General features: G+C 39.2%; 2 protein-coding genes across 3 annotated transcripts; one reads left to right on the top strand and one right to left on the bottom strand.

Annotated features, from left to right (window-relative positions):
* Positions 1–30,585: 30,585 nt before the first annotated feature.
* Positions 30,586–44,018, top strand: LOC308079067 (organic cation/carnitine transporter 2-like; the record flags this gene model as incomplete). The annotated part of the gene is made up of 11 exons (XM_080420405.1): positions 30,586–30,792; positions 31,913–32,095; positions 32,247–32,350; positions 33,652–33,806; positions 34,157–34,328; positions 35,069–35,195; positions 36,019–36,125; positions 42,134–42,333; positions 42,606–42,788; positions 43,306–43,441; positions 43,961–44,018. The coding sequence occupies 11 exons, from the start codon at positions 30,586–30,588 to the stop codon at positions 44,016–44,018; spliced, it is 1,632 nt and encodes a 543-aa protein (XP_080276531.1).
* A 2,635-nt stretch (positions 44,019–46,653) lies between these two features.
* Positions 46,654–68,139, bottom strand: oclna (occludin a). Of its 2 annotated transcripts, none has more exons than XM_080418947.1 (10): positions 68,021–68,139; positions 65,035–65,147; positions 63,225–63,574; positions 62,138–62,457; positions 59,413–59,580; positions 56,482–56,612; positions 53,337–53,507; positions 51,981–52,152; positions 47,815–47,856; positions 46,654–47,708 (listed from the first exon to the last, which is right to left on the bottom strand). In XM_080418947.1, the coding sequence occupies exons 2-10, from the start codon at positions 65,094–65,096 to the stop codon at positions 47,610–47,612; spliced, it is 1,515 nt and encodes a 504-aa protein (XP_080275073.1). In that variant the 5' UTR covers positions 65,097–65,147; positions 68,021–68,139; the 3' UTR covers positions 46,654–47,609. The 2 variants fall into 2 exon arrangements, with proteins under 2 accessions (XP_080275073.1, XP_080275074.1); XM_080418948.1 differs by having other exon boundaries at positions 65,035–65,144; positions 68,021–68,133.
* Between the last annotated feature and the right edge of the window lie 2,740 nt (positions 68,140–70,879).

Raw genomic sequence — 70,879 nt, 5'->3', positions numbered from 1 at the left:
TTAGATTCAGTTAGATTCATCAAAAACACCCGTCCTTGGTTCTGGTGACTCACCCCGCCCTCCTAATACGTGAGGGGGTGTGTTTTTTTGATAACTTTTTTCATTTATTTTAAATATTGTTTTTGGTCTTAAAAACACGGCCCCCTCGCGTATTAGTTGGTCAGGATGAGTCACCAGAACCAAGGACGGGTGTTTTTGATGAATCTAAAATGTTAAAAATTAAATGACCAAAAGTTTTTTTGAAAGTGAAATATCCCTTTAAGTTACTTAATTACTTAATTTGAGGAATAGAAATGGCCAATTACACATTGAAGGGCCCACTTTTCCCGGGTGCCCAATCTTCTGGTTACAAAATCGCACATTTGTTTGAGGTAATCGCTATTCGTTTCTATGTTTGAAAAATGTTCATTTATTTTCAAACATGTTCATAAAATGGAGGAAATGGCCGATCTACGCGCCGCGATCGCAGTAAAATCTTCCCTGTTTACGAAGCTTAAAAGCCAGCAATTCTTTTTTATGTTCAATGCCAAACAAACACAATTTAAATCGTTAATCGCAATTATTTGTGACAATTACTCAAGTAAAATGCCATAATGGTGACACAGCCCTGTCAGAGACAAGCTTATGGCTCTACAGACCATCATGGCTTCCAAAATGTCACCCTGTAAGGCCTGCTCAACTCAACGTTTTTGTTTGCTTTTTTGTGTCTTTACAGAACATGAAGATGGTAGGAACACCTTGCTGCTGCTGCTTGCTGTGTGCAGTGAAGATGGCAGGAAGGTAGGAACCTTTTGATTGCAGCTGCTGCTTGTTAAGGGGGCTACATGCTACATGCTACCATGTATTTGGTCATTTGCGTCGTCTATCGTTTCACGTCATTTGTATCGCGTCATTTGTGGGTAAAGCTTCATCACGTCGGTCCACATCACATAGGACCATGTGCCTTTATGTGATGTGGATTTATGTGATTTTATTTATTGTTTCACGTAATTTGCGTCAAAAGCTTTGGTCACATCGGTCCACATCACATACGACCATATGTGGTCGTAACTTCTCCTCTTTTCCTCTATTCTTTGCTTTAATAAAGCAATGACACAATTATTTGTTTTTATTTACTTTTGTGTCTGAGTTATTTGATCGATTTCTTGTCTTAGAAAAACACTTTCTTATTTCGTTCTTCTTGCCTGTCTATTGCACTAGTTCTTCACTAGTGGTTTATGTGTGTACAAATGTATGTGATGTGGAGGTATGTGATTTATGTCTGGTATCATTATGGTAGCATGTAGCCTCATTAACACTGTGTTTACAGCCATCTATGCTGTAGGTCTGTGCAAACTAACAGAGAAAGCAAATGATGTCCTTTGTGTCATTTGCTTCCTTTCTTAGTGTTTTTTTTATTTCATTTGCTGTTTGAGTCGTGGCTGCTGTTGAAGGTAAGTGATAGTAGTGACACGGTCTATCATTGGTTGTCGGGCAGAAACCTTGTATCTCCATATATATATATATATATATATATATATATATATATATATATATATATATATATATATATATATATATATATATATATATATATATATAATTTTTTTTTTTTTTTTTCTTTTTACTTGGTCATACTACAGTGTCACACACTAAAGCAGTACAAATAGCCGATCTACAAGCTCACAACGCAAAGATCATGAAAATTACATTGGATCCATTGGAACACAGGTTCTTTTTTGTGTCCATTTTTAAAAATTAACAGTTTTGGACATACAAGGTTTCTACCTGACCTCCATACTTTAACTTTCCCTCTTTTCTCTATTATTTGCTTTAATAAAGTTATTAGTTTTTGTTTTCGTGTGTGTCTTTGATTACTCAGAATAACAATCTTTATAAAGTCTATTTCATTTCTTTCTTCTTGCCTGTCTATTGCACTAGTTCTCCACTAGTGGTTATTGTGTGTACAAATGGAACCAAATGGACCCGTGTACTGACAGCATACAGTATACGTATACTAGGCTGTTTATGTAGTGACAGGGTACAGTATACGTATGCTAGGTTGTATAATATAGTGACAGGGTACAGTATATGTGGCTCTTGGTCACATAGTTAAACCTATTTGTGCTATTTTTGATAAAGTAAAAAAATATAGCTTTTTTGCCCTGTCATAGTATCAAGTAAACATTTTTTAGTTTTAACCGTAAGTGTCGTTCGCGTTGCGCCGCTTGCGTTGCGTCACTTAACGGGTGGCGGGCCAGCGTTTTGCGTCGTTTGCGTCCAATGCCCGTCATTCGTGAAGAATATTAAGTAAGAAGGGACTGGAGTGTTTTTTTATTATTGGTTGACGGCCAGCATTTATGTGATTTATGTCTCGTATCGCTGCGCGTCATTTGCATCGCTTAATTTGATTTGCGTCGTGTCTCAGGATTTCACGTATGTAATATGCAGGTAAGTCTTCATCACGTCAGCCCACATCACATAAGCCCATGGTGTAGTGTAGTGTAGTATGTGATGTGGATTTATGTGATGTAGCCTATTTGTTGTGTCATTTCACAACATATGCGGGTAACGCTTCATATTTGATTTGTGTCGTGTCTTATCATTTCACGTCACGTCCGTCATGTAAGGTAAGTCTTCATCACGTCAGCCCACATCACATATGACCATACAGGGGCCGTATGTGATGTGGATTGATGTGATGTATGTGTTGTGTTGTGTCATTTCACAACATATGCGGGTAAAACTTCATCACGTTAGTCCACGTCACATATGAACATATGTGGAGGTATGTGATGCATGTCGTCCTTAACGTCGCGTGTCGTTTCACGTCATTTAATTCGCGTTGTATCGTTTCAGGTTATTTGCGTGTAAAGCTTCATCACGTCAGGCCACATCACATTACTGGTCGTATGTGATGTGGACATGTGATTGTGTGATTATTTAACGACATTTGCGGATAGCTCGTCATTCACATCGGTCGGCAATGTTTTCTTTTAGGCGAGGTACGCCGTTGTTTAGGTCAGAACAGGAAGAGCTGTAGGGCAGTGTTTATCAACCCTGGCAAACGTCCCAATTTTGGGCCGGGGCTACTGCTGAGGTGTGCCGCGCCGTTTTTTTTTTTTTTTAAACAATAATAATAATCAGGCTTGCAAACAGCCCTGAGGTGAAAAGGGTGACAACATGCTGGTTTTTTTCGGGTCAGGTGTCACACTATTGCCCTATTTGGATTCAAAACGGCTAGTGGAAGCTGAAAAGCTACAAGTTTGCATGTCTGAATAATGCAAAAACAGAAATATTTGTTTGCATTTGCTTTTTTTCTCCCCCATATATTTTCATGATAAAAAAGTGCGTATCGTATCGAAGGTGTGCCCAGTATCGTTTCGTGAAATTAGTGGCACACCCCTAGTGTGTGTATATAGATATACCGTATATATATAATTATATATATATATATATATATATATATATACCGTATATCTAGGTGTGCCCTGGGATTTTTTGGCTATGCCAGGTGTGCCTTGGCACAAAAAAGGTTGATATACACTGCTATAGGGCCATCAATCATATGCATTTAATCACTTTGGTTATTCCTGTTGCTTGTGTTGTATGTTGTGTACTAATGTCATTCATAGTGTTGTATGTTGTTTACTAATGTCATTCATAGTGTTGTATGTTCTTCATGCTGTTGCTGTATTACTGATATTGGCACAATTGATTTTGCGTTGCGTCATTTGCGGATAAAACTTCCACATCACATATGACCAGTATGTGATGTGAAGGTGTGTGACGGATGTCGGCATGTGCATCACGTATAGTTACTCGTTATTTGTGCCGTCATTTGCGAGTAAAACTTCATCACGTCAATCCACATCACATAATAATAATAATAATAATAATAAATAATATAAACAATACATATGACCAGTATGTGATGTGGACATCGTTTCACGTTATTTGCGGACAATGCTCGTCATTTGGCAGGAGAATAATGAAGTAAATGGACTGACTGATGCAGAGAACGTGAAGCAAAGAATGCTGCTGCCATTGCGTCATATGCGCCTCGTATAATTTATGTCAATCATCCACAAATGACGTAAGTATACGAGTATCTCTCTCTCTATCCCTCTTATATCTCTATCTCTCCCCTTGGTGAGTAGGTTGGTGAATGTAATGCACATTACAAAGTGCTTTGGTTAAAAGCTACTATAGATAAATGCACCATTTAAATTGTAAACTTTGAATTGAACTCATAGGCATCAGCTAGCAGCCACTGTGACACTGTGAGGCACTTCAGTCACTGTAGACTGTATTACTTCTGGAAAATAAAATGAACATTAGTCATAACTGTGTGATTGCATTCTAAACATTACAATCATAACTGATGTCATTCAAAATTTGTAAGCTCTATATTTAACAGCTACCAGGCATTGTGTCACTGCAGAGGTTCCCAAACCTTTTAGCTCAGGACCCAAACTAGTGAAAATACTAGATTTGCAAGCTCACAACAAGCATGTAAATCTATTTTCACAACCTCTTTTTTTTTGTTTCTAATTTATTGCTTAGATTAGTTTTTCACAAAATGGCACATGTTCTATTTTTGCTTGCTTCTTATATGTACTTTTAATTCATTTTAATTTTACTATTTGACCCAGGAAGAACAGTCACTAATGAATCTGGATCTGAAATTAACAATAAACAAACAATGGCAAAAACACACTGGGATGTGAACATTCCAGTGTAAGGATTATCATAACTTTTAGCTCGAGACCCAAAAGACGTGTGATGTCTCCCTGGGACCTATTGAGAATAGCAGATCTACAAGCTTGGCTTGTAGATCTGCTATTTTCACTACTCTTATTTTAATGTTGTAAATGGAATTTCTTTCATTTTCGTTTTTAAATGTATCGGGTTCTTTTGAAACATGAGAACTTTTTACTTCTCTAAATGTTTTATTTTATTCATGTAAAAAAATTGTAGGAAAACTCCTTAGACCGAGACTAAGAAAATATATTTGTATTTTATTTGTTTCATGTTCATAAAGTGCTCACAGTGAAAAGTGCAGCAACACACATTTAGGTCATAGGACCATCGTCAGTGCTATATCATCAGATCTAATTTGCGGTTAAAGCTTCATCACGTCAGTCCACATCAGTCCACATCACATAGTGACCGTAGTGTAGTGTAGTGTAGTATGTGATGTGGATTTGTGTGTTGTCATTTGCTCAAAGCCTCATTATTCACGGCGGTCAGTAGGCGAGGCACGGTCGATGGTCCTTTGACCCAAACGTTTGCTGCTGCACTTTTCACTTTTAGCACTTGGGGCTCTTTATGAGCATGAAAAAATAAAATGCCAATTTATTTTTCTTAGTCTCTGTCTAGGGTGTTTTCCTTAAGGTTTTTGTGGAGTGAGTCTTCTTCTACCGGTTTTCCTTTTGTATAAAGATGTTAACATGGCTTGATGAAATGATAAAATAAAAAAAACTATTGTTGGAAGAGTCAAGATTGTATTTCACACTTGTAAGTTCTGTGGATATATATATATATATATTTTTAATAAAAAATATGATCTATGTATTGTTTACCCGATGATTAAAAGCATTATCAGGTTGTTTGAAAATCCACAGATTTAAAAAGTGTTGAATAAAATAGATTTTTTTACAATCTTAATTGTGAAACTTAATTACATTTTGCTCATGTACAGCGTGTTAATCGGTAGGGTTATGTTTTCATATGCCGTAGTTGTAGATCTTTGAAATGTGTAAATCAGTGCTTCTCAACCTTATTCTGGATCTGACCATTTCACATGGCAGCCGTGTTAAGTGGACAGATGGGTGGGCCTTTTCAGAGCATGCTTTAAAGACCAATCAATCCATTGGAACTAACTTATTTATTTGGTATCACTTTTTTATATTAAATCTTAATGTTTTTGCCAATTACTTGGACGGAGAATCACTGGTTTTAATTTCAACTAAATGTAAGTTGTATGTTAAACAAATGAAGAAAATAAATAAATGTTTGCCAAAATTTTTTTCCCTACTTTATGGAATTGCTTTTTTTTTAAATGTACTTTTATGAAATTTGTTTGCGCTTGTGAGCTTGCAGATCTTCACTCTTGGAGATTTTCACTCTTTCTTTTCTTTATGGAATTTCTTATTTAGCATAGTCTTAAAATACTTTCTTTTGAATGTTTTTGATTATTTTCGTGACATCGATCTTGTAGATCGGCTATTTCCACTTTTCATAATGTTTTTGGGACATCAACAATATTCCAATATGTCATATCTGCTCCGTGCAGAACAAACATATCATTTTAAAATGTATTTAATAAATTACAATGTTCAATGAACTGTAATCCACGGCCAATTACCTGCTGGAAGCTTTGATTGATTGAATACTTTATTAACAGGTTCGGGGGGGGGGAAGCGCAGGGTGTTTATTTACTCATGACCCAAGAAAATGTGTCCACGACCCACAATTGAGTCCCGACCCATAACTTGGGGAAAAGCGGACCAGGGTCCATTTGTTGCCTTAAATGTATGAGGTTCTTTTGAAATATGAGAACTTTTTATTTCTGTAAATTTTTTATTTTAAAATTTGTCGGAAACTAAAAGGAAAGAGGAATATTTTCTGACGGTAGCTGGTCTCAAAAACCAAGGAAAATTGGCAGAAATAAAGACTCGCTCCATAAAAATCTGAAGGAAAACTCCTTAGACGGAGACTAAGAAAATATATTTTTATTTTATTTTTTCCATGTTCATAAAGGGCTCAAAGTGAAAAGTGCAGCAACACACATTTAGGTCATAGGACCATCGTCAGTGCTGTATCATCAGATGCAATCATTTGCGGTTAAAGCTTCATCACGTCAATCCACATCACATAATGACCGTAGTGTAGTGTAGTGTAGTATGTGATGTGGATTTGTGTGTTGTCATTTGCGGGTAAAGCTTCATTATTCACGGCGGTCAGTACGATGGTCCTTTGACCCAAACGTTTGCCGCTGCACTTTTCACTTTTAGCACTTGGGGCTCTTTATGAGCATGAAAAAATAAAACACCAATTTATTTTTCTTAGTCTCTGTCTAGGGTGTTTTCCTTAAGGTTTTTGTGGAGTGAGTCTTTTCTTCTACCGGTTTTCCTTTTGTATAAAGATGTTAACATGGCTTGATGAAATGATAAAATTATTCAATTTTTTTTAAATTTGTTGTTTTGTTGGAAGAGTCAAGATTGTATTTCACACTTGTAAGTTCTGTGGATGTTTTTGTTTTTTTTGTTAAAATATGATGTATTGTTTACCCGATGATTAAATGCATTATCAGGTTGTTTTAAAAAAAAGTGAAAAAAAAATCCACAGAGCTTTAAAAAAGGTTTTGAATAAAATAGTTTTTCCTTTAAAAATGATCTTAATTGTGAAACTTAATTACATGTTGCTCATATACAGAGCGTTAATCGATAGGGTTATGTTTTCATCTGCCGTAGTTGTAGATCTTTGAAATGTGTAAATCAGTGCTTCTCCTTATTCTGGGTCTGACCACTTAAAATGGCAGCCGTGTTAAGTGGACAGATGGGTGGTCCTTTTCAGAGCATGCTTTAATGACCAATCAATCCATTGGAACTACATTTATTTCACTTTTTTATATTAAATCTTAATGTTTTTGCCAATTACTTGGGCGGAGAATCACTGGTTTAAATTTCAACTAAATGTAAGTTGTATGTTAAATAAATGAAGAAAATAAATGTTTGCTAATATTTTTTTCAATTTACTTTATGAAATTTGTTTGCGCTTGTGAGCTTGTAGATCTTCACTCTTGGAGATTTTCACTCTTATTTTCTTTTCTGGAATTTCTTATTTAGCATTTTCTTTAAATACATTATTTTGAATGTTTGATTATTTTCGTGACATTGATCTTGTAGATCGTCTATTTTCACTTTTCATAATGTTTTTGGGACATCAACAATATTCCAATATGTCATATCTGCTCCATGCAGAACAAACGGATATCATTTTCAAATGTATTTAATAAATTACACTGTTCAAGGAAGTGCAATCCACGGCCAATTACCTGCTGGAAGCTTTGATTGGATACTTTATTAACAGGTTCGGGGGGGGGGGGGTTTATTTACTCATGACCCAAGAAAATGTGTCCACGACCCACAATTGAGTCCCGACCCATAACTTGGGAAACAGCGGACCAGGGTCCATTTGTTGCCTTAAATGTATGAGGTTCTTTTGAAATATGAGAACTTTTTATTTAAAAAAATGTTGGAAACTAAAAGGAAAAAGGTGGTCTCAAAAACAAAGGAAAACTGGCAGAAATAAAGACTCACTCCACAAAATCCTTAAGGAAAACTCCTTAGACAGATTTTTATTTTATTTGTCATGTTCATAAAGTTCTCAAAGTGCTCAAAGTGAAATGTGCAGCAACACATTTAGGTCATAGGACCATCGTCAGTGCTGTATCATCAGATCTAATCATTTGCGGTTAAAGCTTCATTACGTCAGTCCACATCACATATGACCATAGTGTGTAGTGTAGTGTAGTATGTGATGTGGATTTACGTCTCGTATCATTTTCGTGTAATTTGATTTGCGTCTCGTCTTATTTCACGTCACTTAAGTCATTTGCAGGTAAGTTTTCATCACGTCAGTCCACATCACATATGACCATAGGCCCTGTATGTGATGTGGATTTATGTGTTGTCATTTGCGGGTAAAGCTTCATTATTCACGCCGGTCAGTAGGCGAGGCACTAACGATGGTCCTTTGACCCAAATGTTTGCTGCTGCACTTTCACTTTTAGCACTTGGAGCACTTTATGAGCATGAAAAAATAAAACGCTTATATATTTGCTTAGTCTCTGTCTAAGGAGTTTTCCTTAAGGTTTTTGGGGAGTGAAAACATGGCTACCTATTTATGGTCTGTTCATGAATTTTCCATGGCCAGTCATTTGGGATCAATATAAGTAGAAAAAAGGCTGTTATTTTAGTCAGGACTTGTCCTTTAACATGGCAGCCGTGTTAAGTGGTTAAACTAAATTGGTAAATGGATGAACTGTGACGGGATAGATGAGGGAGGTCAGCAAGAGCTTTTTTTTTTCAAATATTAATTTGAATATCTGTTAGTTTATTATCTGTATTTTGTTTTAGTTTCTCCTTTTTTATTGTACTGTTAATTATTGACATGTATTTTGTGCTATTGTTTTCCTGTTTTCTTCTTGGTCGTCATGACTTCATAGGCCTGTCAAAATTACATAATAGCATTAGTCTTTTATGGATAATATCATTGGAAATTACGTAATATTTGCACAAAAAATGACTTGTTTCGCTAGCACTTTCAGTTGTAATGTATGTTTTGTTTTAACTTCCATTTACTGTATTATGTATTATATTTTTTAAATAAAAGGCGCTATATCACTAAACATTACCGTATCTAATCTCAATAGGCTCATTATCTGTAACTGTACAGCTGTGCTGCTTCAGTAGTAATTGTAGTGGAGTAAAAGTACAATATTTGCCTCTGAGATGTGGTGGAGTAGAAGTAAAAGTACTGAAAATTGGAAATACTCCAGTAAAGTAAAGGCTGGGTTAATTTGTTTTTTCAGTTGACCTGGCATCCTATAGTTTCTATGTACAGATTATTATTTTTATTATACTGTTTAGACTAATGCTAGGTTCTTGGTTTACCTGTGATCCTAGTTTACTGAGACACTACACTGTCTCTGCATTCTATGTATGTGTTTACCTTGTTTATTGTAAGTCACTCTGGATAAAGAGTATAGATGAATAGCTACATTGTAAATTGTGAAGTGACTTTACTGTTGAAATGTAAATGTGTGAATGGTACCATGTGATTGTAAATGACAACAAAACAAAAACAAGGCTCTGGTGTGGTTCTCCTGGTTTACCGGGATGGGGTTCAATTCCCTGCAGTGCCCTAATCATAGTGTTGTATTTACCCTTTATATGGTTTATGTTTTATTCTTTGTTCATGGTGTTGTATTTACACTTACGTGGTTTGTTTTATTCTTTGTTCATTGTGTTGTATTTACCCTTATGTGGTTTGTTTTATTCTTTATGTTCATAGTGTTATTATACTGTTTAGACTGATGCTAGGTGGTTTACATGGTCTGTTTTATTCTTTATGTTCATAGTGTTGTATTTACCCTTTACATGGTCTGTTTTATTCTTTATGTTCATAGTGTTGTATTTACCCTTTACATGGTCTGTTTTATTTTTTATGTTCATAGTTGTATTTACCCATACATGGTTTATTCTTTATGTTCATTGTGTTGTATTTACCCTTAAGTGTCCTGTTTTATTCTTTATGTTCATAGTAGGCCTCGATTATTCGAATAGTAGACTAATCAGTCGAGGGGTGTCTGAGTCGACTGCCAAGCTTTTAGTCTATGAAGAAAACGTTTTTTTTTTTTTTTTCTGAGAGATTGGCCTAGTTTGTTATATTAATTAACTAATAGTTTGCCAAAAATAGGATATACATCATGATTTATTGGGAGAAACCAAGCAAGTATCAGACACTAAGCACCCCTACAGCCCAAATGGAATGTTCCTCTATTGCATAACATATTTGCATGATTTGACTGAGATTGGCAGTCGTGATTCGACTTTCTTTTCCTTTTTTTTTTGTGCTGCATTAGTCGACTGCCAGTCGACTATTGGCATTTAGTCGCCAATCAGATTCGACTATACAAATCCTTAGTTGGGGACAGGCCTAGTTCATAGTGTTGTATTTACCCTTACATGGTTTATTTTTTATGTTCATTGTGTAGGGTTTGGATCCTTCATTATAATTGTTGATGACCAAATGGACCATTACAGGTCAACTCTTTAGTGTAGAAATGGAACCAAATGTACCCGTTATGGTGGTCGTTGAAATTTAAAGGGCAAGACCACTTTGTTAGAGTTTTGGGTTGTGTATTTACCTTGCCATGATGTAACTCCAAAGGTGGACAAGAAATCAAGAATAATTGCTCCATTGATTAGAAATTGATAATTCTAAATATGCTCCTCATTGACTTACATTGTACGCTGAAACAGCTCTCAAAGTCACTCTTTTAGCACGTAAACGAACACAAACAAAGCTGAGTCAGACAATATAGAACATCACCAAACCCAGTACTGTTTATGTTTTTAATAAAAATGTCAACTTCCTGTTGGAACTGGAACACTGTATAAATGAAGCTGATAAATGGGTACTCTCTCCTGATTGGCTGAGTTTTTGTCGCCTACCTGAACATATATCATATAAAAAATATTGGCGTCAAAATCTGTAACTCATTCAAGCAGCTCCAGTCTGTCCTTAATGAATGTTGAGTGATGTCTGTCTGTCACAAGGACAGAGAGACTAGAGAATAGTCCTCTCCATTATAGGAGAAGTTGAAAATAACTTTATACTTAAGTTTTTAACCACTTGAACCCCTGCATCCCTATTCCGGGGGGAACATTCGTCCAAAATAGCAGCTCTAAAAGGCTCGTAACGTTGTGAGCTTGTGTGGTATGTTAGCCCGTATGGCTTATAGTTATGAACAGTATGCAAGTAAAAACCATATAGAAATTATATTGAAGTTAAAGAAGAAATAGTGTGTTGTGACCCAGCATAGCGCCTGCATAATCAGGTACACTATGTTAATATTGACCAAATGTCTATAGAGCATGTGGCTGGTAGCCTAGAGTGCAGGGGTGTGAATGGCGATTTACATCTCTATTGTTAACCTGAAGACATCATACTGTTGCTAATCAGATAGAGACAATGATCAAAGGACATGAAAGGAGGTGATCTGGTCACCTTTCAGGGTGACCCCCACCCCACCCGCCTGTATTGTAATGTGAACCTAGAGTATAAGAGTGAATGTAAATGACTTGTGAGTGAGTACTGACCACGCCGTGAGGCTGGGGGTGGACAGGGGTTCTGCCCCTGGAAGCTTAATGGACTCTGTGGACTCCGGACGTCTTCTCTTCTTCTCTTCTCTTCTTCTCCTCTACTTTATTACAACCAACCAGCCTGGTAACACGCAGTTTACTGCCTCAAATACACGACACTTGTAGATCTACAACATGTACACACACACACACACACACAACAACATGTGTATCCCTCCATCCTCATTGGCTGTTAAGCCCCCCCAGCCCCTCCCTCGACTTCATTTTAAAAGGAAACATTAAAGACTGAGGGTTTAACCCTAAAAGGACTGTTCATTTTATTTCCCTTATTTTCTCCCACTTGTATATTTAAAATATTTCCAAAACATTCCACATTTGTCACATTTTCTTTAAGGTGTTAAAAACATGTTAAAAGTCTTTAACTTTAACTTGTCACAAATGTGCAGATAGTCTGATTACACTTTATCTTCAACCTGTAAATAAGTGAAGAAGCAAAAGACGCTGGTATGGAACTCCTTATTTACTGGGACGAGGTTCAATTAATTCCCTGCGGTGTCTGCTGATTGCAGGTTAAAAGTGTATTGGGCATGACTAATTCCTGGAACTGAAAAAAAGTTCCAGGAATTAGTCATGCCCAGAGTATGTAATGGTTCTTTAAAAAACCATTACATACTCTGGGCATGACTAATTCCTGGAACTGGAAAAAACCATTACATACTCTGGGCATGACTAATTCCTGGAACTGAAAAAAAGTTCCTGGAACTGAAAAAAAGTTCCAGGAATTAGTCATGCCCAGAGTATGTAATGGTTCTTTAAAAAACCATTACATACTCTGGGCATGACTAATTCCTGGAACTGGAAAAAACCATTACATACTCTGGGCATGACTAATTCCTGGAACTGAAAAAAAGTTCCAGGAATTAGTCATGCCCAGAGTATGTAATGGTTCTTTAAAAAACCATTACATACTCTGGGCATGACTAATTCCTGGAACTGGAAAAAACCATTACATACTCTGGGCATGACTAATTCCTGGAACTGGAAAAAACCATTACATACTCTGGGCATGACTAATTCCTGGAACTGAAAAAAAGTTCCAGGAATTAGTCATGCCCAGAGTATGTAATGGTTCTTTAAAAAACCATTACATACTCTGGGCATGACTAATTCCTGGAACTGGAAAAAACCATTACATACTCTGGGCATGACTAATTCCTGGAACTGGAAAAAAGTTCCAGGAATTAGTCATGCCCAGAGTCTGGGCATGACTAATTCCTGGAACTGGAAAAAAGTTCCAGGAATTAGTCATGCCCAGAGTATGTAATGGTTCTTTAAAGAACCATTACATACTCTGGGCATGACTAATTCCTGGAACTGGAAAAAAGTTCCAGGAATTAGTCATGCCAAGAGTATGTAATGGTTCTTTAAAAAACCATTACATACTCTGGGCATGACTAATTCCTGGAACTGGAAAAAACCATTACATACTCTGGGCATGACTAATTCCTGGAACTGAAAAAAAGTTCCAGGAATTAGTCATGCCCAGAGTATGTAATGGTTCTTTAAAAAACCATTACATACTCTGGGCATGACTAATTCCTGGAACTGGAAAAAACCATTACATACTCTGGGCATGACTAATTCCTGGAACTTTTTTTCAGTTCCAGGAATTAGTCATGCCCAGAGTATGTAATGGTTTTTTAAAGAACCATTACATACTCTGGGCATGACTAATTCCTGGAACTGAAAAAAAGTTCCAGGAATTAGTCATGCCCAGAGTATGTAATGGTTCTTTAAAAAACCATTACATACTCTGGGCATGACTAATTCCTGGAACTGGAAAAAACCATTACATACTCTGGGCATGACTAATTCCTGGAACTTTTTTCCAGTTCCAGGAATTAGTCATGCCCAGAGTATGTAATGATTCTTTAAAAAACCATTACATACTCTGGGCATGACTAATTCCTGGAACTGGAAAAAAGTTCCAGGAATTAGTCATGCCCAGAGTATGTAATGGTTTTTTAAAGAACCATTACATACTCTGGGCATGACTAATTCCTGGAACTGGAAAAAAGTTCCAGGAATTAGTCATGCCCAGAGTATGTAATGGTTCTTTAAAAAACCATTACATACTCTGGGCATGACTAATTCCTGGAACTGGAAAAAACCATTACATACTCTGGGCATGACTAATTCCTGGAACTGGAAAAAAGTTCCAGGAATTAGTCATGCCCAGAGTATGTAATGGTTCTTTAAAAAACCATTACATACTCTGGGCATGACTAATTCCTGGAACTGGAAATCAGTTCCAGGAATTAGTCATGCCCAGAGTATGTAATGGTTTTTTAAAGAACCATTACATACTCTGGGCATGACTAATTCCTGGAACTGAAAAAAAGTTCCAGGAATTAGTCATGCCCAGAGTATGTAATGGTTCTTTAAAAAAACCATTACATACTCTGGGCATGACTAATTCCTGGAACTGGAAAAAACCATTACATACTCTGGGCATGACTAATTCCTCGAACTGGAAAAAAGTTCCAGGAATTAGTCATGCCCAGAGTATGTAATGGTTCTTTAAAAAAACCATTACATACTCTGGGCATGACTAATTCCTGGAACTGGAAAAAACCATTACATACTCTGGGCATGACTAATTCCTCGAACTGGAAAAAAGTTCCAGGAATTAGTCATGCCCAGAGTATGTAATGGTTTTTTAAAGAACCATTACATACTCTGGGCATGACTAATTCCTGGAACTTTTTTCCAGTTCCAGGAATTAGTCATGCCCAGAGTATGTAATGGTTTTTTAAAGAACCATTACATACTCTGGGCATGACTAATTCCTGGAACTGAAAAAAAGTTCCAGGAATTAGTCATGCCCAGAGTATGTAATGGTTCTTTAAAAAACCATTACATACTCTGGGCATGACTAATTCCTGGAACTGGAAAAAACCATTACATACTCTGGGCATGACTAATTCCTGGAACTTTTTTCCAGTTCCAGGAATTAGTCATGCCCAGAGTATGTAATGGTTCTTTAAAAAACCATTACATACTCTGGGCATGACTAATTCCTGGAACTGAAAAAAAAAACATTAATACTATGGGGCATGACTAATTCCTGGAAGTTTTTTCCAGTTCCAGGAATTAGTCATGCCCAGAGTATGTAATGGTTCCTAAAAAAACCATTACATACTCTGGGCATGACTAATTCCTGGAACTGGAAAAAAAATACTCTGGGCATGACTAATTCCTGGAACTTTAACACTCTGGTGCTGACTAAGTAGTGGTTTAGTCAGTACCATAGTATTATACATCGATATAAATACACTTTTAACCTTTAAATTAAACTACACTTACAGTATAAGTACACTTTTAACCTGCAATCAGCAGACACCGCAGGGAATTGAACCCCATCCCAGTAAACCAGGAGTTCCATACCAGCGTCTTTTGCTTCTCGACTTATTTACAGGTTGAAAATAAAGTGTAAAGTCTGTAAACAGACTATCTGCTCATTGTTTAAGTTCTAAAGTGACAAGTTATACCTTTAAAAAATCTGCCATTTTAAAATAAATCTCAAAGGGATATCAAATACTGATATCAGATGGGGGTCCGTGGCCAAATACATATTAATATTAATTTGGGGGTCCTTTGACATGAAAATGTTTGAGAAACACTGGTTTAAACAACATTTAGGAAAGAAGCCCAAATAAGCAACTACACTTTAGAAACAAACCCAGAAAACAGGTAAGCAGAGATGGCAACACTGATCGCAGGTTTTCCATTGTTGCTGTTCTTCAGAATTTACTACAGACTAATACTACAATTACTTCACAATACTATGGTGGTGTCAACAACTATAATAAACCAGAAACAACAAATGAAGTCACTAGTGTGTTTGTCGACATCACTCAACTGCGGTGGAGCCAGCCAGCCAACCAACCAACCAACCAACTCAACCCAACCAGGGAACCAGCCAGCCAACCAACCAACCAACTCAACTCAACTCAACCCAACCCAACCAGGGAACCAGCCTGCCAGCCAACCAACCAACCAACCAACTAGACCCAACCAGGGAACCAGCCAGCCAACCAACCAAAGTAAACTATAGGATCATAGAATACAGAGAAACAGTGTAGTGTCTCAGTAAACTATAGGATCATAGAATACATAAAAACAGTGTAGTGTCTCAGTAAACTATAGGATCATAGAATACAGAGAGACAGTGTAGTGTCTCAGTAAACTATAGGATGATAGAATACAGAGACAGTGTAGTGTCTCAGTAAACTATAGGATCATAGAATACAGAGAGACAGTGTAGTGTCTCAGTAAACTATAGGATCATAGAATACACACACAGTGTAGTGCCTCAGTAAACTATAGGATCATAGAATACATAGAGACAGTGTAGTGTCTCAGTAAACTATAGGATCATAGAATACACAGAGACAGTGTAGTGTCTCAGTAAACTATAGGATCATAGAATACAGAGACAGTGTAGTGTCTCAGTAAACTATAGGATCATAGAATACATAGAGACAGTGTAGTGTCTCAGTAAACTATAGGATCATAGAATACAGAGACAGTGTAGTGTCTCAGTAAACTATAGGATCATAGAATACAGAGACAGTGTAGTGTCTCAGTAAACTATAGGATCATAGAATACACAGAGACAGTGTAGTGTCTCAGTAAACTATAGGATCATAGAATACAGAGACGGTGTAGTGTCTCAGTAAACTATAGGATCATAGAATACAGAGACAGTGTAGTGTCTCAGTAAACTATAGGATCATAGAATACACAGAGACAGTGTAGTGTCTCAGTAAACTATAGGATCATAGAATACACAGAGACAGTGTAGTGTCTCAGTAAACTATAGGATCATAGAATACAGAGAGACAGTGTAGTGTCTCAGTAAACTAGGATCACAGGTTAAACAAGGAACCTAGCATCAGTCTAAACCAGGGGTAGGCAACATAAAGCATGGGTGCCAACATGGGCACAGGGGAAGGTGATCACCCGCACAAGTGTGAGAGAGAGTTGTTTTCTTTTAGAAATTAAATATAAAAAAATAAAAGTAATAAAAGTAATTCATGTGTTTCTTCATCGTGTTTTTTCAATTTTTTTTTCATTTTCCCAATTTAAAAAAATTAATTAATTAAAAAAAGTTATCAAAAAACACGGCCCCCTCGCGTATTAGGAGGGCAGGGTGAGTCACCAGAACCAAGGACGGGTGTTTTTGACAAATCTAACATGTTAAAAATGGAGTATGAAGTTATAATGGGTTTGTATAGGAAGGGGGCGTGTCTGAAAATGAATATCAAATATCTAAATACTGAATCAAGCAACTTAAAAACGGTCTGGGGGGTTCACAAAAGCCTGAGTAGACGATAGAGTGACCAAAACTTTTTTTGAAAGTGAAATATCCCTTTAAAGGGATACTTCACTTTCGGGCCGGGGACACATTTAAAAAATATATTAAAAATAAATGAAAAAAGTTATGGAAAATTCATGGCCCCCTCACGACACGCAGTGTCCTACTAATGTGTGAGGGGGCCATGAATTTTCCATAACTTTTTTCATTTATTTTTAATATTTTTTTTAAATGTGTCCCCGGCCCGAAAGTGAAGTATCCCTTTAAGTCACCGATCATCTCTTCGCCTCTTCCTCAGCTTTTTGGGGGAAGGGCTGTAAAAGTATACATGGTATATTATAATTATAATACACACACATTTTAACCATTTATTTATGTCCACACAAAGGAGAGTATACAAGGACACAAATATTAAAGGTGCAGTAAGATTACATCACACAATCATACAATAAGCATGTCACTCAGTACTCTATGGGTATAAGTAACAGCGTCTCCGCCATATGTGGCGGCTGCCAATTATAGCAGAAATAGAACAATACTTTGCCAGCCTTTTTGCCTCCTTTTTGGGCATCCCAAGTTGTTGGAACCCTCTAACAACCAGTCTGTGGGTATGTCCTAGGCTGCCAAATATAAAAACAAAACAGTCTGCACCTATAGCCCAGCTCTGAGATTGTATGTAGAAGTGGTTGGTATTTAATGACCTTGGTCATAAAGGCTTCCTCTAGGCTAGGGTCAAAGGTGCAGGCTATCTCTAATACAAACACCTCTCTGGACTCTTCATCAACCACAACAACATCTGGTGTATTAGCTGTCAAAGATGTAAATATGTCTGGGTTATCACAGAGATGAAACATGGATGAAATGACACGGGAATTCTCACTGAGGGTGCATGATTTTTTGATATGTCCTTTGCGATGAGTTCCACTATTCTATCATGGCATGCTATGTACATCCCTTTGTATGCATAACAGCCATTCAAGATGTGGCTTTTATAGTGAATGTGATGATGTCCTCATTGAGTGCAGTGTTCTTAAGGAATGAGTGTGAGACAGAGTGATCAGCATAGGGAAGACATGCGAGTTTCCCTTGGAGTTTTAGTCCAGTCCAGTGTTGTTGTTGTTGATGCTGGTGTAGATCCATGAGGACCTCTGAGACCCTCACAGTCTCTGAGTCAGACCGCACCCACTCTAACGACACTCCAGTGCGGACACAGAGGTCGTTCAGGTCTGGTCTATTTTAGTTTCAATTACGTGTACTGCATTTAATTTACATAAATCTCTTGAAAATGACTGATTTTGCCTTGGGTCTGTGACAGGAGGGCGGGGTGGAATGGATACTATAGTTTTTTTTTCTATTTCTAAAAGTACTTAAATGCAGTGGTGTGTTCTAGATTTTTTTGGAGGGTATACTATAACAATTCCCCCCCCAGTTCCTCCCACACGCACAGCACACACGCACGTATAATTAATTAATGTCAAAAAATTGCGAGCGCTACGCGCGCGTTTCTACCCCGCACAAACTCGGCCAGACCCACTCAGGCCCAGTTTCACAGTAACACTGAGTACACTTACAATATGCTTTGTACAATGTCAATACTTTTGTACTTATACTGAAGTAACATTTTTTAAACACAGGCCTTTCACTTGTAACAAAGTATTTTCATATTGTGGTATTGCTACTTTTACTTAAGTAAAACATTTAAGTACTTTTTCCACCACTGCTAACATGTAAATTGTAAATTGCAAAGGAAAGAGAAACAAAACACAAGTTGGCAAATTTTGTCTCCTTTTTCTCTTTTTTCGTTTGGAAGAAAGCCTGTTATGTTTGTAACCATGGGAGTGTTCTCTATCCTCTTCTTCATCGTTGCTTTGGGCCAGAACTCCAACCATATTACTGCTTTTGTCTTAGGTATGTAACAACTACTCACATGTTGAGAATGGATGGGAATGTGCTGAATGTAACATGTAGCCTACAATTTAAGCCTGAATTATACTTTGTTGTGCGACGGAGTCATGGCTGAAAATAACTGATCAACAAGCTCACGACACGGCACAGTAGCTTGTAGATCTGCTATTTTCGGGCTGCGACTCCAGCATTAGGAATGCAATGAAATGATATATTAGACATACTGTGCATATCGATATTATTGCAAAATACAGTGTCTCTAGGTTTATAGAAATCTGTGGAACGGAGGAGCTCTAGCCGATAAACGTGTTTTATTTTGGTGTATTTCTCTCCCTCTGCTTCCCTCCAGGTACTGAGATCTTGACAGGAAACGTACGTGTCCTGTTTTTGTCTCTGGGAATGAATCTGTTCTTTACTTCTGGCTACATGATGCTGCCTCTCTTTGCTTATTTCATAAGGGACTGGAGGTATCTTCTGCTGGCTTTAACTCTGCCTGGCCTGCTCTACACACCCCTCTGGTGGTGAGTTACAGTCATTGTAGAAGAACCATCACTACTGAGCCAGTCTTTTTTACTCATAGTATTGGAGACTTAATATTATTTATCACTATTACCTGTGACAGCTCACTGTAGTATAGATGCTAATAGTTTCTTTCATTCTTTTATGAATTCAAATTCTAAAGGGTTTTTCTTTTATTTAATTACTTTTTATACTACTTTTTATTTCATTTTACAGGAGAAAAAGAACAGGTACTATCCTTAAAGGGATATTTCACTTTCAAACATGTTTGGGGGTAATTTTTAAGTCTACTCAGGCTTTTGTGAGCACCTCAGAAGTTGCTTGATTCAGTATTTAGATATTGGATATTCATTTTATCTGACACGCCCCCTTCCTATACAAACCCATTGTAACTCCATTTTAACCATGATGGATTCATTGGTTCTGGTGACTGATTGTCCTTCTAATGTGTGAGGGGCCGTGTTTTTTTAATTACTTACTTTTCATTTATTTTATTTTATTTATTTGTTCATTTTCCAAAATAATTATTACAAAAAAAACACGGCCCCCTCACGCGTTAGAAGTACAATATCAGTCACGTTTAAGTGGTATCCTTCTTTGAAGCACTACATTGAAAATGCATACACACTTGTGCACTTCCTCTGGATGAGAGCATCTGCTTAATGACTAAATTATAACGTAACATTTTCAGTATAGATTTGAAGGTTATTTTAGTTTTTTTGGAGACGTCTTTGTCTCTTAAAGTTATTACATTTTAAAAGGATGGTATTTTCTGTTCGCTGTAATCACCTGTATGGGAGGGACCATGAATTGCTTTTGAGGTGAAGCCCTTCTGACTGTTTGAGCGTGAGCCAGCTGACCAGTGTGTGGACTTTATACTAAATGTATTACTGTTGATCGTTACTGTTGACCCGCTGGCGTAGCGGTCCAGGCACCTATAGGCTCAGCGTAGCCTGACGGCGTGTCGCAGGTTCGAGTCCCGACAGCCTTTGCTGCGTGTCGACTCCCCATCTCTCTCCCCATTTACTGTCAGCCTGAGCCTACTGTCCTATCAATAAAAGCCCCCAAAAATATCTTAGAAAAATCATTTTCATGTCCAGGACCATCTCAAAATATTTGGTTCCAGGGACCCTCCCCATAAGCAAAGATTTGAGTTAAAAGTGTATATATATATATATATATATATATATATATATATATATATATATATATATATATATATATATATATATATATATATATATATATATATATATTCAAAGATTTGAGTTAAAAGTGTATATATATATATATATATTCAAAGATTTGAGTTAAAAGTGTATATATATATATATATATATATATATATATATATATATATATATATATATATATATTCAAAGATTTGAGTTAAAATTGTATATATATATTCAAAGATTTGAGTTAAAAGTGTATATATATATATATATATATATATATATTCAAAGATTTGAGTTAAAAGTGTATATATATATATATATATATATATATATATATATATATATATATATATATATATATATATATATATATATATATATATATTCAAAGATTTGAGTTAAAAGTGTATATATATATATATATATATATATATATATATATATATATATATATATATATATATATATATATATATATATATATATATATTCAAAGATTTGAGTTAAAATTGTATATATATATTCAAAGATTTGAGTTAAAAGTGTATATATATATATATATTCAAAGATTTGAGTTAAAAGTGTATATATATATATATATATATATATATATATATATATATATATATATATATATATATATATATATTCAAAGATTTGAGTTAAAAGTGTATATATATATTCAAAGATTTGAGTTAAAAGTGTGTATATATATATATATATATATATATATATATATATATATATATATATATATATATATATATTCAAAGATTTGAGTTAAAAGTGTATATATATATTCAAAGATTTGAGTTAAAAGTGTATATATATATATATATATATATATATATTCAAAGTTTTGAGTTAAAAGTGTATATATATATATATATATATTCAAAGATTTGAGTTAAAAGTGTATATATATATATATATATATTCAAAGATTTGAGTTAAAAGTGTATATATATATATTCAAAGATTTGAGTTAAAAGTGTATATATATATATATATTCAAAGATTTGAGTTAAAAGTGTATATATATATATATATTCAAAGATTTGACTTAAAAGTGTATATATATATTCAAAGATTTGACTTAAAAGTGTATATATATATATATATATATATTTGCACATATTTTCACGATTTCTTTTTCAAAAACAGCTTTTTTTTTAATAGCCAAAGAAATGACACAGATTCTTTCCAGGTCTAAATGGATTAACAGCTATGGGTGCGTATAAATTTGCACGTGCATGAATGGGCGTGTGCAGCGAACGTGCGCATTGATTTAAGGGTCCTGGTTTGAGGGACCCTACCCTACCCTTACAGGTCTGTAACTCTGACAGTGCACAAAGGGAACCAAATGGACCCTTACATTGTGAGCTTGTATAAAACAAAAGATGTTTTATACATTTTGAACTTGTGAAATGGGACATTCTGCACAATGAGCACTTTCTACATTTGGTACTTTAAGTATATTTTGATACTAATACTTTTGTACTTTTACTACAGTATTTCTACATTGCTGTATTGATACTTTTACTTGAGTAAAACATATACTATGGATACGAGTACTTTTTCCCACCACTGATCATGTGACATGCCATGAGAGCGTGATGAATCGAGTTGAAATGAATTTGTCTTCAGGGTAAATGTCTTCTTTTCTCTCGCCAGATGAGCCCCCTGCTCACAACACTACACAACTACACACAACACTACACAACACTACACAACTCACCGCTCTGAATATAAACTAGCGTGACAAAAACCTGTTTGAAAAGAGAGGAGAGGAGCGCACAAAGTGCTAAATCTCACACAAAGTTCACGATGGTCCACTTTGTGAAGCAGGTTCTTTCAGAACCCCCCAGTGAGGGGGTTCCAGGGGGAAAAGGCATCGTTTGGAAATGCATTTAAAGTGCATTTTCTTTATTAATATCAGTGCATTGCTGTATTGTTTTAACAATGCATTCACAGAACCTCATAGCTTTGTGAAACCCCCTAATAATGAATGCACTGACCGCGGACCCCCATCTGAAAATGTTCTGTGCCAGGGACCCCCAGACAAGAAGCTTTGTGGTAAAAACATAAAAATAAATCAAAAGTATTCACGATGTTATATTCATAAACATTTTAGATATTTTTTCAAATGTTTTCCAAAATAGCAGATCTACAAGCTCGCAGTGCTAAGTGACGCGCTGTGAGCTTGTACATCTGCTATTTTTGAATAGCCGACGTATAAATGGATAAAGTGGTTAAAGATGATTGTGATGCTGTGTTAACTATGCTTAAAAGTAACAAGTAAGGACAACAGTCAAAGACATTTAGTGTATAATATTTGTTTTTGAAATGTTGTGGAGTGAAAAGCCTTGATGAATTGAATACATACTGTAGGAACACAATGGAAACAAGCCCTCAGGGCTTTTTGTGTTATCCTTTTAGCATTATTGTATAACTGTACCCATGGTTCAGTGTCTCGCTCAAGGACACTTCCGACACTAGCCCCCCCCAAGGGGAGCTGCCTGCATCGGGATCGAACCCAGGAACTTTGAGTAGCAGTCTTTCACGTTTTCTAGGTGTTAATTAAAACGTTAGAACATGGAGTTTGTGCCCGACTAACCTCGCGTCACCAGTCTATCCACCTTCGGAGGAAAGCCTGGTATTCGTTATTAATGGCCCGTGTGATCCGGTCTAGGTCACGCCTACTTAAAAAATAAAAAAGAAGCAATTCCTCTTTCCGGAATTTGCCGTTCCGGTTTGGCGGAGCCGCTTTGTTTTAGTTCCCCCTGTTTGTTTCCCCAATCCCTATTTAAATGGAATAGAATTTCCCCGTGGGATAATAAAGGTAGACAGACGCTAAATAGTCTCCGGAATGTACACTCACATTTATATTTAAAAAATAAGCTAAACTACGCCGCATCAAGGATTTTATTAGGTAGGCCCGCGGACCTATTTTGGGGTGATGTCTTTCCGGATTTGCTGTTTACGGCCGCCTGATGACACGGATGACGAGCCTGGTGACGTAGGGTTACTTCCGCTCCCGACCGGATCATAGACCCGAAAAGGTATGCTTCCCAGGCTAGTGCCCGACAGCAATACCCTCTCTCTCTCTCTTCTTTTCCCCCGACACGGTCGAGGCAGAAGGCCCCCACCCTAGAGCCTAGGGTCTGCCTGACGTTTCTTCCAGTTAAGGGGGAGTTTTTCGTTGCCACTGTCGCAAAATTGCTTGCTCAGGGTGGGATCTGTGGGGTCTCTTCTCTACATGTAAAGTGTCTTGAGACAACTTGTTGTGATTTGACACTTTAATAAAATTGAATTTAATTGAAATACTGTACCGAAAAAGGTGACAATTCAGCAGTTTGTCCTGGGTGGGAGGAGTCATAAACAATCTGAGTGGGAGGAGTCAGAGTCAGACACACCCCTTACATAACCACTGCAGGAGTATAAATGGAGGCTGAGCTGCTGTTCAGACTTCACCTGCCTGACTAACTCACAGGTCTTCTGGTGACAGGCATCCATCTGTCAGGTAACAACATCTAAAACTACTGTATCTTCTAGGCAGTGGTGGTAAAAGTACTAACATTCTTAAGTAAAAGTATCAATACTGCATTGTAGAAATACTTTGTTACAAGTAAAAGTCCGGAATTCGACATGCACTTGAGTAAAAGTACAAAATTATGAAAATGTACTTAAAGTACCAAAAGTAAAAGTACTCCTTGTGCATAATGTCCCATTTCACGAGTTCAAAATGTATAACAAAATCTTTTGAAAATAGCAGATCTACAAGCTCACAATGCGTCGCATCGCGACGCATTGTGAGCTTGTAGATCTGCTATTTTGCAATTGGCCGAATTGTATGTAGGGCTGAAGTGGTCAATGTATGTTTTGTAATAATAATCTAAAATCTACAAAGTAACTTGAGTTGTCAAATAATTGTAGAGGAGTCAAAAGTAGCCGTATTTGCCTATGAAATAAAGTATTATTGTATTGACAAATGGCAGTGCCTCAAAATGTTACTCGAGTGCGAGTAAAGTATCTTTAGCTCAGAACACAAAGATGCTTCTAGGGGCGTGGCCAAATGGTGTTGGAGTCACGTGTGGCTGTGCAGTCATGCGCGTACAGGGAGTAGAGGAGAGGGCCCAGCAAGCATCCCTGGGGTGCTCCAGCGTAGAGGGTCAGGGGGTCAGATGTGATGCTGCCCATTCTAGCCACTTGATGTCGAATCCAGTCGCACATGCTTGGGTGTAGCCCTATTAAGCGTGCCAACGTGTCGTCACCAGCAGAAGGGGCAAATCAGCCTGCGGGGGCGAGGCATTGGGCGTGGCATTGGGCAATGTTAAGTCAACCTGGTTTTTACCCCTCAAAGATGTCCGCAGCTACCAAAAGACACTTGTTGACGCCCCCTTCAGGATTTTTGGCACGCTCTATAGGTCTCGGAGCTTTGTGTGAAGCTTTGCTGGTTTAATGCTGAGCTGTAGTAGTCCACAAACAGCATACGCGTATATTTGTCCCTCAACCGCATGTTATCCATGTGCGAGAGGACATGGTGGTCCCACAGGTGATCCCACAGGTCCCTTCACAATCAAAGTAGTGGGTGATGATGTTATCACAAGAAAAGAGGAAATAACATACCTGGGATTTCCTCTCTAGTCAGTAAGAATACCTTGAGGATTCTTACAGGGGCCCACATCCAAGGTCATTTCAACTATGCATGCTCCTCGTTGTACCACAACACCACTTCAAGGCCTTAAAAATAAAGCTCCAGACATCCCAAAACAAACTAGTAAGGCTACTTCTTGGCCTCCAACATACAACCCATCTAACCGCTGCTCCTTTTGCTAGGGTCGGATGGCTCAGGGTTGAGGACAGAGTACGGCAACTTGCAATGGGCCTGGTCTACAAGATACACCACAACATTAAGATACCCATGTACCTGTCAAAGTATTTCAAAAACGTAAATTAAGTCCACAATCACAACACCAGAGGCAGCTCCACTGATCATTTTCCAACCCAGATTTGGCACAAACAAGGGGTTGAACTCGTTCTCCTGCTATGCAACAAAAATGTGGAATGCCCTACCAGTAAGGAGTAAAGGAGTGCAAAACCCTACTTACTTTCAAAACTGCCCTAAAGAAATACAATATGTGATTTTTTTTCCCTTACCTTTAAAATGTTCATATGATGTTCTGCATAGTAGTGTATATCTGTCTGTATTTTAAAGGTTCTATGACATTCATTTTACCTTTTTTTATTTTGTATGTTTTTTTGGGGGTTTTATGACCTCAATTACACCCCAAAAATCTGAACTTTGAACATTCAGTGGATTTTCTGTGGTCTGGGGTTTTCTGAAAAATTAGGCTGAAAAGTGATCTGAGCTTGGCCCTTCGGCAGTGAGGTCACAGTCGATTAATCCCGCCCACTCTCCTCCTCGCCCCTCCCCCCCCCCTATCCTTTCCTTTGGGGGGGGCGGAGCAGAGGCGATGATTGACAGGCAAAATCCCTCACCAGCGACACCCGCAGGCAAAGATTTCTTTTTTCATTGCAGTTGAAAAGGCTTTAGAAATGTGAGAGAAAAACACCTGCCATGGATCAATGGAGTGGATTTTTTTGTTAAAACTTTCTATACACGTTTGAAGGACCATGACAAAGTCTTTTAATGTGTGGTAAAACTGAACGTCATGAAACCTTTAATGTCTCCATGAATTGAGTACGTGAGGATCCCATTTGAAACAAGCCATTGCGGCTTTCATGGGCGATCCATTTTAGTCGACCCTGTATTGTAAACTGTACTTCCATGTGCTTTTTCTCTGCAAACTTCTAAATAAAGTATTCAATCAATCAATGTTTGACAGCACTATCATCAGTGTTGTGTAAATTACATGTATTTTTGTTTGTTAGTTTACATATTATCTATGCTAATATGTTGGATTCATACATTATGAATCCCCCCGTAGTAATTCTGAGGATCCCCTAGGAGTCCTGGACCCCCTGTTGAAGACCCATGGTCTACAGTGATTTTACCTCCTCACTAACCTCGCATCACCAGACTTTCCACCACGGAGGAAAGCCTGGTATTCGTTATTAAATGGCCTGTGTGATCCGGTCTATGCCACGTCTACTGGGGGGGAGGGTGAAAAAAACTGGTTCCGGGTGCGGTGGTGATGGTTATTTTCTTATCACCCATATAGTACAGATAACTTTCAGAAAGGCAACAACAAAATTCACACAGGCAGCCATTGGGTATGTTGATCGAATTGTATTCTATTCAGAGAGAGAGAGATGAAGGTTACAGAATCACAAGTGGCCGGGCTAAGCGCCCCTCTCGCCAGATCAACAAGCTCACAAATTGCGACGCATTGTGAGCTTGTAGATCTGCTGTTTTCAAAAGATTGTTTTATACATTTTGAACTTGTGAAATGGGACATTCTGCACAATGAGCACTTTCTACTTAACTTTCTACTTCTTGAATTCCGGAATTTTACTTGTAACAGAGTATTTCTACATTGCCGTATTGATACTTTTACTTGAGTAAAACAAATACTATGGATACGAGTACTGTTTCCCACCACTGATTATGTGACATGCCATGAGAGCGTGATGAATCGAGTTGAAATTAATTTGTCTTCAGGGTAAAATGTCTTCTTTTCTCTCGCCAGATGAGCCCCCTGCTCACAACACTACACAACTACACACAACACTACACACAACACTACACAAATCACCGCTCTGAATATAAACTAGCGTGACAAAACCTGTTTGAAAAGAGGAGAGGAGCGCACAAAATGCTAAATCTCACACAAAGTAGACCCTCAAGGGGAGCTGTGCCTGCATGGGGATCGAACCCGTGAACTTTGAGTAGCAGTCTTTCACGTTTTCAATGGTGTTAATTAAAATGTTAGAACATGGAGTTTGTGCCCGACAGCAACGATAATGTACTGTAACGAAAAAGGTGACAATTCAGGAGGAGTCAGAGTCAGACACGCCCCTTACATAACCACTGCAGGAGCATAAATGGAGGCTGAGCTGCGGTTCAGACTTCACCTGCCTGACTAACTCACAGGTCGTCTGGTGACAAGCATCCATCTGACAGGTAAAAACATCTAAAACTACTGTATCTTCTAGGCAGTGGTGGTAAAAGTACTAACATTCTTTACTTGTAATATGTTGGATTCATACATTTTATTATTTTTTTTTTTGGGGGGGGGGGGACAACCCTCCTGTCCCCCCCCCCGTAGTTATTCTGAGGATCCCCTAGGGGTCCTGGACCCCCTGTTGAAGTCTACAGTGATTTTACCTCCTCACTAACCTCGCATCACCAGACTTTCCACCACGGAGGAAAGCCTGGTATTCGTTATTAAATGGCCCGTGTGATCCGGTTTATGCCACGTCTACTGGGGAAAAAAAGAGGGGGGGGGGGGGGGGGACTGGTTCCGGGTGTGGTGGTGATGGTTATTTTCTTATCACCCATATAAAGTACAGATTACTTTCAGAAAGGCAACAAGAAAATTCACACAGGCAGCCATTGGGTATGTTGATCAAATTGTATTCTATTCAGAGAGAGAGAGATGAAGGTTACAGAATCACAAGTGGCCAGGCTAAGCGCCCAGCAGCGGGTTCCCTCTCTAACGAGAGACAGCATGAACTTCGGTTTGGTAACATAAACATATGACATAATGGATGTGACAGTGGTGAGCTTCCGGGCGGAGGTGGAATCCTTTCAATGGAAGAGAGACATCATACGTCGTAGTCAGTGGCGGCCATCTTGGTTTGTTTCCGTGGCAACCAATTTCCTCCAAGCTTAATCAACTCAAGTTCATGTTGTGCGTGACTTATATGTTCTGATAAGTTCTTAAAACAATCCGATATTAACCTACTATTGTTAAAGGACGACTTCACCCATTTTCATCTTCATTTAATGTCCTCACTAATACTCATGATAAAATGGTAAAACATTTTTCTACTCTGTCTGCGTCTCATAGGAGGACTGTGGACAGTCCAGAAACCCGTCTACCAGTGACATCATCGTTAGGCAGGATTTTTCTTTCCAACAAGATTTCAATTTTTTTATTTAGTTACATTTTATTTTATTTTAATAACATTTTGTTATTTTCCCCATACGTACATGACAGGTGAAAAAGATGACAAAATTAAAAAATAGTTATCATAATGAAACTTCCCCAGTTGATTACTTACATGAAGACAATGATTTATCGTATTAAAGTTTTCTGAAATTGTATATTTAAATATGCAAATTAGGCATTTAGTCCATGAGCCAGAGCCCCAAAATTGAGCCAGATATTGAATATTCTCTCGTTAAAAACCTTTGACTCCAACATCTTAACAAAATAAAATAATAATGTTGACTCTGGCTTTGTCCAATGTTCCAATGTTGATTCTAGAAAGTTATGCAAATTCGGGCATATTTTCCTAATGCCTAATTTGCATATTTAAATATACAATTTCAGAAAACCTGTAATACGATAAATCATTGTCTTCATGTAGTAATCAACTGGGGAAGTTTCATTATGATAACTATTTTTTAAATGTTGTTATTTTTTCACCTGTCATGTATGTATGGGGAAAATAACAAAATGTGTGATAAATATGAAAAAGCTGCTCCTGTGGAAAGGTTATCATATATTTATTTACTTATATTGACCCTATAAACAATTTAATATAGGTATGGTTTTGCCCACTCTTTCGATAATGAAATCTTGTCTGGCTCATGGACTATTAGTTGTACAAACGATTAATGAAAACAGCAGCTCTACAAGCTCAGATCTACTATTGTCCCTATTTTTGAAAGCTTACTAAATAAATAAATACAAGTTTGAGCAATTCAGAAAAACGTCCAGCTATAATGACATGTTAAAAATAGGGATATCAGGTTGAAAGTAGTTAACCCACTAATGCTTGCTGGTCTTGATGGGGCCTGGTGTAATGTGTGTAGCCTATAGCTGTGGTTTCCAAACCTTGGGTTGTGACCCATAAGTGGGTCTCACTCTGTTTTTTTTTTTGCACAGAGAAGAAAAATAAATGCATTGTATACTTTGCTTGACACAATTTTAAGGAAAGCTGTTTAATGCATTTTAAATAAAATTCCATGCAATATTTGTGACTATACTGTATATTCATAACACTTGCATGTAGGGTTTTTCTGAAATTGAAGCTACTAGACCGGTGCCCGTTGTGCTGGCCTACACGGGAACGATGCAAACAATAATACAAGTTGGGAATACATGCCCTACTTATTTTACTGCACACATTTTTGCGTGGGCCCTGGGCCACGAATACATTCACAGGCAGTACAGGCACTATTGGTAAATGTCAGCGTTACAACTGGATTTTCAGCAGGTATAGCTGTCTTTATCTCTGCCACTAGTAATAGACAGCAGGTCATGGATCAAAGTCTATCTACAGAAGTACTGTAGATAGAGGAGTAATACATTAAACCAGGAAGGCGTTACGTATTGTTGTCGGCTGCAGAAAAAAATAGGAGATTCCTGGGCCTGGGACTATGAGGGGTTATGAGGAGGTCTTAGATAGTGGGGGGGGGGCAGTGTGGGGGCTTGTATTTCGTGTGACCATTGTTCCCGGACACATCACCTGACTTGATGAGGTATTTTGTGTCAGCAAGAAGAGGAGATTCTTGAATCTTGATTCTCTTGATTTTTAGACTCCTGGGTCTTTGGCCATGAAGGACTACGAGGAGACCAATGCGTCTTTGGCCATGAAGGACTACGAGGAGACCACAGCCTTCCTTGGACAGTGGGGACGCTTCCAGCAGATCGTGTTCTTCCTGCTCTGTCTCAGCACCCTTCCAAATGGCTTGAGTGCGTTCTCTGTCATCTTCCTGGCTGACACCCCCCGCCACCACTGCCTGGTTCCAGATGTCAACCTAACTGCAGAGTGGCGCAAGGCCATCATCCCAGTAGAGGTGAGCACCTGACGCCAGTGTATTGTTCTTTACATTACATTACATTACATTACATTACAGTCATTTAGCAGACGCTTTTATCCAAAGCGACTTACAATAAGTGTATTCAACATAGGTAGGGAACGAAAACTACTAATCATCAGAAGTCTTTAGCGCATTTTCTGCAAAAACAAGCAACCAAGAGTATACCTAGCGCTAAGGTAAAAGTGCAATATATCAGCTACCTATTTCCTTAAACAGATGAGACAAAATAGCTAAATCAAATGAGCATGAGCTAAAAAAAATAAGTGTATCGACTAAACAAGATCCAATAAACAATACAACAATAGAAAACAAGCGTTCGTACAACTAGTTAACAACAAGTAGGTCAGGCAGAGAGGAAGGGTAGTGTTTCCTGAAGAGGTGGGTTTTCAGCCTGCGGCGAAATATGGGCAGTGACTCTGCTGTCCTGACATCAGTGGGAAGTTCATTCCACCACTGTGGGGCCAGAACAGAAAAGAGTCGTGACCGTGTGGATCGGCCAGAAGGACCCTTGAGTGACGAGGCAATCAGTCGCCCGAGGTGGCAGACCGAAGTGGTCGGGCAGGGGTGTAAGCATCGACCATAGCCCGGAGGTAAGAAGGAGCTGTTCCTTTCACTGCCCTATAGGCTAGCACCAGGGTTTTGAACTGGATGCGAGCCGCTACGGGGAGCCAGTGTAGAGAACGGAGAAGGATGGTTGTGTGGGAGAACTTGGGGCGGTTGAACACCAGACGAGCCGCAGCTTTCTGAACAAGCTCCAGAGGTCTGGAGATATGTTTCCATATGTTAATATACAGTATGGTTTAATGCATTGGTTCTCAGAAATCCAGGGGTCCTTGAGGGGGTTCCGGGGGTCCCTAGCTACCCCGGAAGCTGGAATTTGTTTTGTTTTTTCATCATGAAGAGGTATTTGCTTTTTTTTATATGTGAATTAATAACAACCAAAACTAAATCGGTATCGGCTATCTGTTATCGATCAAATTGTTATTTATAAACATCGGTAGAGGTCCAGGATTTCCATATCGGTGCATCCTTAGTCGCCATACGTACCAAACATACGGCTTATTGCACTGTAATAGAGGTTATTATAATTGACAAGGTGGTGAACGGACAGGAGGAGCAGAGCCGATGCCACCGGTACAGACTGGACGAGGTCAGGAACCTGTCTGCTCTGGGCTACATCCCCGGTCGGGACGTGAACCTCACTGAACTGAGACAGGAGAGCTGTGTGGACGGATGGAGCTACAGCAAAGACATCTACCAGTCCAACATCATCACAGAGGTCAGTGTGTGCGTGCGACCGTAAGTGCATGCGTTTACACTTTCAAGTTAATGCTACACAATCCATAACTTTAGTGAATATAATTTTATTTTAACCAAAAGGTGCACCCGGAAGTGTCAATCTTTCTTCACTGTAAATTCTCAACCTGCAGTTTGACCTGGTATGCAGCAACCAGTGGAAACAACCGTTCACCTCCTCAGTGTACTATCTGGGAGTTCTGTGTGGATCCTTCTTCTCTGGACAGATCTCAGACAGGTATTTGAAACCCATGACATGATTATTTAGTAATGACCCATGACGCTCCGTCTCTTCAGGCTTGTGGGGAAATGGCCTGATGAGTACTTCACAGCCTTCCTAGAGTTGCAGTGGAGTCACAAGTAAAATATTTGTCTTTGAAATGTAGTGGAGTGAAAGCAATCGAAAAGTATACAAAGAAATACTAATAGATACAGATACTCATAAAATGTACTTAAGGGCAGTAAACTCAAGTAAATGTACACAGTTACTGTGCTCCACTGCCCATGTGTGACATAAGGATTCATGCCATCCCATGACTTTCTCCTTATGTCATACATGACGTATGACATAAGGAGAAAGTCATGGGATTGTGACTGCACCCTTTGACCTTCAGGATAGTCAGTTATCCTGTGTTATCGTTGGTCTATCTGGTTTACAATCCACCAATAATAACTAACAGTTTGACCCTATGTCCAGATGTGTATGGCTGACCTATTAAAAAGAAGAGAACTTATTTTATCTGTGAACGTGTATGTTGGGTGAAAGTACCACTTCTAGATAATGTTTTAGTAGAATGACAACTTTTTTTTATTGCTATAACTGCTCAAAGGCCTCTTTTGATTAAATGATCCAGATGTATGTTGGTCGTTGTCAGTGGTGGAAAAAGTATTCAAATGTTTTACTTAAGTAAAAGTATCTGAAAATATCTCTGAAAATAGCAGATCTAAAAGTTCTACAAGCAGATCTACAAGCTGACAACGCGTCGCGCTGCGACGCGTTGTCAGCTTGTAGATCGGCTATTTTCAGCATGCAACCAAGTGTAAAATCAGCCATTACGACGCCATCAAGACACCGCCTAAATACATTTTAGTCGACTAAATCAACTGTAGATTTAGTCGACTATAATCTTTGATATTTAGTCGACTGAAAGTAGACTAACAGTAAAACATTTTAGATGACTAAAATATGACTAAAACTAAAGGGAATTTGATTCAAAAGACTATGAATAAAACTAAACCAAAATTGGCTGTCAAAATCAACACTGGTCCACAGATTCTAATGTTTACCTCACCTGCCTTCTTACTATGTAGCACTTCATTGTTTTTCTTTGTACTCTATTTACTTTGTACTTTTACTCGAGTTACATTTTTAACACAGGCCTTTTACTTGTAATAGTATTTTTATTTTGTGGCATTGCTACTTGTACTTAAGTAAAACATTTGAGTACTTTTTCCTCCACTGCTAACATGTAAATTGTAAATTGTAAAGGGAAGAGGAACAAAACACATGTTAGCTAATTGTGTCTCCTTTTTTTTAAGGTTTGGAAGAAAGCCCGTTATGTTTGCAACCACGGCAGTCCAGGCACTTTTTACAGTTGTCCAAATCTTCTCTCCCTCGTGGACGGTGTTCTCTATCCTCTTCTTCATCGTTGCTTTGGGACAGAACTCCAACCATATTACTGCTTTTGTCTTAGGTATGTAACAACTACTCACATATTGAGAATGGATGGGAATGTGCTGAATGTATCATGTAGCCTACTATTTAAGCCTGATTTATACTTTCTTTGTGCGACGGAGTCTCGGCTGAAAATAACTGATCAAAACAAGCTCACAACGCGGCACGGTAGCTTGTAGATCTGCTATTTTCGGCCTGCGACTCCAGCATTATGAATGCAATGAAATGATACATTAGACATACTGTGCATATCGATATTATTGCAAAATACAGTGTCTAGGACGTTTATGGAAATCTGTGGAACGGAGGAGCTCTAGCAGATAAACGTGTTTTATTTTGGTGTATTTCTCTCCCTCTGTTTCCCTCCAGGTACTGAGATCTTGACAGGAAACGTGCGTGTCCTGTTTTTGTCTCTGGGAATGAATCTGTCCTTTGCTGTTGGTTACATGTTGCTGCCTCTCTTTGCTTATTTCATAAGGGACTGGAAGTATCTTCTGCTGGCTTTAGCTCTGCCTGGCCTGCTCTACATGCCCCTCTGGTGGTGAGTTTTAGTCATTGTAGAAGAACCATCACTACTTTTTTACTCATAATATTGGGGACTTAATGTTATCACTATTACCTGTGACAGCTCACTGTAGTATAGATGCTAATAGGATCTTTTATTTTTTTATGAATTCAAATTCTGAAGGGTTTTTATTTTATTTATTTATTTATTTTATAGCTTTTTATTTCATTTTACAGGAGAAAAAGAACAGGTACTGAATCCTTAAAGGGATTCACTTTCAAACATGGTTGGGGTCATTTTTACGTCTACTCAGGCTTTTGTGAGCACCCCAGAAGTTGCTTGATTCAGTATTTAGATATTTGATATTCATTTTTTATTTATTTTTTTGAAAAAAAGAAAAAACATAATTTAAAAAAAGACATGGCCCCCTTGCGCGTTAGAAGTACAATATCAATCAGTCACGTTTAACTGGTATCCTTCTTTGAAGCACTACATTGAAACTGAATACACACGTGTGCACTTCCTCAGGATAAGAGCATCTGCTTAATGACTACATTTTAACGTAACATTTTCAGTATATATTTGAAGGTTATTTTAGTTTTTGGGGTAAAATTATTACATTTTAAAAGGATTATATTTTCTGTTCGCTGTAATCACCTGTATTGGACCATGAATTGCTTTTGAGGTAAAGCCCTTCCGACTGTTTGAGCGTGAACCTCTCTCTACTGTGTTGCATAACCAAAGCGTGGACCTTCTCTCTCCTACCTGTGAGGCAGGTTCATCCCAGAGTCTCCTCGATGGCTGATCTCCCAGGGAAGAATAGAGGAGGCTGAGGCCATACTGAGAGAAGCTGCTAAGAAGAACAACGTAGAGGCTCCGCAGGTCATCCTTGAAGATTATGATGTAAGTTGACTTTAAGTCATACTGTTTAACCTTTTAAATTACATTTATTTCTAATATATATAATTCTTGCATATAAATACTTGCATATTTTTTCACAGTAACCATTCCACATACATGTGTTGTGTGAACACTTCCCTAAACACTATAAAATACTATTTGTAATCCCAATGTTCTAGCTCCAACACTGGGAATCACATTTCTAACAGAGGTGTCACTAAAAACCCTTCAAAAAGCATTGTGCACAGACGTTTTGGAGTGCAAGGCATGAAGCCTAATAGACGCAGTATAAAGCATAGACATTTAAAGGTAGACGCCTCCTCTGGCTCTGTCTTTGATGACAGCGTAGACACATAACATTTTGGCATGGAGGGAGAATACACAATGAACTGAGAGGGAGACTGATGCTTTGTGTCCTGCAGAGCAGTGCCCTAAAGTAACTAAGTACATTCACTTAAAAGTATGATTTTGAGGTATTTTTTACTTCAGTGGAGTATTTCCAATGTTCGATACTTTTACTTCTACTCCACTACATCTCAGAGGAACATATTTTACTTTTACTCCACTACAATCATTTGAAAACCTTAGTTACTAATTGGCTATTTGAAAATAGCAGATCTATCTGCTATTTTCAAAATATTTTGAAAAATTGAAATGGGACATTCTGCATAATGAGTATTTTTTTTATTGATACCAATACTTTTGTACTTTACTCAAGTAAATGTTGAATTCCGGACTTTTACTTGTAACAGAGTATTTCTACATTGCAGTATTGATACTTTTACTTAAGTGAAACATTTGAGTACTTTTTCCACCACTGCTGCAGAGTGACATGGCAAAGGACAGATGTGACCCAGAGGAGCGTCACAGCGTTCTAGACCTGCTAAGGTTCACCCAAACCAGAAAACCAACACTCATACTCTTCCTAGTGTGGTGAGTATCCACAGGTTGTGGATGTATCACTAATTGTACTTTTATTTTTTCAAGTTAAAAGACATTCACAGAATAGCACATTAAAAATAAAAGCTGAAGGGGTTGGCAAAGAGTCTCATTATTGGGAATCAGTGGACATTCAGTAATAACAGTCAGTGTGTGTGCTTCAGAACAGTGTACCGTTTTGGTCTGTATTCTAGTGAATGTTCTACAGCAGGGATGATGCAACCTTGATGATGGAGAGAGACACTATATTTCCACACTTACTCCAGAGGCTCACATTGCATATACTGTCTCTCCGTATTTTAACTTTTTTCGCCATTCTATGTCACGCAAAAGTAGCAAAAATAGCCGACCTACAAGCTCAAAACGCGCCGTAGTGCGACGCGTTTTGAGTTTGTGGTTCTGCTATTTTAGCATTTTTTTAATTGGAATCCAGAATTTTTGTTTGCTACTTTTTTATTGGAATCCTGAAAAGTATCATTTTTATTTAATTTCAAATACATTTAGTTATACTCATGTTAACTTAAACTTAGATACAAATACATTGGACACAAAAAAGACAATAGAATGTTAATACTAGCCATTAAGCTACTAATATAGACTGAAGTAATTAAAGTGGGTCATGTTTGCAATTGTAACAGCTGAAATCAATAATATATCAGTAATCCGATATCAACCTGCGGGCTGCATTAAGTGAAGGTGGGGGCCGTGTGTGTGTGTGTGTGTGTGTGTGTGCGCGTGTGTGTGTGAGTGTGAGTGTGAGTGTGTATGTGTGTATATATATATATAATATATATATATAATATATATATATATATATATATATATATATATATATATATATATATAGCCCATCGGATCCCCATGAAATATAGAGAAGGGTTCCAAGTTATTCTAATTCTATTAGTTTGAGTTTTTAAACAATTAATCCCCAATTAGCACTTTATATGAAAACCTTAATTACACCTCTTAAAGTGAAAAACTTAGTTATAACTTTTTAAGTAACTTAGACAAACACCTGGACATGAATTGTAATGGTTTTTAGGAATGAAATGTAGTTTTAGGGAAAAGGATAAAGTTAAATGACAAATTGGCTTTCATCAAAAAGGACAATAAAGTGCAAGAACAAAATACAGTTGTCTATTTAGTGTAAATAGAATAACCCGACACTCAGTTACTCTTCAAATAGAAATTTAGAATCACATTCAATGTTTCACCAAATACCTCAGTGCACTGTAGCCCTAGAATGTCTGTGATCTTACATACATTATTCCAAGTATTCCAAATACACAGTCATAGATCTCTCTCGGTCCCCCACTGTGTAGTGCCCATCTGCGCGGCCATAAAAGTGCTCTAAACTCCGTCTGTACTCACCCAATAATTAATTCCTAAGACGTGTAGTCATATTTTGTCCTCTAGTTTCATATCCATGTGAAAGTTCTGCCAGAAAACGTGTGTTTAGTCAAATATCTCCACTTTTTCACGAGCTGCACACGGACGTATTTCTGTACGACGCGAGGGGCCAGGAATGATTGCAGCACTGAATATACGTAACTTCCTTTAGGACGCACAAATGTTTGGGACACACAATTGGCAGGTGATGATTCATTACCCCGCAGCAATCACAAGCACCTGTCAATTGTGTGTCCCAAACATTTGTGCGTCCTAAAGTTACGTATATTCAGTGCTGCAATCATTCCTGGCCCCTCGCGTCGTACAGAAATACGTCCGTGTGCAGCTCGTGAAAAAGTGGAGATATTTGACTAAACACACGTTTTCTGGCAGAACTTTCACATGGATATGAAACTAGAGGACAAAATATGACTACACGTCTTAGGAATTAATTATTGGGTGAGTACAGACGGAGTTTAGAGCACTTTTATGGCCGCGCAGATGGGCACTACACAGTGGGGGACCGAGAGAGATCTATGACTGTGTATTTGGAATACTTGAAATGTATGTAAGATCACAGACATTCTAGGGCTAAGTGCACTGTAGTTACTTAATAACCTAAGCCGGCATCTAAAACAAAAACAAAACCAACTGAATGCCAAGGACCTCAACGGAAACAAGACCGCAAGGACTTTTTTTGGACGGACCTTTTAGACAAAGTATTATAAATGTAATTGTTACGTGTTTTTTTTTTTTGATAATAAAATATTCAATAAATAAAATAAAAAATAAAAACCAACGTTGCAGGCCTGTTCACTGTCGTGTCCAGAAGAGGGCGTCCTCGCTTAAGGAACGGCTAAAATACTTACAGTTCAGACTTCAGACGTTCATTTGTTTACAGTTTCAAACAAACACGTTCCAAACAGACAGCTCCGTCGTCGAGTCCAAAGTTTCCAAACTTATAGCCCCACAGTCTTTTAGTAGGACTGAATAAGTCCTTGCACTCCTTCTTTTGGATGTACAGGGTCCTCGCTCTCTCTCTGTCTCTCTCCTCTGAAAACAGCTGCTTGCTCGTTTAGCAACGCTCCTAGCCCGGCTAGCTGTGGCTAACCAGCCGGCTATGCTAACACAGTGTGGGCCTAGCCATGGTTCACATGACGCTTGTATACAAGCGTCATGGTGCCGAGTCCCCCTGGTCTAAAGTTGTGTTCGATTTTTTCACATTGCCATCTCTCACATAAACATAAACGTTCAGATTTCAAATATAAAGTGCTTACCACCGAGCCACGGATGTTACAAGGCGATGCGGACCGCGATGAGTACCCGTATCTCCCGTATTGTTCAATAAAAAGCATTTTAATCCCATCGCCGGCCATTTTCTCCAAATTGTCTCCGATACTTTCAACCATGCGACACTAATGGTTGGGAGGTGTATTGCACTCTGATACATTACAAAAAAAAAAAATGGCCGGCGATGGGATTAAAATGCTTTTTATTGAACAATACGGGAGATACGGGTACTCATCGCGGTCCGCATCGCCTTGTAACATCCGTGGCTCAATGGTAAGCACTTTATATTTGAAATCTGAACGTTTATGTTTATGTGAGAGATGGCAATGTGAAAAAATTGAACACAACTTTAGACCAGGGGGACTCGGCACCATGACTGTCATGGTATGACAGTCATGTTTCAGGGCTAAGTGTGGGCCTAATCGCATCACCAGTCTTTCCACCTCGGAGGAAAGTGTGGGCCTAGCTGTAGAATACAACTCTCGTAGACGTATTTATGATTCTGACGTTTTCAATCTAAGAGAGACAGGGACTTTCAGCACTATACCCCGTAGACACTCCAAACATGTACAAATTGAAGAATAAAGGTGTTTACCCCCAAGCCCCAAATGTCAACTGTCTCTACGCGGTAATAGTTTAATGTAATAATCCATACCTTTCACTTAAGAAGTGTTTTAATGCCGTCTGTGGCCGATTCTGTCGGAAGTTCCTGGGCGGTAGTGACGGGGCGCATCCGGTGAAACCCGGAATTACACTAAATGTAAACAGGAAGTAAACGAGGGTGAAAAAATGGCGTTCGGCCACAGACGGCATTAAAACACTTCTTTATTGAAAGATATGGATTATTACATTAAATTACTTCCACGTAGAGACAGTTAACATTTGGGGCGTGGGGGTAAGCACCTTTATTTTCAATTTGTACATGTTTGGAGTGTCTACGGGGTATAGTGCTGAAAGTCCGTGTGTCCATGGGGGGGGGGACCCTACAACTCTCTTAGATTGAAAACGTCAGAATCCTAAATACGTCTACGAGAGTTGTATTCTACAGCTAAGTCTTCCCAGTGATATGTCATCACACTCGTGACTATAAGAATGTCCAGCACAAAACCGTTTGTCACGTTGCTACATGTATTTATGTTTCATTCATTCACTTAACTTCTTATCACGGGCATCTCTCGCCCATAGAGGTATAATATAACTAGAGGGCGGATTGCCCCGCCCCCAGCTATCATTTCAATGAATGTGCTCAGTGCAAGCCCCCAGAGTTGCTGAGAAACATTGAAGCTGCCACCCCAGTGGCCAAAGCTGGAACTGCAGGTGGGGAGAAATACATGCACGCGCAAAACATACTGAGAGATATTTATATTTATACATATAAATATGTAAACATATTATACATACATACATATGCATTTACATATAAATATGCATCTCGAGTGTATTTAATAAATATCTCGCGTTCAATCCTTGACACACAGGCTGCCGTAGAACGCAAAAAGGACGCATGCTCATAACTCTATGGGGGGTCAAAAACGAACCAATAATTCTACTTCCGGCAGGTTTCCGGGTGCTTCAAAACGCCAGTGAGCCATAGAGTTAAAAATAATAGAGAGGGCACCGGATATCGCCTCCCATCCACTTGCATTGAGTTGCTCACCCAGCGCATGGGCTCAATTGAACCCGGGTTGGAAATTTGGTGGGCGCGGCCTATTTGGGGCTCCAAACGCGTCACTTCTGTGACGCGTTTTGCGTCACAGTGACGCCCTCTAGTTACAATCTAGTTACAATCCGCCCTCTAGTTATATTATACCTCTATGGCTCAGTGGCGTTTTGAAGCACCCGGAAACCTGCCGGAAGTAGAATTATTGGTTCGATTTTGACCCCCCATAGAGTTATGAGCATGCGCACTAGTGTCCTTTTTGCGTTCTACGGCAGCCTGTGTGTCAAGGATTGAACGCGAGATATTTATTAAATACACTCGAGATGCATATGTATATGTAAATGCATATGTATGTATGTATAATATGTTTACATATTTATATGTATAAATATAAATATCTCTCAGTATGTTTTGCGCGTGCATGTATTTCTCCCCGCCTGCAGTTCCAGCTTTGGCCACTGGGGTGGCAGCTTCAATGTTTCTCAGCAACTCTGGGGGCTTGCTCTCGCCTCTCTGATCTTTACGCTCTATGGTGTTTCCTGTCTCTCACTTCCCATCAGCTGACTACTCTTTCACTCCTGATTGGCTCTGCTTCTTCTTCTACGACAAGTAAAACCGTTGAGTACCAAAAACATCACAGTTGAGCGTCAAAATAAAATACAACCCAGTAAGTATAACATAGACCCACAGCTAAATACAATACTAAAGGTAAATATAACACTTTCTTAGGTAGATTCAAGGTAAGTAATATAAGTAAGTATACCCATTTATTTTAACAATAAACCTGAATGTCACAATATAGAAAAATCACATGAAACAATAACTCTTTCACAGTATTTAAATGTAACAGAACCATTTCAAATAACAAGTCTTTTTATTAACCCAAAATAATAACAGGGTTACACCTATATATATATATATATATATATATATATATATATATATATATATATATATGTGGAGGAGGAGGAGGAGGAGGCGCGAAGCGGGGCTTTGATACGAGGCGGCACGAGGAGGAGGAGGAGGCGCGAGGCGGGGCTTTGATGCGAAGCCGACCTGGCTTTTGTTGTTCCCCCCCACATAGCAACCAGGAAGCTACGCTAGGGGAACGCTGAACACGCGTTCACACGCACACGTGATAACAGTTACGGTGCGTTTTAACAGCGGGCGATCAGCGGGCGATCAGGATAGTATTTTCCGGAAGTGCATTATATGTCTATGAGAGCCGGCGACTACTGGCGATAGGGCGAAGTGGGCGGGGGGGGCGATGAAAGATGGATTTTCTTTATCTTTTGGACGATGTCGCCGGGGATCGCCCGAGAGTCGCCCGCTGTTAAAACGTACTGTTATTGTCCATGACGGAGGCGCGCCGACTCAGCAGAGCTTGAGGCCGAGGAGGCCTCGACCGGCCGAAGGTCTGCTAGTCGAATCAGTGCCGTCCGAGTTGTGAACCGATAGGGACAGAATAGATCTTTTCATGGGTTACAGTCTATGGTTACTATCCAGTGTCCACGACGACACACATGTGTGCGTGTGCATGTGCGTGTGCATATATATATATATATATATATATATATATATATATATATATATATATATATATATATATATATATATATATATATATATATATATATATCCCTCCCAGGTTCTCTATAAACAGTGGTTTCTTTGGCCTGTCCCTGAACACATCGAGTCTGCACGGCGACCGCTTTCTCAACTGTTTCATCTCGGCAACCGTGGAGTTGCCGGCGTCCGTCTCCAGCTGGCTGGCGCTGCAGTATCTTCCCAGGCAGCTGTCTGTGGCACTCTGTCTGGTTCTCGGAGGAGGAATGCTGTACAGCATTCAGCTGGTGCCACAAGGTGACTGTAGGGACTTTATCATAGGAAACTAATGAATGTTAGAAGTTACAAGACTACTCCTTCTCAGTCTAAAGATAAAACTAAATGTGTGTGTGTACATATTCTGCTGCAAATTTTGGATATACTGTACATTCATTAATGTGAAGCACTTGCATGCACATATGTACACAAATACATACATGCATAAATATATACACACATACAACATATCTAAATAGATAGATACATGCATCTATTCTACTTTATTCTCGTCTATTCTTCTGTTTGCTTAGGTCTACCTGACCTGTCCATAGCACTGGAGATGCTGGGTAAATTGGGCATTTCCACCAGTTTCCAACTGATTTTTGCCTACACCGGAGAGCTGTACCCAACAGTTATCAGAAACACAGCTGTTGGCACCTGTGCCACGGTTGCCAAAGTGGGCGGTATCCTTGCTCCTTATCTCATGCAACTGAGTACGTTTCTGTCCATATAGATCTTGTCAACTTCTACTCTGTCAAAGAGTAATAACTATTACTATTAGTTTTAATAACTACTATTGCATCTGAACAGATACTTCCGAAGTGAGTTACTGGCACAGAAAAGTGTAACAATTTGACACAGTACTTGGCAAATGGTCTCGCATTTCTATAGCCTTTATCCAAATGGCTTTACAAAGTGCGTTACATTCAGCTGTGTAGATTCTGTTCTATCTCGTCGGGGGTTCTGCTCTATCTCGGTGGAGGGGGGTGGTTCGAAAATGTATTGATATAAATGTGTGGGAACCCTGTGTAGTGTTGCTGCAGGGAGCATCCCCAAGAGTAGAAGCGTACCACCAAGTCAAACTATAATTGCTATCTCCTTATGCAATAATGAGTTAATCAATTAGGCGTTTCCTGACAGAAGTATGGTACTTCAACACTTGTGAACTCCCATGCACATGCTGCATTCTAAAATATTAAGTCATTAAAATGTGCTCTTCTCCATATGCAGGTATATACTACAAGTATCTACCATATCTATTGCTGGGTTCTCTGGCTCTTCTGTCTGCCCTGGCCACTCTCTTCCTTCCAGAGACCTTTGGTCGACCTTTGCCTGAAACTATCCAGCAGATGGCTGTGAGAGAAAGGTATGCTCCTGGGAGAATTACCAGTCGTGATCTTGGAGATAAAGATTTCTTTCCTAAATGTTAAAAAAATAGCAAGATTAGCCAATCTACAAGCTTGTACATCTGCAAGTTATGCAATTTTTTCCTACGACGAAGTATATAGGGCTTTAGTGGTTATCTGCATTTATACACAACACTAATCCTATGCCTTTTCTTTGCCAGGATAAAGTGTGCATGTTTCGTCAATACAGAAGACAAGACCCCATCGGTGCCCCATCTACAACAAAAGTCTACAAAATGTTAATGTTTGTACATTTCTGTATATTTTCATATAACATACATTTATTTTACTAGTATTGGTTGAAATGTGTCAATTAATTACTTTAAAATAAACCACTAAAAAAGTATTTTCCAAAAAACATACAGTAATATTATGAATCTGAGTCTAATATGAGCATCAGCTCCTAACTGAATGCACTGTATCGCAGAAGAAGTCTTGCTTTCACAATGTCTCGTTGATGCTTTCTTCTTCTCCTGTAGTCTGAGGGAGTTTGTAACGTTTCCTTTTACAACACCTGAGGGAAACAAAAGACAGTGAGCCGCCATGTCTGGGTCAAATGTTTATACATCATTCTTCAGCATGATCTTACTCCCTGAACCACATGAACCCTAGATTCCCTATTCTGGGGGGGCGAACATTCGGTGAAAGCAGATCTACAAGTTCACAACGCATTGTGTAGCGTAGTGTTGTGAGCTTGTAGAACGGTTATTTTAGGTAAAGAGACCTGGTGTAGAGGGAAAAAAGAAGGGGGCCTGGTATAGACCCTGGGGGACCTCGGGTCAATGAAGTACATCAGGCTTAAAGGAGCTACACCGTGAATTTAAAAAATATATTTGATATTTAATATCATATGGCGTATGTCCCTCAAACCTTTTTCAAAAGGTTTGAGCCTAAATCATCACTCAGATATACTCATCCCAAGTCAATTGTCTCTGGCTTATACAGCACTTTCAGCTGCAATACCAAAACGTCCTCTTGGGCAGGGGGGGGCTACTGAGCAATTCTGTTAATACAAAATTCTGTTAATAAAAAAATATATAAAAAAAAAAAAAAAGAAATGGAAATATTCTGCATAAAAAGAAGCATCTAAGAAAAATACAAAATCGAAAAAAAAACACTTTGAACATTTTTGAACAATTCCACCAAGTGTTTGAGGTGCCTGTTTCACCCACTTCCGGGGGGCGGAGCCAAAATCCGAGCCCGAAGTATTTGTTCGTAGACCCCCACTTAGGGGGGGTAGAAAAAGTTTCGGAGCGATTCGGGCACTTTTCATTTAACATTGGGTTTGCCATCAAAAATGTTTATGACCTCATAAACATTGCCATTCTGAGATCGCCTGTTCAGACACGCCCATTCTGGAAATCCATGAAATGAGAAGGAATGACTGAATTTTAAAAAAAAACATTTTTTGGGGTACAAGAGACACTGGGGACCCCAAAAAATACAAAAAACCAAGAAAAAAGTGATTTTCATGGTGTAGACCCTTTAAGTGGTTAATGGAAATCGGCCCGGTTGCAATAGAGTTGAAAGGAAATCATGGAGAATGATCAGATTAGCGGTAATTGTCAGATTAAGATAACCTTTACGAGTAGTTACAGAGGCTATATGCATCACTATAAATACCAAGCAACGATTATAGCCTCTTATTATTAAATAGAAACATGTTCACAGTTTTTGTCTGAATTACACTTTTGTACAGAAGGTGAAGAGTGCATTCTCCGTACTCTGGGTACAGAGTAAAACTGATGCTGCTGAGTAAGAGCAGAGTGCAGGATTTGTGTTCATGCTTGCTTCATTTGTCACTGTCCAACCCACATGTATCTGAACAAAGTGGATGTGCGAATATGTTTTATATTCCATTATTTTACTTGTGTCACATGTATTTGAAACAATAACCTGGGTGAAGACCACCTGAAAATAAAAATATAATTATAATTTAAACTGAACACTTAGTAAAAGAGGAGATTGTCATTCAGATCAAATTAAACTGTGGGGGAAGTCAAGCTCTTCTTTTTACCCCATTTCCACAAAAGATACTGTATCTTTCAGTCATTACCAGTACTATTTTACCCCGTTCTGTGGTGTGGTAGACCAAGGTTGAGTATTTTTTCCAATGTTGTACCCGGCTGTAATCTTTCACTGAACAGTAGATTACATTCTGTATTGAATATATTCCATGTCTGTGTGGCTCAAGAGATAAAGCAGGGTCTTAAAAACCAAAGGCTTAGGGTTGAAACCATACAGAACATTTTTCACTTTCCATCTAAATTCTGAAAGGTGGGTTAAGTATTATGTCCTCAGTAGAATCTGGTATACCAGTGTGGCTCAAGAGGTAAAACAGAGGTTTATGAAACCAAAGATCGAAGGAACAAATCTCTTTGGACTGTTACATGAAACAATTATGGCTACAACGTTTTCAACTAGTTTCTCAAACAGTGCTCTATTATGATCACAGATCCTCTTTGATTAGTTGAATTAAGTTTGAGAAAATACTATATATTTTTTATGGAATTTCTTTGAAATGTTAATTATAAAATTCTATTTCAGATTATTATTTTTCAATAATATTGAAAAAAACATTAGGAAACTAAAAGGGATGTTTACTCGTCACCCAAAGAAATTTGCCCACAACCCAAAAATGGGTCCCGACCCACTGTTTGGAAAACAGTTTTTCACCGGATCAGTACAGAGCAACACTAAAACACAATACAATGGTATGTTCACCTCTTTGTTCAACTGCAGTATGTGAATAAACAACAAACTGGAAATAACCACCTGAAACTGTTGTACTGAGTCTATGTGAGAGCCCCCTAGTGGTGTATTAATGGTACTGCGTAAGAGCACCCTACTGCTGTATTAAATGGCAACGGGGAAAGGACTTTGGAAAAAGTTGAAGAATCACCATTACACAAATGAGTCACTAAATGAAGGTTGTCAATGTCTTAGAGTAACACTACTTAATGCATCTTTAGAACCCTAGAAAAGAAATGGACTTGAACATCATAAATAAATAAGTGAGGTTTTGTTAAATTCCATTTGAACAAGCACACACCAAATATTCCTTGTCAAAGGGACGACTAATAAATTATGTCCTAGTAGGATACTTCACTGTAGGTTGAGTAATTACATGTGTAATCACAGGTGTATACATTGCAGAAATAGAAAGAGGTGATCAATTTAAGTAATCAATTTATTACAATGAAGGTTTCACAAACAATAATAGTACATTCCATCAGTTAAAAAACATTGACAATCCATAAGAAGTAACTGCGCTTGTTCTGTGATAAAAGAATTCTTTAAGAAAAATACAATAAAATTCCGACTTCATCACAAATGCTCATGTACATTAAAAACATAATTCTGTGATCATCATGCAATGTCATATTTATAGGAAGACATGTACAACCTGAGTATCAACTAATGGTGAACAATTAAAACAAAAGTTAGTATTAAAAGACTAAAACTAAAGATTACTTTGAAATAATCTATAATTAGTGGGCAACAAAAACCGTTTATATATTCATTTGTATTCACTCCAGTAGAAATCATATACTGTACCATTATACACTGGCCAAATAAATACAGTACAAACCAACAATATCCATGACCACTGACATTCAAAATACAAATATTGTCATAATATCAAACAGACGTTTAATTTCAAGGCACCAATCTCAGATAATCCCACACCACATTTTAGCTATCATCCGCAAACTCCAAACACATGACAGCGTTTTCTGTGAAATTGTAGATCTCCACGTCATCTACCCTGCACTCAATAGTCCTTAAGCCTTTATTTATACTCTGCTGTACGACAGTCGCATGCCGAAAATAGAGCTCACAGTGCATCACATTTGTGACGCGTTGTGAGCTTGTAAATCTGCCATTTCATGCACGTGACTCCATCGTACGACAGACTGTAATTGATGCAATAGGCTCTGTAGCTCACAGTAAAGCAGAATAACATTTGACCATGTCGCTCACCCAAAGTAACCGGTGACTGAAACAGCGATATTTTCGGTCGCATGTCAAAGTATTATATTATCCATAAAACCTCCAGAATGCTGGGAACACTGCCAGAGCTGACGTAACCCTCACCCTGGCTGTGGAATCTCACAAAAGGCCCGTTCAGGCCCGGCGGTCAACCTCGCTGACCTTTTTCTTGATGTGGGACAGCTTGGACTTCAGATATTTACACCTGCGTTTCTTCATCTGATAATCTGCAGACTGTGGGAATAATGGAAAATATATATAGAACCATTATAAATACAGATTTATTATTAATATTATTAGTAGTAGTTGTAGAAGGAGTAGCAGTATGTGGCCTACATACCCTTTTCATGTCCTTTAGCCTGTTGTACTCGTCCAAGGCATCCTGTTAAGAGAGAATAGTTTATTTAAAACAGGTTGGTGACATGCAGGATCCTTACACACACACACACACACACACACACACACACACACACACACACACACACACACACACACACACACACACACACACACACACACACACACACACACACACACACACACACACACACACACACACACACACACACACACACACACACACACACACACACACACACACACACACACACACACACACACACACACACACACACCGCTATGAGCTTGTAGATCTGCTATTTTTGAAAAATCTTTGCTTCCGGGGGTCAATGGAACATATATTTTTAGATGGGGGTCCGCGGCCAAACACATGTCATTTTGGGGGTCCTTGACATGGAAAAAAGAACCACTGATATTATGGCGACATAAGTTTTCTCAAAAAACTGTTGAATCCCCCAGAAGCAAAGATTTGAGTTACAAATGTTCGCTTTTGTAACTCAAATCTCAAGATTAGCAAAAAAAAAATCGATTTGCCAAAAAAAATGCAGATCTACAAGCTCATAGCGCGGCACTCGGTGCCACGCTATGAGCTTGTATATCTGCTATTTTTGAATAGCCAAAGTGTAAAATAATGCTTTTTTAGCTCAAATGAAAAAGTGACACAGATGCTTTCCAGGTCTTAATTGGTTAACATGGCAGATACTACATTATACTCAACAGACTGAGGGATTGCCTCAGCACTACTAAAGGCCTATTTTCTAGGCCAAACATAATCTATCTACAGATTCAAGCTCACAGATCCAAAATGTTTTTGGCCACGTTCTGTGACACACACACACACACACACGTGTCACTAAGTATAAACTGAGCAAAACTGGGAGGCCTTTGGATGCGTTGTGAATAGTTTGGATAGCTATGAATGACATACGGTAGTCTGTCCTCCTGCCTAACAAAGATAACCATCATGAGTAGGCCTGTCACAATTATTACATAAGTGTCTAATCGCAATTATTTGAGATAATCGCAATTATTTTTGCATAATCGTTTCCATGTTAAAAAATGTTCACACATTTTCAAATATATAAAAAAAAGCAGAAATAGCTGATGTACAAGCTTACAACGCGTCTTAGCTTGTAGATCAGCTATTTCTGCTATGTAATTTATTTGTATATCTAAGTTATTTGTCATATTTGAAGCCTTAAAAGGCAAACAGAAATAAAATAATTATTCACACGTTCCAATGTTCAATGCAGCCAAACACACATTTAAAATCGTTGATCGCAATTATTTGAGTGACAATTAATTGTCAACTTAAATGTGTAATTGTGAATCATGAGGTGCAAAGAATGCTAGTCCATGGTTTACCATGGAGCTCAGGGACCTGTCCTGAGCAATATCTAAATAACAGCTTCACAGAAGTGGAGATAACGGAAATATAGGCAGTGGTGGAAAGTAACTTAGTACATTTACTTAAGTACTGTACAATTTTGAGGTATTTGTACCGGTACTTCACTTGAGTATTTCCAATTTCCAATACTTTTACCTCTTCTACTCCACTACATTTCGGATCCAAATATTGTACTTTTACTCCACTACATTTATTTGAAAACTTCAGTTACTAGTTACTTTTCAGATATAACTTATAACATTATTAACCACTTTGGCCCTATTGTATACCTTACCTAGGCTATTTGAAAATAGCCGATCTACAAGCTCACAACGCGATGCGACGCGTTGTGAGCTTGTAGATCGGCTATTTTCAAACATTTTAGTACTTTTACTTTTGTTACTTTATACATTTTGATACCAATACTTTTGTACTTTTACTCAAGTAAATTTTGAATTCTGGACTTTTACTTGTAGTATTTCTACATTGCAGTATTGATACTTTTACTTAAGTAGAAAATTTGAGTACTTTTTCCACCACTGAATATAGGCAGGTAGCCTAAGTCAAGGAAATCGTTATTTTTTTTCTTAATGGGTTTTCCATGTTTCTTTCTTTTTTATATGACACAAGTTTAAATGTTGAAGGATCCGCTCAATGAAACAAAAAGCGGTTTCTATGAGAGGCGTGAGATCACAGACCCGTGTGCAATGCAAACACTGACCACTAAGTGGAGCTGCTAACCAGTGTGTGGACTTTGTTTAATTTTCACTGCTGATCGTTTAAAGTGTGCCTTTTCACTGCAAACTAAATGGAGGATTTGCTCAACCACGAGATAAAGTAATAGCTTCTATATGAGATGCAATAGCCACACCCAGTCAATAGCATATTTGAATCAAATGCGCTCTCAGGGGTCAGAATGGGACTCTACAATTTACTGGTAATTGAAAGATTCTGTTTTATAGAATATTCTATTATTCTATATCTACAGCTCACACACCGACAGTTGTGAGCTTGAGTGGTTAAGACCAGGACAATGAAAGTGCTGGGCAGTGTCACCTGCCTATAGGTTCTCTAGATCCCATACCTGGGCTGATACAGATACCGATGTCTGAAATTGACCTTCTCTTCACCGAACATAGCTGATCTATACAAGCTCACCACGTGTCGTGTGGCGACACGTGGTGAGCTTGTAGATTGGCTATATTGGCCAAATGTTTGCCCCCAGAATAGGGATGCCAGGGTTCATGTGGTTAAACATATTAAAGCCCTTCACAGTTCACACTAGCTTTTAATGAGCGCGAATTCAATCATACAGATTTATGGAACAACAGATGAACAGTGGCAGAGTATCGGCCGATTGCATCATACATGCACCACTGTCACCGTGTGTCACCGTTTGTCACCGTGTGTCACCGTGTGTCACCGCGTCACATTCCTGTGTGGTTCTTGTGTGTTTTTCTAAGTCATGGCGTGAGTCACAACCTAAACCTGACAGTTACTGACAGAGATTTCCCCTCGAGGAACCAGGAAACGGTTCCTATTGGTACTGTAGTGCAGTGGTTCTCAAACGTTTTCATGTCAAGGACCCCCAAACTTATATGCATTTGGTCACGGACCCCCATCTCAAAACATTTTGTTCCAGGGACCCCCAGAAGCAAAGATTTGAGTTAAAAATGTTCGCTAAAAATATATATAAAAAGATTTTCAAGATTTAAAAAAAAAATAGCAGATATACAAGCTCATAGCAGAGCTTGTATATCTGCTATTTTTGAATTGCCAAAGTATAAAAAGGTTAAAATTATTGTGACGCTATATTAACACATTTTGCTGGGGACCCCCTGGAACCCCCCCAAGGACCCCTGGGGGTCCCCGGACCCCCACTTTGAGAACCAATGCTCTAGTTAACGGTAACAACAGGCGTTGCTCTGAAGTAGCTCCAAGGCTTGATAGAAACTTTCTTAAAGGGATAGTTCACCCAAAATAAATATTTTTTTCCTATCGATTAGTCAACCCATGGAGACTTGAATTCATGGATATTTTTTATTATAGTTTTTGTCTCATCCTTAACACATTGAATGCCAATCGCGTAGATCTACGCGAACCTATTTAAAGCCGCAGCGTGCCAGTCGCGTAGATCTACGCGAACCGCCGATTCGCGGTGAAAATTTTCCAGGTGCACTTTCGATTTTTTTTTATCCATTTCCGGTTCCGGTTTGATGACCGGAAACATAATTATTTGGGATCCGGTTTTGACGATCACGTCCGCTCCCATTCTAAAGCGCACACTGAAACTCAATTCTCTTCCTGTAGTTTTTTCTCCTCGCATATCACTGTTTAACGTAATCCGCTCTAACTACAATCATGGAGATCCGTTTGACATGCGGTTTTCACTGGGAGATACAGTGAGATCTCGCGGATGTAAACAGACCGTGTACGGCTCAATCTTAAGGATTTTAACAAGATCTATGGCGACATGAAAAAAACAAAAAAACAACAATAACACGTTGGCACTGGTGAGTACATTATGAGATTAACCTCTGGCGGTCAATGTGTTAAGCCAATAATTTGATGACCAGCGGAGCGGTAGGCAGCGGTTCCGGTAGGAGACACAAAGGAGACTCTTTGTGTCTCCTACCGGAACCGCTGCCGGTCATCAAATTATTGTCTTAGGAATGAGACAAAAAATATCATTTTGGGGGTGAACTACCCCTTTAACAGTGAGGTTCATAAACAGAGCTTTTAAACATCCTTCGTCTCACCAGGTACTGCGGGCTCCCGTTCTGGAGGTCGTCCAGCTCCCTGTCCACGTCAGACAGCTGTTTGTTGACGGCGTCCAGCTCCGCCTGCAGGTCCTTGTACTCGTGGTGGTCGCGGTCAAACTCACGCTTGTAGTCGCTGCGCTGCTGCTCGCCAGAGATGGGAGGAAACTCACTGCGGAGAGAGAGAGAGAGGGAGGTAGAGAGACAACGGTTATATGGAGAGACAGGGAGGAAGAGAGCGAACAGGGGGGACAGGAAGGAAGAGAGAGAACAGGGGGGACAGGGAGGAAGAGAGAGAACAGGGGGGACAGGGAGGAAGAGAGAGAACGGCAGCACATCCCTGCCCTTCCGATGTCAACAGCCGGGGTGTAATAAAACAATATGTTAAGTCAGGGGTCTTCAACGTTTTCAGCCCAAGGACCCCCTAGCTGAGAGAGAGAGATGAAGCAGGGACCCCCTCTATATTATATAAAATTGTGTTTCAGATGAGACTTTTTTTTGTTTACTTGGTCTGCTCTTTTTCCCCTCTACACCTATACCTCAAATATTTTTTGGCTTGGGTTCTCCTCAGAATAGGGATAATAGGGTTCAAGTGGTTAATGTAAAAAAAAATATCCAAATCCAATCACACAAAGATTTTGCGCCCCCCCCCCTGTAGTAACCCTGAGGACCCCCTAGGGGTCCCGGACCCTGGGTTGAAGACCCCTGGTTTATGAGATAGCCAAATTATAACAAAGGTGCTGTTTTTCACAATTTATGGCGTTAAAAATGATCTGTTGCCCTGTCTTTGAGCCCGATTGATACTTGGCCGTATGACGGCCGGTGACACTTGCTGAAAAGAGCCAATCTACAAGCTCACAACGTTGTGAGCTTGTAGATCGGCTAGTTCCGCTGCATGACAGCGGTGCAGCTAAAGCATTAACACATTGACTGCCATAGACGCAGATCTGCGTTCTATTGAATTAATCCGTGGGCTGCCAGAACTGCGTTCTGAGTTCTATTGTTTAATTGTGGTTTAATAGACGATCGAGCAGTTTTCTGTACATTCCGAGATCAGGTTCCCTTTTCCACTTACTGCCGACTCACCCGGATGCAAAACCAGTGGGTTCTGTTTCCGGTTTTAGCTTGAAAAATGAGATTTTTAGGCAAAACACGTTTTTTTTCACACGGTATAAAAAACGAACGGAGAGCTCCGTCTTTGTGTGTGTTTATAAACACAGCCAGACAAACGATTTTAAATGGATATAACAATTCTGTGACCGGTTGAAAAGGGTTATAAAACACAAAATCGCTGGCACTGGGGTGAGTACATTATGAATAAACTCTGGCAGTTAAAGCATTAAGAAGAGTGCCCACCTGTCAAAGTCATCGTCGTCCAGCTCGTCTCCCGAGGAGCCGTTGTCGGTCTCGTAGCCCTGTCCGTCGGCCCGTCGGGCACGCCTCTTCTTGGGTCTTCCGGCGGAGCTGGGGATGTCGGAGTTAATGATGCTGGCCGGGACGCTGCTCCGCAGGTAGTCCTCTGGTGGCCTGGGGGGACGGAGGAGGAACAAAGGAGTTTAGAAGCGAAAGGCTAAAAAGGCTCCATTCACATTAAATCTCACACACACACACACACACACACACACACACACACACACACACACACACACACACACACACACACACACACACACACACACACACACACACACACACACACACACACACACACACACACACACACACACACACACACACACACACACACACACACACACACACACACACACACACACACACACACACACACACCTGTTGTGTAATGTGCTTTTCTTGCAGTGGTGGGAAAAGTACTCAAATGTTTTACTTAAGTAAAAGCAGCAATACTGCAATGTAGAAATACTCGGTTACAAGTAAAAGGCCTGTGTTCAAAATGTTACTTGACTAAAAGTACAAAAGTATTGGCATCAAAATATACTTAAAGTACCAAAAGTAAAAGTACTAAAATGTTTGAAAATAGCAGATCTACAAGCTCTCAAAGCGTCGCGATTGAGAGCTTGTAGATCGGCTATTGCGTTGAGAGCTTGTAGATCGGCTATTTTCTCAATCTGTACGTATGCTGTCTAAATATTTGATTTACAGTTTGAACTGATCAGATGTAACTATTAACTAACTACTGTATCTAACAAGACCACTTTGCACACAGAAGAAAACACTACACACACACACACACACACACACACACACACACACACACACCCACACCACACCACATCACACACACCCCCCCACACACACCCCCACCCACACACCCCCACCCACCCACACCACACCCCCACCCACACACACACACAGTTCCTTTGCAGAAGAACAAGTTCCAGCGAGTTCTAAATGTAGCAGATGTCTGGTGACCGTCTAGAATCCTCCACTAGCCCAAGGGTTCCCAAACCTTTCAGGGCGGGACCCCCAAAAATAATCATATTTGAACTGGGGACCCCCCCAAAATAATCATATTTGAACTGGGGACCCCCCACCCTGACAAGCACTTGGAATTGTAGGCATTACATTTAGTTTGACTCGGTTCCACAGATTAAATATTGTGAAAATAAACAAACTACAAGCTCACACAGCGAGGCGTTGTGAGCTTGTAGATCGGCTATTTTCACAATGTTTGCCTCTTTCTTGGGTAATATTTGTCAATTTTGCCTATTTGGTATTAAAAATGTCTTAAAAGTCATTAAATTGTCTCTTCATTAAATGTAAAGATACCCTGTATACACTTATACTGTATGTTGGTTTGTTTACTGTTGAGTGAGAAAACAATGTTGCACATTAAGATAATCACCTGGGGACCCCCCCTTGGGGCCCTGACCCCCAGTTTGGGAACCACCAGCAACAAGGACCTCAGTTAGAGGTGTAACACCAGCCCTCACACACACACACAGAGGCCTGCTGTCATACCATACCATGATAATTAACCACTTATTTAGCTGACCGGAGGCCCCCAGGGCTCTGTACTAGGTCCACTCCTTCCCCCCCCCCCCCCCCTCAGCACCAAATCTCTTTGGGGGGAAAAAATGCTGAATGTTCAACACAGAATATAGACGGACGGACGCCAGGGTTCAAGTGGTTAAATGTAGGTTTCCATTGCATGTTGCATACCTGTGTAATTGTTTGAGCCAAGTGGTTCTCAAAGTGAGGTCCAGGGACCCTCAAGGGGGCTCCCTGAGTAAGGGTCCAAATGGACCCTTACTTACATTACTAGGGTGACCAGACGTCCCAGTTTGGCCAGGATTATCCCCGATTTCAAACGGCGTGTCCCGACAAATATCTCTACAACAAATAGCTTTCATCATTCACTACAAAATTGTCCCAGAATTTAAATAATAATAACAGTTGTTTTCAGTGGTTGCATCATGTTCTGTTCATGTAAACATGCTCAGCTAACCGATCAGAAAACATGAACAAGATGCATTGAGTGTCTGAATTCAACTCTGAGGCTGATGTTAATCATTATCGTACTGCGTATACAACCACTTTAACCATTATTTTATACTTTGGCTATTCAAAAAGTAGCAGATTTTTGATTTTTCAAAAATCACAGATGTATGTATGTATACACACACACACACACACACACACACACACACACACACACACACACACACACGCACATATATGTTTTAAAGCGAACATTTTTTACTCCGATCTGTGCTTCTGGGGGTCCCTGGAACAACATATTTTGAGATGCACAAATACATATCATTTTGGGGGAAGCTGGAGCACCACTGGCAACATAGGCCTACTGTTAGGAATTACAAAACATTTTTAGATATGTAATTGGCCGCGGACCCCTATCTCAAAATGTTTATTCCAGGAACCCCCCCCCCCCCCCCCCATTTTTCAAAAATAGCAGATCTACAAGCTCGTATATCTGCTATTTTTTAATAGCCAAAGAAATAGAAACAGATGCGTTCCCGGATTGAATGGGTTAAAGGTCTTGGTTTGAGGGACCCTAACCCTAACTCTGAGAGTGTACACATGGAACCAAATGGACCCTTACATTTGGTTCCATTTGTGCACTCTCAGAGTTATGGGGGTCCTTGAAATTAAAAAAGTTTGAGAACACACTTTGACACCAAGCTGTGTCCATAATAATGTACTGTAATACTCACACAGGAGTGTTGTTATAAGAGGGTTTGTTGTAGCTGGTGTAATGTACTGTATTACTCACACAGGAGTGTTGTTATAAGAGGGTTTGTTGTAGCTGTACTGTATTACTCTACTCACACAGGAGTGTTGTTATAAGAGGGTTTGTTGTAGCTGTACTGTATTACTCTACTCACACAGGAGTGTTGTTATAAGAGGGTTTGTTGTAGCTGTACTGTATTACTCTACTCACACAGGAGTGTTGTTATAAGAGGGTTTGTTGTAGCTGTACTGTATTACTCTACTCACACAGGAGTGTTGTTATAAGAGGGTTTGTTGTAGCTGGTGTAATGTACTGTATTACTCTACTCACACAGGAGTGTTGTTATAAGAGGGTTTGTTGTAGCTGGTGCTGTTGTCGTCCAGGTGACTCCTGGAGCCGCTCAGCTTCTCAGGATACTCTGACAGGGGAACCTCTTCAGGGACGGCCGACACGTTGTTCACCTTAAAGACGGAAAGAAGACACCGACAGAAACGTTCAAATGTCCATCTATCTACCAGTGTCTTTGTCATGTGAAATCAGTGACGTCCCCAGGATTTACATTTATGGCAGGCGAGATTTTTCGACCCCCCCCCCCCCCCCCTCTGTTACCCCCAATTTCAACTAAATCGGCGACCGAAAGTTTTCAAGATGTTTTGGCCATTATCTCTGGAACAGAAGGTCCAATCTGCTCAGTTCAAAGCTTGTTGGATGCGTGACTTAGAGGACATTAAGCACGCAATGACACCTTTTCGGGTTATTTGTTTTTTTTTAGGGGAGGCTAGATCTTAGTTGGGCAGGCGACCGCCTGCCCTGCCTCCACAGTGGGCACGCCACTCTGTGAAATGTTACAGAAGTGCAATCACTGCACCTGCAGTTGTGATATAAATACATGTAAAGGAAGTATTCGCACATCCACTTCATTGGGATGCAGGTGCGTTGTTGGACAGTGAAACATGAAGCAAACATGAAAAAAGTATTTTCGTGAACAAAACAATCCCACACACCCATGCTCTCGCTCAGCAGCCTCTGCTTTCATTCAAAACGACAGACGTTTCGTTTTGTTTACTGTAGATATTTTTCTTTTTGATAACTACTCGTTTATATGAAGTTTTTTTTGCAGAATATATTTGTCTGTCATTAAGTGTTTCGAAGAATTGAATACACATGGACCCCAATGAAAACAAGCCATAGGCTTTCTTGGGTTTAATCCTTTTAGCATTGGGTTTGTATCAAACTGTACTTTCTGTGTTTTTTTTTGCAAACTGTTAATAAAGTATTAAATCAATAAAGTACATAAATCAGAGAAGTGCTTCCACCACTGTGTGGATTCGGAAGGGACACTGTCCTGTCCCAGCACGTTTTACTGTCACATTGCTGTCCTGTGCTGCTATGTGCCTGCTGGCTATTTGAGCAACAGTCAGACCTGTTCTTCCACTTTTGTTGTTGAGTAGTAAACACTAGAACCACTAGTAGAATTAGGTTACACTGAAGCCCAGCAATAATAATCATAATAACATGTCTCATGTACTGTATGTGCACAATTCCATTCTGGTTATGTATGAGACAAATATGTGTGAGTAATTATATAACATTCCACAAAAATTGTGTCAGACGACCAAAGGCAATTCCAAACGTATCTCTATACCGCCGGCCCCACGCTCTGACCACTCTGGTGCGTTGTCCCAATAAACTGGCCAATAAATCTAAATCAAGGAGGGTCGCACTCAGAAGTACAAGTCCATTTTTTTGTTTCGTTTTTTTCATTAAGGTGACAGGCGTTTCAGCCATCCAATCTTCATCAGTACACTGATGAAGATTGGATGCGATGCGACCCTTCCTTGTTTTTGATTTACAGACCAAAGGCAATTACAATGTGGGGTGGGGGGGGCTTTGGTTTAATGGTTGACTGCTGCAATTCTTGCTGCTAAGTTCCAGACAGTTAACACCACACCACACCCAGAAACTAGAGCAAGAGGAAAACACATCCACACTCCCCTCCCCCTCCATACTATACTAGTGCACTGGGAAGTGAGGCCAAAACAGGTTCTACCACTGTAGAACACACACACACACACACACACACACACACACACACACACACACACACACACACACACACACACACTTATGTCAGCTCTCCAGAGCTGGCATAAGCTAGAAGTAGAAGCAGTGAATATGTAGGACGTTCATTTGACATCATGACCTCTAGCTGAGGACTGACTCTGATGAAACTACAGTACAACATTATTAAAAACTTTGTTTTACTGTATATTTAAGGACTGAAAAAAAGATTTCCTCCCAAATCGATTAATAAAAAACTAAAATGCTTATTTAGTTTTTTTGTATAGAAATTGATACTTTTTTTGTAATTGATTTAATTATTAGTTTGCTTAAAGGAGCACTTCACCCATTTTAAACCTTATCGTCAAATCATTGGTCCTAAGTAATGCTCATTATAAGATGGCACAATTTCCGTCTACTCGCTCTGCGTCTCAGAGGTGGGCTGTTGACAGTTCAGAAACATGCCTACCAATGACATCATGGATGGGGATTCCAAGCTAATAGAAACTGCAGGCTTTCCCTACTGAAATAGAAGCCATTGTTTTTGCATTCATAAAAAAAATTCTGTTTGAAATGTTTGAAACCTGCGTACTGATGATGTCACTAGTAGGCAGGTTTCTGAACGGTCCACAGCCCTCTTCTGTGACACAGAGTGAGTAGACATAAACGGTGCCATTTTATAATGAGCATTAGAAAGGAACAATTATGTGAAGAAAATGGATGAAAAGGTCCTTTAACTGTTGCACTGTTGCAATAGAACTATAGTACACTGTGAAAACCACAGTGTTCTCTTTCTCTTCCTTTACACTCTGAGAGTGTAAAGGAACTTACGCACGGGTCGTTATTTCCATGCGATTAATTTGCTTAGTCATGAGAACATTCACACTTACAAAAATATTTAGAACAAGGCTGATCTTTCTGAGCTAGTACCGCACCGCAAATAAAAGCCATCAACCTGTATGAATGAGGCATCAACTATATTTTGTTTTGATTTGAAGAGTAAGCAAAAAACCTTAAGACTCCCAAAGATAAATGAATACTGTTGGTTGGTGCCTGTGTGTATGTGTATGTGTATGTGTATGTGTATGTGTATGTGTATGTGTGTGTGTGTATGTGTGTGTGAAAATGGGTGAATGCACGCTGTAAAGCACCATGGAGAAAGACACTATGTAAACGCTCCAGCATATTGAGGTTTCTCACCCAATCCTCCACGTCTTGAGGTGGCGCCAGATCATCAATGACCTTCACTTTCCTCCACAGGATGTTGCTCTTGCCAAAGTTCCTGATCTTCTGGCGCGTCTTCAGAGCGAACACCAGCATGACGATGAGCGCCACCATGACCAGGAAGCCACACACCACCGCTATGGCCTAGTGGAGAAGAAGAAGAGACGGACCACAACAAAGATATTCAATTATTCAGACAGTTACACCATCCCAATTTGAGCCGCTAGAGGCGAAATGGTACACAAATTGCATATAAATGGTTTCCTACAGATCTTGCAGACGTGCATTGGTCTTGGGACGCGGTAACACGCCGTGCAACCCCTTTTTTGAGCAGGAGCACGCGCACGCATCGATTTAAAACAACCCTTAAATCACACCTCAACAAAGTTTACAAAAGGCTCCCGACTGCCGGGTGTCACACCAGCATGAATTCACATAGGAATGAGCCTAGATGCACATCAATTGTCCATTGTGTGACCTGTAGTGTAGGTGTTAAGCGACGTATACATACATACATACGACACCGATCCCGTGAGAGCGTGTTGTTGCTGGGACAGAGAAAGGTTGATAATAAAAGTAGATTTTCTCCTGATTTGTCTCTCTGAATTTTGTTTTTTTGTGCCAAAATGTTGGTAAGATTGTGTGGCTTGTGGCGATCGGGTCCAATATTGAGTTACCATGGAGCTAAAGAACGGTTCAGAAGCCGTGCTCACAGCTCCCACCTGGCTGCCATTACGCCAAAACCTGGCCACAGCAGGACGTCTGGGTCAATGCATTTCAATGAGAATGTGAGCCGCGGACAAACTTATTTTCCAGCCAGAGCAGGAAAAAAAAATCTTCACGTGCGCGAGTGGAGCGTCCGTCCGTCCGCGGCCAGTGAGAACGTCTGCATGCATTCAGTACAGCGGGAAGTAGGGGTGCTGGGGGGTGCGGCCGCCCCCCCTCCCCCCAGGTACCGCACCCCCTACCGCCCCCCCCATAAATAATATCGGTAAAATCAGGCAAAAATAAGAATTAAATAACATAACTCTAACCCTAATCCTAACCCTAAAACCGAAATAAAGAAACCAAAAACTGGGAAAAAAAACTAACCGAATCCGCCCAGAACCTGGGCGGATTCATGCACGATGCGCATACCGCACCCCTAACCTAAAAGGTCTTCCCGCGGCTATGCATTCATTAACACGCGGAGCGGAAGAAAAGTGCGCTTATGCTCAGCGCGCGCCTGGTTGGGTTTCAACAAGCCTGAAACGCTGTCGAACAGGAAGTGAACACCGCCTGTCGCCAGGCTGTCCCGACACACAGGAGCACTTCCTTTTCTGATGTCTCACCTGGCTGCATGTGTAATGCCGTGTTCTGTTCACACAGGCAGACACATAAGATACAAAGCTACACAGCATAATGTGGTAGCTTTGTAGCTGAAGCTGAAACCAGCACTACACTTTTTTTGTAGCTTTTTGTAGCGGCTACAAACGTCGCCTGTATCTTTGCATCTTCATGTCGCTGCTGGCTTACATTGAGAATGAATGGTCGCCCGTGTCTTTGTCGCTGCCAGCGTGAACGCAGCGTGAGACTTTGCACAAAGGCCCGATATTTATTACTGTTCTATTGCTGCATCTTGTGTACACATCTACTGCTATTTTTAACCTCATATACCTGTTACTATGTGCTGCTTCTTTATTATAACTGCCTCATACCATTGTCAATCTCATCCATATCTGACCTGCTTGTACACGTACGTATATTATATATCCTTCTCTCTACTCATTAATGATTGAATATCTGGCCTGTTTTTTTATCCTTGTTTACCTTGTTTGTTCTTTCTTTCTCATTATTTTCCGGAAAACTATAAATGAAGGAGCTTGAACGAAAACTAATTTCACCCACTTGTGTTCACCTGTAAACCAGTGATGTGACAATAAAGTTGAGAAATAGAGTTTGGCATTAGAAATATTACATATACAGTCAAATGAAATACAGTCTGTTCTTAAAAGTTGGGCAACAGAACAGATAATTAAGGGACAACTTAACTTATTAATCTGAATGCCGGTGTCACTCACCGCTAACGGCAGATCTACCAGCTCACAACGCGTCCCTTCGCGGCACATTGTGGAGCTTGTAGATCTTCTATTTTAGGCAGTCGTGTAAAGTAACTAAGTACATTTACTTAAGTACTGTACTTAAGTACACTTTTGAGGTATTTGTACTTTACTTGAGTATTTCCAATTTTCAGTACTTTTACTTCTACTCCACTACATCTCAGAGGCAAATATTGTACTTTTACTCCACTACAATTATTTGAAAACTTGAGTTACTAGTTACTTTTCAGATATAAATTATGATATTATGAAACATACATTAACCGCATTAGCCCTGTTTTATACCTAGGCTATTTGAAAATAGCAGATCTACAAGCTCACAACGCATCGCATCGCGACACGTTGTGAGCTTGTAGATCTGCTATTTTCAAACATTTAGTACTTTTACTTTTGGTACTTTAAGTACATTTTGATGCCAATACTTTTGTACTTTTACTCAAGTAATTTTTGAATTCTGGGCTTTTACTTGTAACAGAGTATTTTTATATTGCAGTATTGGTACTTTTACTTAAGTAAAGAATTTGAGTACTTTTCCCACCACTGATTTTAGGCGCTCAACCCCCCTGTCGTACAACACGGTCTGGACGAAGCGCCCCACTCACCTCCTGTGGCTCCACCACGCAGTAGTGGTAGAGGTACTGGTTGACGAACACCCCGGACATCTGAGGCTGCTGGTACTGGGCGCACAGGCCGGCGATCTGGCTGCCGTACGCCGAGCCGGAGGACTGCGCCGTGGGGTTGACCGCCATGAGGTACACGATGCTGGCGATGAACATCAGCAGCGCCAGGACGGCGCAGACGATCACCACGGCCAGGTAGAACCTCCGGGACTCCGACAGGCCGTTCTTGGACACGATGATGATGAAGAAGGCCAGCGCGGCGATGAAGGTCATGGCCGCCATGGCGATGATGAAGCCCTTGCCTTGTTCAAACAAAATAACGCAAGAACAAATAACAAAAACAGCTGTGTATCGGTAATAGGGGTAAAGTTATGGAATAGTTTAGATGACGATTTAAAAAACTGTAGCTCTATATATAAATTTAAAAAGATGTACAAATCAAAAGTAATAAATAAATATAGAACCTTAGAGTGAAGTATATTCTAATTTGTATATACAAAATGAGGATCTAGGTGTAGTATAATCGTAATATGTAAATATATATATGTGAATGTGTATATATATGTGTATGTGTATGTATGTATATATATATATATATATATATACATATACGTGTCCTATAAAAAAAAAAAGACATCGGGTGACACAAAAAAAAAAAGAAGAAAAAAAAAGAAAACTTCTTGCACCTTTCATTGCTTTCTTCTCTTTCTTATTGTTTGCAAATTCAAGCGATTGTACTTTGATTATTAATTTTTTTGTACTCGTTTCTGTCAAAACATCTTGTATGTTTTGATCTTTGTTTTGTTTTGGTTGTTTTGTGTTTGTATTACTCCAGTATGCTAGTATCTCCTTTAAGCATGATGTTTATTAACATGTGCAAAGGGTAGGCATAATAAGCTTAGGCTTCAGCCTACACCTTTTGGTCTGTGTATTACCATCATTATTATTTATTATTACGATTATTGTAATTATTATTGATGGGAAAAAAAAAAAAAAGAGTGAAAAGAAAAGTGTATGTATATAACTGCCTTACAGACCAAATAAAATCTACTACTACTACTACTACTACCTTTGCGCGGGTCGTTGTAGTTCCCGCCGATGCCGCCGTAGCCGTACTGGTTCCCGGCTCCGTAGCCGCCGCCGCCGAACGAGGAGCCGCCGCCGCCGCCGTACCCTCCGCCCCCTCCGTAGCCGCCGCCCCCTCCCATGCCGTAGCCCCCGCCCATGCCCCCGAACCCGGACAGGCCCCCCTGGGTGTCCCAGGCCAGGGTGGAGGCCACGCAGGCGAAGATGGCCACGGAGAGCACGATGACGATCACCGCCATGATCTTGATGACGCCCGGAGGGGAGGTCCAGCGGTAGAAGTGCTGGAACTCGTCGTCGGGGTAATAGGAGTAGGCGGGCTGCGGGGGCACGTTACTGGGATGAAGAGAGAGGGAGGGAGGGAACAATCAGTGGTGGAAAGTAACTAAGTACATTTACTTAAGTACTGTACTTAAGTACAATTTTGAGGTATTTGTACTTTACTTGAGTATTTCCAATCTCCAATACTTTTACTTCTACTCCACTACATCTCAGAGGCAAATATTGTACTTTTACTCCACTACAATTATTTGAAAACTTTAGTTACTAGTTACTTTTCAGATGTAAATTATGATATAATGAAACACACATTAACCACTTTAGCCCTATTTTAAACCTAGGCTATTTGAAAATAGCAGATCTACAAGCTCACAACGCGTCGCAGCGCGACGCGTTGTGAGCTTGTAGATCGGCTATTTTCAAATATTTAGTACTTTTTGATGCCAATACTTTTGTACTTTTACTCAAGTACATTTTTTATTCTGGACTTTTACTTGTAACAGAGTATTTTTATATTGCAGTATTGGTACTTTTACTTAAGTAAAGAATTTGAGTACTTTTTCCACCACTGCCAGTGACAGACAAAGTACAGTCACATTTATAAAAAATGTCTTCAATAAGATGTTTAAAGAATAAAATGGGAAGTCACTTATCTTATCATGTTTCCTAGTGCACTGGTTCTCAAACATTTTCATGTCAAGGACCCCCCATCTCAAAATATTTTGTTCAAGGGACCCCCCCAGAAGCAAAGATTTGAGTTACAAATGTTTGCTTTAAAATATATATATATGTTCAAAGTTTTCACAATTTTTCAAAAATAGCAGATCTACAAGCTCATAGCTCGGCACTTGGTGCCGTGCTATGAGCTTGTAGATCTGCTATTTTTGAATAGCCAAACTATAAAATATGGTTAAAATGATTGTGACACTATTAACTCATTTTACCTGGGGACCCCCTGGTAACCCTCCAAGGACCCCTGGGGGTCCCCGGAACCAACTTTGAGAACCGATGTCCTAGTGCACCGGTTCTTAACGTGAGGCTCTGGGACCCCCAGAGGTCCTTGAGGGGGTTCCAGGGGGTCCCCAGCAATAGTTACGAATATGAACCATCAAATGACCATTACGGGGCCTGTAACTCGGAGAGTGTACGACTGGAACCAAATGGTCCCTTTGTTACGGCCTACGGGTCCATTTGGTCCCATTTGTAACACTCTCAGGAGTTCAATTAACACCGAGGATTTTATAGTGTAGACATTTTTAAAGGTTGAGAAAGAATGCCTGTTCTAAGTGAATGGCTACCCCTCCCCCAAAGCAAGGCACTGAACCCCTGACCGCTGCTCAGTGGCCAACAGTTTTCCCCAGGTTTTAATGTGTGTGTGTGTGTGTGTGTGTGTGTGTGTGTGTGTGTGTGTGTGTGTGTGTGTGTGTGTGTGTGTGTGTGTGTGTGACATTACTGAAAATGAGCCTCTGTACTGAGCAGCTTCCCCCCATGGTAAATAAAGGAGGAAAATAACTTACTATCCATTCTCTGATTCGTAGGGAGGAGGGCTCCCATTGGGTCTGGACCGATTGGACGACATCCTCCTGGGCGGGGGGGGTCTCTTGGAGCTGCTGCTTTGTAACACAATCTACTGAATATAACAAACAATATGTACAAGTAGGACATTAAAGAGACAGTTCACCCCCAAAACGACTTTTTTTTTCATGGAGACTTGAGTTCATGGATATTGTTTAGTTTTTTGTCTCATTCATAAGACAATAATTTGATGACCAGCAGCGGTTCCGGTAGGATACACAAAAGAGTCTCCTTTGTGTATCCTACCGGAACCGCTGCCTACCGGTCCGCTGGTCATCAAATTATTGTACATATCCATGAATTCATGTCTCCATGGCGTGACTAATCAATAGGAAAAAAAAGTATTTTTTTGGGTGAACTATCCCTTTAACAATCTACTGTACACAACAAAGAATATTTACAGTAGGACATTAACAGTACAGTGTTTCACACAGGGCTAGTCCCACCGAATAAACAAAGTAAGTAAACCTTTATATATATATATATATATATATATATATATATATATATATATATATATATATATATGTATATATATACATATATACATATATACATATATATTACACACAGAGACATGTATCCCAATTATTATTATTCATCAATTAATATATTCATCTAATAAACAGTACACAACCATAACAATGCAATGTATGTTCCTCTCCTCCCAGATATGTTATGTTAATACAGTGAGGTTATTCTATATTCTACCTTTTCAATACTGTGACACATTTTATATTGTGTGCCATCTTTGTCCTTTTCATCATCAGATCTAAAGTCAATATATTTATAAACTGTCCGTGTTGCTCCAGCGTTCTCTCTTCTGCTCAATGTATTTCTGTTGGTGTCACATTGTTCTGGCTGGGCATGGAGGTAGATCTCCACCTAAACTGGCCTATTCAACAATAGGCCAGGGGTCTTCAACGTTTTCAGCCCAAGGACCCCCTAGCTGAGACAGAGATGAAGCAGGGACCCCCTCTATATTGTATAAAATTGTGTTTCAGATTCAACTTTTTTGGTTTACTTGGTCTGCTCTTTTCCCACTCTACACCTACACCTCTTTGCCAAAAATAGCAGATCTACAAGCTCACAACGCCTCGCACTGCGAGGCGTTGAGAGCTTGTAGATCTGCTATTTTTGGCTAAAGTTCTCCTCAGAAAAGGGATGCTAGGGTTCAAGTGGTTAAGGTAAAACATTTTTTTTATATCACACAAAGATTTGGCGGACCCCCTGTAGTAACTCTGAGGACCCCCTAGGGGTCCCGGACCCCCTGTTGAAGACCCCTGGGCTAAACAACAAACAATAGTATATGGTTGTTTAGGATGATCCATCCTTAAACGTTGGGATGGTCCATCTCTGTCTGATTAGGTCATTAGGACTGTTTTAATGTGAATTAAAATGTTCACAGAGCAAGAAGATTCTATTTCCTAAAACTAAAAACTAAAATGTCGGCTGCACCTGTCCTGTTCACAGCTAGTTGGACGCACAGCCTACAGAAACATTATGTTCATTATGATCCTATGTTTATCCTACTACTTCATTAATAACAGGATCATCATGTTCTGTCCAGAAAATGTTTCATTAGGCTATTTAAATATTCAAATGAGCGCGGCAAAAAAAAACTACATGTCCAACACCAGTGGTGGGAAAAGTACTCAAATTCTTTACTTAAGTAAAAGTACCAATACTGCAATATAAAAATACTCTGTTACAAGTAAAAGCCCAGAATTCAAAAATTACTTGAGTAAAAGTACAAAAGTATTGGCATCAAAATGTACTTAAAGCACCAAAACTAAAAGTACAAAATATTTGAAAATAGCAGATCACAACGCGTCGCGATGCGAAGCATTGTGAGCTTGTGATCTGCTATTTTCAAATAGCCTATAAAACAGGGCTAATGCGGTTAATGTATGTTTCATAATATCATAATTTATATCTGAAAAGTAACTAGTAACTCAAGTTTTCAAATAATTGTAGTGGAGTAAAAGTACAATATTTGCCTCTGAGATGTAGTGGAGTAGAAGTAAAAGTACTGAAAATTGGAAATACTCAAGTCAAGTACAAATACCTCAAAAGTGTACTTAAGTACAGTACTTAAGTAAATGTACTTAGTTACTTTACACGACTGTAAAAACTAAAATGTCGGCTGCACCTGTCCTGTTCACAGCTAGTTGGACGCATAGCCTACAGAAACATTATGTTCATTATGATCCTATGTTTATCCTACTACTTCATTAATAACAGGATCATCATGTTCTGTCCAGTAATGTTTCATTAGGCTATTTAAATATTCAAATGAGCGCGGCAAAAAAAAAAAACCTACATGTCCAACACAGAGCTGTAGCCTGCGCAGCTCCACAGATCACTAGACCAGTGGTGGAAAGTAACTAAGTACATGTACTCAAATACTGTACTTAAGTACAATGTTGAGGTATTTGTACTTTACTTGAGTATTTCCAATTTCCAATACTTTTACTTCTACTCCACTACATCTCAGAGGCAAATATTGTACTTTTACTCCACTACAATTATTTGAAAACTTTAGTTACTAGTTACTTTGCAGATATAAATCATTACATTATAAAACAAACATTAACCACTTTAGCCCTATTTTAGACCTAGGCTATTTGAAAATGGCCGATCTACAAGATGCGACGCGTTGTGAGCTTGTAGATCTGCTATTTTCAAACATTTCAGTACTTTTACTTTTGGTACTTTAAGTACAATTTGATACCAATACTTTTGTACTTTTACTCAAGTAAATTTTGAACATCAGACTGTTACTTGTAACAGAGTACTTCTACATTGCAGTATTGATACTTTTACTTAAGTAAAACATTTGAGTACTTTTTCCACCACTGACTAGAACTATAAACTATTCACAACCTCACAATAAAAACAACAATAACATGAAGATGAGACACTCACCTGTCGTCAGGTATAAAGATCCAGGTCGTGTTGTGTTGTAAGGCCTGCTGAGACTGAGCCGTTTCAACTGAAACTGTGTGATGAGACAGAGACAGTAAACAAGCCAAACCACACCTTGCTCAGTCAGCTTGTGGCTCTCATGAAGCCCCTCCCCATTCCCCAGGTGGTGTCAGGTTCCATCTCTGTGATTTCCTCCTCAAACCTCATCATTCTGCACCCAGTGTCACCGCCCCGCCCCCCCCAGTGTCACCCATAGGTGTCACCGCCCCCCAGTGTCACCCATAGGTGTCACCGCCCCCCAGTGTCACCCATAGGTGTCACCAGAGGATGGCACAAGTCTGCTGCTGGCTCACAAGAGATCAATGTCTGAAATGAATGACCCCCCAACTGTTTTTCTGTAAATATACTTGCACTGCTCTTAGTATAATTTGATGATTTCTTGTATATTATTGTCTGTCTTTATACAATTATGTCTTGATGAATTGAATACAGTGACAGGACCACAATGGTTATCCTTTTAGCATTATTGTATAACTGTACCTCAGTACGAGTGTCTCTCCCATGTAAGAAGTAAAAGTAACTAAAAAAGGGGAATAAAATGTCCCATCTTTAAAAGCAGATTATCTTTAGTTTATTTAATAGCTGAACCTTATTTTAATGAATAAAATGTTATTTTAATCCATCTGTATGGCAGAGCAGTGATTCTCAACATACATGCCACAGACAGGGTTCTTTTTACGCCTCTGACTGGGACCCCAACATTGTAAAATGCTCAGTGTTCATTTAACTCTGAAAGTGTATAAATTCAACTTGTAATGGTTCCATTTGGTGGGCCCCGGGGCCCCAACCTGACATTGAGAACTAGTAGTACTATAGACCATTGGTTCTCAAAGTGGGGTCCGGGGACCCCCAGGGGTCCTTCGGACCAGAAGGTCCCCAGCAAAAGTGATTAACCTAGCATCTCAATCGTCTTACCCACTTTAACCATTTATATGTTGGCTATTCAAAAATAGCAGATCTACAAGCTCACAGCGCGTCACTTCGTGCCGCGCTGCGAGCTTGTAGATCTGCTATTTTTGAATATATTTGAAAAATGTAGAAAATGTTTGGAACATTTTTAATATATATATTTTTTTAACACAAATCTCTTCTGGGGGGGTCCCTGGCACAAACCATTTCAAATGGGGTTCCACGGCCAAATGAATATGAATTTGGGGGTCCTTGGCAGGAAAAAGTTTGAGAACTACTGCTATAGACAGAATATAGACTCTATATACAGGGTAGGTGAAATAAGCTATAAGCTTCAGTGTATACCTTTTCGGTCAGAAATGTGGTTATTTATTCTCATCGTTTTGTATTACCTATGAAATCTAAACTTTATTTTACTACATAATTGACCGAAATAAACTAAACTAAACTATACTGTGTACCTTCTCTAATTGGGTTGAAATTAAACTGTTCCTCATTTTTCATTTTTATTGGGTACTCCCAGAACTTCTTCAAATGATGACCTCAGGACCCTTTTCTTCCACAGTACAACATCTAAACTAAAGAAACACCACCACAGAGGTTGTTTTTTTTAAGTGCATAAACATAAAACTGTATTCTGGAATACAAAAAGCACCAATTCAGACATTTTTTTTTAAATAAAGGAAATCTGTAATTTACACAAACAAAAGAAACAATTACATCTTGTAAAAATAAAAGAGAGCAGATTATAACTTTGATGCAAATCATCATCACGAGGTCCACAGTCACCTTAGTGGTCAGTTCAACTCAAACCAAGTCACAATGTGGTACAATTATCATCGTTGTGTCGTCAGGCAGAAACCTCATATCTCCATATTTCAACTTATGTTTTTTAATAAATTAATGCACTACTTAGTCATTATACATTGTCACACAAAAGTAGCAAAAATGCAATTTTTTAAAAGTTTAAGTGGTTAAGCGTGTCTGTGGGTTTTATTAATATCGAACCAACGAAAAGTATTAACCCATTAAGTCCTGGAACGCATCTGTGTCACTTTAGATTTCTTTGGCTATGCAAAAATAGCAGATCTACAAGCTCATAGCGCGGCACCGAGTGCCGCGCTATGAGCATGTAGATCTGCTATTTTTTGAAAAATATTGCCTTTTTTTTTACGATTTAGATTTGTTTTTAAAGAATCGCCTCAGGTCTTAATGGGTTAATAAACAGCTTGTGTCTAAATAATAACTACATTGGACCCATTGGAACACAGGTTATTCTTTTCCATTCGCTGAAAAGTAATGCTTTTTGACATACAAGGTTTCCACCTGACGATATAAGACATGTAGGCATCAGCGTGACTACAGTATGTATCACAGTAGGTTTAGTCTGAAATGGAAAAACAGCAAACAGGAGCATGTATTATAAATCACACATAACGGTAAAACAAAACAAACAAACTGTAGTAAGATGGTAGGATAATTATGCGTACGTACGTTAGTCAGTTCCCCACAGGGTTCCATTTGTTCAACAAACAAGAGGGACATATTTTCTTAACCACTTAATAAGACCCTAGATATACTTACTTACTATATACTGCAAAAATAGCCGATCTACAAACTCACAATGCGTCGCATCGTGACGCGCTCTGAACTTGTTGATCGACAATTTACGCGAATTAACATTTGGACAAATTTTGAAAATGTTGGACAAAATAGGGGATGCCAGGTTTGACATGGTTTACATGCATATTTAATTAAATGGTTTAATTGTGATATTATCACAATTTGTATTATTATAAATAGAACACAGAACTGTCATAGAACATATATCAGACAGTTCTACATGTTCCCAGAAGGAAATGCATGTATGTAATTCAGTCTGACAAGAAG

The sequence above is a fragment of the Gymnoscopelus braueri genome, assembly GCF_963280865.1.
Source record: "Gymnoscopelus braueri genome assembly, chromosome: 22".
Taxonomy (NCBI): Eukaryota; Metazoa; Chordata; class Actinopteri; order Myctophiformes; family Myctophidae; genus Gymnoscopelus; species Gymnoscopelus braueri.
The sequence above is the reverse complement of the archived record's forward strand: the minus strand, read 5'-3'. Positions and strand labels throughout refer to the sequence as shown.

Bases quoted from the DNA above. Each gene is read 5' to 3' on its own strand.
- oclna (XM_080418947.1), bottom strand. From the start codon at position 65,096: ATGTCGTCCAATCGGTCCAGACCCAATGGGAGCCCTCCTCCCTACGAA. The intron at 52,153-53,336 runs GTGGGCACTCTT...CTCTCTCCGCAG, and splicing joins GACGACGATGACTTTGACAG to TGAGTTTCCTCCCATCTCTG. The intron at 47,857-51,980 runs GTGAGACGAAGG...CTCTCTTAACAG, and splicing joins ACGGGAGCCCGCAGTACCTG to GATGCCTTGGACGAGTACAA.